General features: G+C 35.1%; 1 protein-coding gene and 2 non-coding genes across 5 annotated transcripts; all 3 read left to right on the top strand.

Moving 5' to 3' along the window:
- Positions 1-27,315: 27,315 nt before the first annotated feature.
- Positions 27,316-30,864, top strand: LOC107609546 (histone chaperone ASF1B-like). Of its 3 annotated transcripts, none has more exons than XM_088494171.1 (4): positions 27,316-27,907; positions 28,969-29,186; positions 30,055-30,170; positions 30,248-30,864. In XM_088494171.1, the coding sequence occupies exons 2-4, from the start codon at positions 29,081-29,083 to the stop codon at positions 30,428-30,430; spliced, it is 405 nt and encodes a 134-aa protein (XP_088350297.1). In that variant the 5' UTR covers positions 27,316-27,907; positions 28,969-29,080; the 3' UTR covers positions 30,431-30,864. The 3 variants fall into 3 exon arrangements, with proteins under 3 accessions (XP_088350297.1, XP_088350295.1, XP_088350294.1); XM_088494169.1 differs by having other exon boundaries at positions 27,326-27,907; positions 28,962-29,186; XM_088494168.1 differs by having other exon boundaries at positions 27,332-27,907; positions 28,772-29,186.
- Positions 30,865-41,146: 10,282 nt separating this feature from the next.
- LOC148552751 (small nucleolar RNA R71) lies at positions 41,147-41,254 on the top strand. The gene has a single exon (XR_015893379.1). It is a non-coding gene; the product is annotated as a small nucleolar RNA R71 (small nucleolar RNA).
- An 18,425-nt stretch (positions 41,255-59,679) lies between these two features.
- Positions 59,680-59,787, top strand: LOC148552750 (small nucleolar RNA R71). The gene has a single exon (XR_015893875.1). It is a non-coding gene; the product is annotated as a small nucleolar RNA R71 (small nucleolar RNA).
- The last annotated feature ends 12,302 nt before the right edge of the window (positions 59,788-72,089 follow it).

Here is a 72,089-nt window from a genome sequence, read left to right as displayed (position 1 = left end):
ATCATCAAGCTTCCTAGACCAGTCCTTTCTTGAAATACTGACGGTCTTCTCTAGAATCCTCTTAAGTTTCCTGTTGGAAACTTCAACCTGTCCACTTGTCTGAGGGTGATAGGGGGTTGCCCCTTTATGACGGACTCCATATCTCTGCAGAAGAGAGTCCAGCTGTCTGTTACAGAAGTGACTTCTTCCATCACTAATGAGTGTCCTCAGGACACCAAACCGGCTAAAGATATATCTCTGAAGAAAGCTCATTACCACCTTGGCTTCATTGGTGGGTAGTGCCACAGCTTCCACCCACTTGGACATATAGTCAACCACCACTAGGATATAGTTGTTTGAATGCGAAGGTGGGAAGGATCCCATGAAATCAATGCCCCACACATCAAACAGCTCAACCTCAAGAATCCCCTGCTGTGGCATTTCATGGTTGGTAGGGAGATTCGTGGCTTTTTCACATCTGTCACAGTGCTTCACAAATTCTCTTGAGTCCCTGAAGAGAGTCGGCCAGTAAAACCCGCTCTGAAGGACCTTTGTAGCTGTCCTTTCACCACCAAAGTGGCCGCCATAATTAGAACCATGACAGTGCCAAAGAATCTGCTGTTTTTCCTCATCCGGAACACATCTCCGGATTATACCATCTGAAGACCTTTTAAAAAGGTATGGTTCATCCTAAATGTAGTACTTGGCATCAGTCAATAGCTTCTTTACTTGTTGCCTACTGTACTCCCTTGGAATAAAATTCATGGCCTTGTAATTTGCAATGTCTACAAACCATGGAGCCTGCTGAATGAGGAACAATTGTTCATCCGAAAACGTCTCAGTCACAGCTGTGGGTGGTTGTACTCCTACTTCAGGCTCAATTCTAGAGAGATGGTCAGCTACTTGATTTTCTGACCCTTTCCTGTCTTTTATCTCAATATCAAACTTCTGAAGGAGCAACACCCATCTAATTAATCTTGGTTTAGAATCCTGTTTGGTTAGAAGGTACTTTAAAGCAGCATAATCAGTATAAACAATAAACTTAGAACCAATTAAATAAGACCTAAACTTATCAACAGCATACATAATAGCTAATAATTCTTTTAATGTAGTTGTGTAATTCTTTTGGGCATCATTTAACACACTACTAGCATAGTAAATGACATGTATAAGCTTGCCATGCCTCTGTCCTAAAACAGCTCCTATAGCAAAATCACTAGCATCACACATCAATTCAAATGGTAAATCTGAGTCAGGGGGAGCTATAATGGGAGCAGAGGTAAGGTTTACTTTCAGAGTTTCAAAAGCATGCAGGCAATCAAAATTAAAGACAAAAGGAACATCAGCAACCAACAGGTTGCTTAATGGTTTAGCAATTTTAGAAAAATCCTTTAAAAATCTTCTATAAAATCCTGCATGACCCAAGAAACTCCTGACTGCCTTAACATTAGCTGGTGGTGGTAATTTTTCAATTATCTCCACCTTTGCTCTATCAACCTCAATCCCCTTACTTGAAATCCGGTGTCCAAGAACAATACCTTCTGTAACCACAAAATGACATTTTTCCCAATTTAAAACAAGGTTTGATTCTTGACACCGTTTTAAGACAAGAGATAAATGCTTAAGGCAGGATTCAAAAGAATTACCAAAAACAAAAAAATCATCCATAAATACCTCAATGAACTTTTCAACCATGTCAGAAAAAATTAAAAGCATAGACCTCTGAAAAGTTACTGGAGCATTACAAAGTCCAAATGGCATTCTCCTGTAGGCAAATACTCCAAATGGGCATGTGAATGTTGTCTTCTCTTGATCTTGAGGGTCCACTACAATTTGGTTATATCCAGAATATCCATCTAGAAAACAATAAAACGCATGACCAGCTAACCTCTCAAGCATCTGATCAATGAAAGGCAAGGGAAATGATCCTTCCTTGTAGCAGTGTTGAGCCTCCTGTAGTCTATACACATTCTCCAACATGTGACTGTTCTTGTAGGAATAAGCTCATTCTTTTCATTCTTGATCACTGTCATCCCTCCTTTCTTGGGAACTACCTGCACAGGACTTACCCAAGGACTGTCAGAAATAGGGTAAATAATACCTGCTTCCCATAATTTCATTACCTCTTTTTGGACCATCTCTTTCATGGTTGGATTGAGTCTCCTTTGTGGTTGCACAACTGGTTTAGTATCATCTTCAAGGAAGATCTTGTGCATACACTTGGTTGGACTAATCCCCTTCAAGTCACTAATGGTCCACCCAAGAGCTGTTTTATGGCTCTTGAGCACTGAAATAAGCGCCTCTTCCTCTTCAGGCTTCAGGGAAGAGCTAATAATCACTGGATATGAATCATTTTCATCCAAGAACACATATTTCAGAGAAGGAGGTAAAGGTTTGAGCTCAAGCTTGGGGGCTTCCTCCTCTGCTTTAGGCGTGTGAACCACAGCCTTCTGGGGTGGTGAATCATCAACTTCCACTATTTCATACTCAGAAATAGGATTCAGAATGTCATCAAGTACCTCAGCTTTCAGTACCCCTTAAACAAGTGGTTCAATAACATCTATTTTCATACACCCTTCAGAATCATTAAGGTGCTTGAGGGCTTCAAACACATTAAGGACCACCTGCTCTTCATTGACCCTCAGGGTTAATTCACCCTTTTGCACATCAATCAGAGCTCTACCTGTAGCTAAAAAGGGTCTTCCAAGTATAATAGAGGATTTTACCTCCTCTTCCATGTCTAATATAACAAAATCAACAGGAAAAATAAATGGTCTTACTTTAACAAGTAAATCCTCAACAACACCCACAGGTAATTTAATAGAAAGATCAGCAAGTTGAAGAGAAATACGAGTGGGTTTTACCTCCTCAATTTGAAGCTTTTTCATCACTGAAAGTGGCATTAGATCGATGCTAGCTCCAAGACCACATAAAGCTCTCTGAATGGTGACATCTCCAATGGTGCAAGGAATGACAAAGTTCCCTGGGTCTGGCATCTTCTCAGGAAGGTTTTGTTGAATAATGGCACTACATTCCTTGGTTAACACCACTGTTTCTTGTTCCTTCCAATTCCTCTTGTGGGTCAACAATTCTTTCATAAATTTTGCATAGAGAGGCATTTGCTCAAGAGCCTCTGCAAAAGAAATGTTGATATGTAGCTTCTTGAAGACATCTAAAAATTTAGAAAATTGCTTTTCTTTGGAAGCCTTCTGAAGCCTTTGAGGGTATGGCATTTTTGGCTTGTATTCAGGAGCCTTTGGCAAGGTGGGATAAGTGTCAAGAGAATCAGGGAATGGGTTGTCTGCACACTTAGGAGGGGCATGTTCTACTTCTTCCTTCTTCTCCTCTGGAGCTTCTTTTTCAATTAACTCCTCATTGACCTTGGTCTCAGAGCCAGCTACTTTACCACTTCTTAATTGAATAACCTTGCAATCTTCTCTTGGGTTCATCACTGTATCACCTGGGAATGTACTTGCAGACCTCTCAGGTATTTGCTTGCTCAGTTGGCCCATTTGCACCTCCAAGTTTCTAATGGAGGCTCTGGTTTCCTGCATAAAACTCCTCATAATCTCCCAATTAGAATCTTCTTGGGATTTAGAGTTTGCCTGCTGAGGTGGTTGTTGTTGCTGAGACTGAAATTGGCAGTTATTGTAATTGTTCTGTTGGAAGCCGCCCTGAGAATTATTGTTGAAATTTTGAGGTTTCTGAGGTTGGTCCCTCCACCCAAATTTTGGGTGATTTCTCCACCCCTGATTGTATGTCTAAGAATATGGATCATTGTTGGGATTTCTAGGACCACTCCCCATGTAATTGACCTGTTCAGAAGAGGATTGAGCATAATCATAATTATCATTTTGCACAAAATTACCTGTCATGTCATAAGAGACCTCTTGAGGTAGATTTTGGGTGTTGATAGCTGAGACTTGCATTCCACCCATCTGCTGAGTAAGTAGATTTATTTGCTGAGACATAAGCTTGTTCTGAGCAAGAATAGCATTAAGAGCTTCTAATTCCATAACACCCTTCTTCTGAGGACCCTCAGAGTTCACAGGATTCCTGCTAGATGAATATAAATATTGGTTGCTAGCAACCAATTCAATCAGCTTAATATTCTCCTCCGGTATCTTCTTCTTGTGCAATGAACCACCTGCAGAATTATCTAAGCACATCTTTGACATTTCACCCAAGACTTCATAAAAGATATCTAGTTGGGTCCATTTGGAGAACATGTCCGGAGGATATTGCCTAGTTAGTAGCTTGTATCTCTCCCAAGCTTCATAAAGAGTTTCACCATCCATCTGCCTGAAGGTCTGAACCTCCACCCTAAGCTTAGTCAGCTTCTTTGGTGGGAAAAATTTAGTAAGAAACTCAGTAACAACCTTGTCCCAAGTATCCAAACTCTCCTTGGGTTGGGAATCTAGCCATAGCTTTGCTCTATCCCTCAGAGCAAACGGGAAGAGCATGAGTTTGTACACCTTTTGGTTCACTCCATTTGTCTTCACAATATCACAAATCTGCAGAAACTTAGAAATAAATTGATTTGGGTCTTCGTGGGAAAGACCATGATACTGGCAGTTTTGTTGCACCAGGGTGACCAATTGTGGCTTCAACTCAAAGTTGTTCGCAGCTATAGGAGGCACCACGATGCTTTTTCCATAAAGATCTATAGTAGGAGCAGAGTAAGAGCTAAGCACTCTCCTTTGTTGCTCATTCTCATTCGGATTTGCCACATTGGCATTAACAGCATTATTAGGATCCATAGTGGATTCTGCAGTCTTGTAAAGTCTTGTTTGTTGCAAACGCCACCTGAAAGTCCTTTCAGGTTCAAGATCAAAGTCTAAGAGAGGTTCCTTATCTCTGTTCCTGTGCATAAACAAACAGAAGACAAAAAAAGATGGAACTCTCTACGTCAGAATGCAGAGAATTCCCAGTGAGGTAACCTGTGTAAACAATTAAAATAAAAATACTAAATAGAATAAATAAATAAATTTCAAAATTTGTAGGCAAAATTAGGATAGAAAAATTCTAAATTAACAAGAAAAATAAACAGGAAAAATTGAAATAAAAATAACTTGGGGACACCAGACTTAATTTCAGAAATTAAGAAAAATATTAGTGCTATTTATTTATTTTTTTCCCGAAAATACTAAAGCAAAATTTAAATAAAATTAAAATTAAAACGCCTGGTGCAGAATTTATAACCACAAACTAATCGGCAAGTGCATCGGGTCGTACCAAGTAATACCTCAGGTGAGTGAGGGTCGATCCCACGAGGATTAAGGGATTAAGCAACAATGGTTGATTAATTTACTTAGTTAGACAAGCAGAAAATAGTGGTTGAGAGTTCAAAAGCATTAAACAGTAATTTTAGAATATCAAAAGACAGGCAAGTAAATAAGTTGGAAAAATAATATAGAGAAGGCAGTTAAGGCTTCAGAGTTATCTATTTTCCGGATTGACTTTTCTTATTAATTTAATTTAATCAGGCAAGATTTAATTCATGGCAAACTATATGTGACTAGACCCTAATTCCTTAGACTTTTCTAGTCTCCTCTAACTTTCATCAACCGCCAATTCCTTGGTCAATTAATTCCAATTAGAGGGTGAAGTTTAATTCTAGTTATTATGCCACAAAAATCCTAATTATCCAAATATAAGAGGATTATATGTCACGTATCCCATTAAGTCCATATAATTAGAATTTAGGAGAAATTATTTTCAAGCTGTTGTTCAAGTAAAGAGCTTTTCCAAGTTATACAAGAACTCAATTAGAAAGAGGGTCATACTTCCGTTCCACCAAAATTCATAAGATAACGAATGAAAACAATTCTTGAATTATAAATCAATACATGAATTAAACTAGAAAAACAATAGAATCAATCAATATAATAGACAGAGCTCCTAACCTTAACAGTGGAGGTTTAGTTGCTCATGGAAGCGTGGAAACTAGGATTCTCTTAAACTGTAAATTGGAATGAGGTGGAATCAAAAGTGGAATCCCCGAAGAGAAGTTTCTTTTCTCTTTTATATCTAATCCTAATTAATTTAAAAATCTATTTTCTAAAACCAAAATAATATCTTTTCCTATTTTAAAAAAAAATAAAGGTTAAATCAGAATTAATTAAATAATCAGCGTTTTCTGCATTTTTTGCACGTGGCGCATGTCACGCGTACGCGTCAGTCACGCGTACGTGTCGATGGTCTTCTTCACGTCTCACGCGTACGCGTCAGGTACGCGCACGCGTCAGGTACGCGCATGCGTCAGGTACGTGCACGCGTCGCTCCTCGCTGGTCATCTCCTTTAATTCTTGTGCTCCTTCCATTTGTGCAAGCTTCCTCTCCATCCTCTAAGTCATTCTAGCCCTATATAGCCTTCTCTTTTTCTTCGAAAGCTCCAACAAATGCTACCTAAAATAAACAAAATTGCACACGACGTAGCATCCATAATGGCTAAAAGATAATTAATTCCTGATTAAACTCAACAAATTGAATGCAAATTCACTAGAAAAAGATAGGAAAGATGCTCATGTATCAACCCCGGGTAAGAGGCAGTGGTGTTTGTTCACTTGCTCCGGGAAAGGGATGAGGAAGAAGAATGATGAAAACTGAGTTTGATTATGAAATTGAATGAATATGATAAGTGAGACATGGTTAAAGTTGATTGATGAGAAGTATGACTGTGTTTTCTCTCTGATTGTAAGGGTGACAGGGTACTTATTCTCTCTAATGGTGACAGAACACATATTCCCTCTAATGGTGATAGGGCACATATTCCGTCTAATGGTGACAGGGCACATATTTCGTCTAATGGTGGCAGGGCACGTATTTCCTCTAATGGTAGTAATGCACAACAAAGAGACAGTGCCCAGGTTAGCTACCGGACATGTCGGGTTTGGCTATATAACTAACAAATCAGCTCATTAACCATAGGACAGGCATTCATCATATGTATTTGTATGCTTTGTTTGAGTTCGAATTTGTTTTGGTTTGCCTAATTGCTTATTTGTTATTAATTGCTATCTGAGCTATATGCTGTATCTGCTTTTTAATTGTTTTTTCCTTGTTTGCATTGTATGTGTTTGAACAATTGTTAGATCTCTCATGCTAGTAGTGATGAATCTGAGGGTTATTTCTGAATGTGATATTGATTGTAGATTTAATTAAATTGCTTGGGCCAGAGGCCGTGGTTGGTTTCTGAATAAAATTTAGTAAAGTATAAAATATCAAGCTGGTTCAACATATAACTAATAAACCTATGTTTGGAACAGGTTGGTCATTCATACTGTGAGGAAACTTTTAAGATTCTTTTATAAGAAAAGTGAGTTTAGATTTCTGAATAATTAACTGATTTCTTTGAAAGAACTTTTGGATTTTTGGATGGTTAAACCGTCGATTTTTCAAAAGATTCATAAGACAACGATAATCACTGAACTTGAAAATAGATTTATCTTAAAATATCCTCTTATGACAATTTTGAAACTCCATGGTGAGACCGTGTGGTTAGGTTCTCACCCCCCTACAACTTTATCTTTTCAGGGAACGGATGAATAAGTTTCAGAAGAGTTTTATTGCGTTTTTCTTATGTTATGTTTTAGTTTAGATATTATTTTCTTTCCCTCGCCTTTATTATTATAATCTTGTAAGAGGGAGGAATTGTATGTTGTGTATCTATATTATATTTATAAGCTACCTATGTAAGAAGTTATGTATATTTGTATATGCTTGTTTGTTTTCAACATAAAGTATTTTTCCGGTTTTTCAAAGAAAACAACGATACGGTTTCGGGTTAAAGGCTCCTATTTTATTACTAAGTATGTGAAGTCTTCGTAATATTTCTTGCTATCAGGATGGCGCAACTGGAAGCGTGACATCCTGATAGTGAGGGTGTTACACTAGTCATTGTTGTTGCTTTTCTTCCCCTTGCACACCGCTCTCCTTCTCCTAGCTCACAACAACTTCGACTTCCTTTTCCCAAAACAAGTTTGTCTTCATCTTTTCCCATTAGTCACTGATGTTGTACCTCTTGCCTCCACTGGCCTTCCTCTTCTCGTTGCACTCAGTGTCTCTCTGTGCATTCTACCATTGTTACTCTGCCTCTATCACTTCGTGGGATCACGACTGGTCTTTGCATCGTCTCCTACATTGCTAAATAACATCTCCTCTTCTGTGTTATCGTTGTTCCATGGGTTTCTCTCTTTTGGTGAATCCGCTCTATCAAGTATGCCTCTTTTCCATCAATTTTTTTTTATTGTTTGTCACATAGTTTTGTTAATTTGCAATGACAGTAGGTAAATCCTAGTTTGAATTTAATGGTTTAGGAGGTCATATAAGATCTTGTGGAGCTCGAACAAAAATACAAAATTTATGATCACATATTTTGATACATAAGAAGAATGTATAGTTTAAATAAAATAAAGTGTGTGCTACTGTGTAAACTTTTTCATTAACTCCCTCGTGGTGATAGTTTTGCATAATTTTCAAATCCATTACACATGCCAAACCTAAACGAATTGCATAGCTAAAGTAGAAATTGTGCTTGTATAGAAAAAAATGTACAAATAATCATCAACGATTCTAAGAATGAAACCAATATATTGTAAGAGTGAAAGTTATTTCATGAGATCACTCTGTCCTAGATCTCGCCAACACCCAAGGTTGCGTTTGTTTTGTGTATCATTTAATACATAGACACAGAGACATAGACACTGAAAATACAGACACAACAAGACACAATTTTTTTAAACTTGTTTGGTATATAAATACAAAACAGAAGACACAAATCACATTCATGTTAAATTTCAATATTACCCTTATTGCAAACTGTTATCAGTACCACCACTACACAATTACTATCTCAACCAAACTACCACCATTAACAATCAGCCAACATCTCAATAAAAAATAACTACCAATAATAATCTAAAACTAAATAACAAATTTAATCCAACAAATATCAACAAAAAAATTCAATCTAACAAAATTAATACAAAATTATTTTAACAAAATTTCAAACAAATAAAAAATTAAATTATATAAAAATAAAAAAATAGTGCCAGATGGGAGAACGGATCTAGAACATGGTAACAAAGTACAGATCTAGAAACATAGTGCACGGAAAAACGAAGAACGATCTGAAAATATGGTGACAGACAAGAGAACGGTGCGCAGATTTGGATCGTTGACGAGAAGTGAAGCAGAGGCAACAACTACAAAAGGTGACGGCAACAAATTAGAAGAATACCCAAATTTAGAACAAGATATAAATACTTAAATGTTATATAAATATTAAATTAGTAACTAACAATGTAATTACCATCAACAAAGCCTTTATTCCAATTGCGAGTACAAATCACAGCCTCAACATTTTCTGGCAATATTTGACTTCTGTATTTGTTAATGACATGAGCTCCAATACTAAAGGCAGATTCCGATGCAATTGTAGTAATTGAAATACTCAATAAGTCATGTGCCATGATTGATAACTTCGGATAACGACTCTCATATAATTTCCAGCATTCCAAAACATCTAAATCTTCAAAGCAATCCTTTGACAAAAGTGGCTCCTCCAAGTATGTATCAAGTGGATTCTTTCTACTAGAGACCTCAGCTTGATGGTTACGTTTCATCAATTTCTATCAAAATAGAAATAATCACATCTTGTTAGGATAGAATAATGACAACTAATAAGAGAATTTAAATATGTTAAATATTACTTACGCCAACAATCGCAAGTCGCTTCTTGCTTGCACTTTCAGGGGCATGGGCCATGGATGAAGATTGAATACTAAGTCCTTGTGCTTGAACAGTTGGAAGAGAATTCTTGTCATATTTTTCAAAAAGCTTGTATAACTTCTTTTTCACATGTTCCACCTTTCCTTTTGCAGTCTCAGCATCAATCTCTTCATATATAAGCTCTAAAATAGAAATCTTATTTCTAGGATCAAGAATAGCACCAAATGCAAGAATGACACTATACTTTTCCCAATACTTCTTAAATTTGTTCATCATCTTTTCTCCCATGCTCCTTAGAAGCTCATCTTCACTTCTCAAACTTCCCATCAAAATACATTGAATATGATAGACTTGTAGAAAATACAAATTCGAAGTAGGGTAAGATGTGCCAGAAATCAAATTAGTAGTTTCATAAAAGGGGTATAAAAATTCACATATCCATACAGCTCTCCCACATTGATCAACCGAAGGACAATACTTATAAGCATGATCGGTTGCCTTCAAATACTCAAAGGCCTTCTGATACTTGATAGCACTTTTGAGCATAATGTACGTAGAATTCCATCGAGTAGTAACATCTAGATGCAACCCACTTGTTAAACTCAAACCCTGAATCGCTGAAACACATTCTTTAAACCTTATCATTCTACTTTCTGATCTCCTTACATATTTTACACTTTCCCTAATCTTATCCAATGCATCATGAGCAATTTTTAATCATGCATATTTAAGATGAATATGAAAGAACTCCCAATCACACAAAAACTAATCATGCATATTTAATGTACTTTTCAAATGATCTTGGCATGTATCATTAGCAGATGCGTTATCTAGTGTAAGAGTCATAATCTTCTTTTCAATTCCCCATTCATTTAAAAGCTCAAAAATCTTGGAAGACAATTCAAATCCCGTTTGAGGAGGAGGCATATGACAAAAACTCCAAATTTCACTTTGCAATTTCTAATTCAAATCAACAAAGTGAGTAGTTAGGCATAAATAACCCTCTGTAGTGATGGATGTCCACAAATCAGAAGTCAAACAAACTCTATTAGGAATGGCTACTAAAGTACTTTTAAGCTTTTCTTTTTCCCTTGAGTATATTTTCAGCACATCCTCCTTAAGAGTATTTCTAGTAAGTAGGCCTAGAGTTGGACTAATGTATTTTACCCAATTCCTAAATTTTTTATTATCAACAATAGAAAAAGGAACATCACAAATTCACAATCAATCACAAAGGCAGCAAACATCTCACACGATACATGATTATCTATTTTGAGAGCCCCCATTTTATTTTGCATTTCTATCAAAATTTGACCAATATCCTCGAAGTCTATTTTCACGCACCTGTCCAAATGACGCTTAAGTGACGATATCCCATATTGTTTACCACCAGCCTTAAACTTCTGTTTGCATCCATCACATTGAGCATGATCTATACCATCATCACTAGGTCCAAGCTTTGTGAAATTTCTCCACACATCAGATGTTGTTGTCTTCGTCTTTTTCTTTTTAATATCTTCTTCCGTTTCAAATCTTTCCATATTTTCAGGATTTTGTGTTACATTCCCACCATCAACTTTCATAGAGACAGAATTATCCATTGCAGAATCAACAACTCAACCTAAATAACATAAATACATAACAATATCTAAATCAGCATTAAATCAATAAGAAAATATTGAAACAGTAAAATTTCAAAAGCATGAAAGAAGCTAAGCATCAGAATTCAGAACTTACCATCAATAATCTTCGATAATGTTGCATCAGAAGTCAGAACACATACACCAAGCATCACAGAAAGCAACGAATTAAAAGTTAAAACTAAAGTTACATAGTTAATTGATATCCTTTCCCAGTACCATTCGAAATCAAAGAATACATATCAACTAGCACACACCCTACTGAGTCACTGACCCTAGTAAAACAAACACGATTACTACATTGCACTTGTGATTTTATGATAATATTTCAGGCTGAACTAATTTTCTCATTGTTTTTGTCTACTTTAAAGGTTACAAAGGAACTTGGAAACTCTTGAGCTGAGGCTCGTGGATTTCTAGTTTTAGAAATGAAGCTGTTCATAAAGTTTTAGATACTAATAACTGATGTAGGAATTGGATGTGTTAGATTTTATCAAAATGGGTGGGCCAAAAGCAAACCATCAATTTGTTTGTGATCCAAAAAAATATTAAAATGATACTAATAGAAGCCACACAAAGATAGGCAAGAAATAAGATGAATAGCGTGTATTATTCACACTACAATGCTGATATATGGGAGGGCTACTTGCCTACTCTCAAAATTCATAAACAAATTTCATAAACAAATTTCAAAAACAAACACCAGTAAAATAAATTTCATAAACAAATCCACAGCAATTTTCAACAGCATGAAAGAAGCTATCCACAACCACAATCACAGTTCCTTACTTAAAAAAACAAAAAAAATAAAAATCTTCACTTACTGAATCATAGCCGTCGAGAGGCAGAGGAGGAGAGAGGAGCGCCGCCGGGATCCGCCAGAACACAGAACCGTCGAGACAGCGTAAAGGCAACACGAGACAGCATCGCTGGGACTTCAATTTGGTGAGGATTGACGAGAGGCAGCTCAGAGAGAAGTGGAACTAGAGCGTGCCACCACGAACCGCGATGGTGTGATGCTGCGCAGGGAGATTAGGGAACACCTGAACACAGCGAGGAGTGAGGACAGACGAGGGAGCTGAGCTGTTGAAGGCTGAAGCCGAGGGTTAGGGTCCGTCTGAGCATCTCACCATCTCAGGGTCAGGGAAGGGACGAAGGGTTAGGGCTGGCTGTTTGTGGGAAGTAGGAAATGGGAAGCAGGGAAGGAAAACCTAATTTTCTTATTTATATATCACTTGTAAATTTACAAAAATACCCTTAAAAAACAATATGGCAGCCAGCCCTGCCCCGCCTTGGCCCGCGGTTTTGGCGATGCGGTTTTGGCGAATTTTTAAAATTTGGCAGGTTCAAAATCTCGTCCCGACCCGCCGTTTTTAACGGTTTTGGCTGTTTGACCCGGCGGGTTTGACATAAAAGGAGACTGAGGAAGGAGAAGAATTTGAAGGGTAATTATGAAAATTAAATGTTAAAAATAGTGTGTCTATGTCTCAAGTTTAGTGTTCCACCTCTCCCTACTATACACAAATTTGTGTCTTTGTATGCTTTTGTGTCTTCTCGTGTCTATCAAAATTTTATGTCTTACTAACCAAATGAAGAACGTGCGCTTCCCTACACATTCACTAACCAAACGCACGCCAAAAGAATACAATGAGCTAGTAATTACTCCTGAATTCTTCGTTGTTAATCTTATACTGCTTGTTAAATTAATTTTTTCTTAAACTATATTGATGACAATAAAATTTGAACTCAACATTCATCCAATATATTTTATTAGCATACTCATGAAAAGGAACATCTCTCTTTGAGAAGATACAAGTATTTATTACAAATTTTTAATAAGTTATAATTTTTGAATAAGTCACAATTCTACGAAGAAATATAATCTTTTAAATATAGCTTTCATATATTTTGAAAATATATCTCACAAAAAAATATTCTCTATTAAATATTCGGTGTATTTTTAGATTATCCTCTACTTTTTTTTTATTTACCTTATATAAGTCACTCTTTAGTGATATGTTATGTTTTCAAATATTTTCGATTATCGAGTTGTTAGTAACTATGGTGGGCATCGCTATTAATTTATCCTGAAACTTATATCATTAATTTGACTGCTTCTCTAAATTTTAACTGAGAATTATTAAGTTATGTAAAACAGATTATGTATCTTATTAAAAATAATTAATAAAGAATAACAAACTTCATTTTGTTTTTATTTTGATACAGAAGTTTTTATTTTGTTGGAATTGAGCTGTTTTGATTTTTAATTTCTCATGTGGACCAAAATAAATTGTTAATAAAATATGAAGAATTTTTTGGTGCTTATATAAATTATGTCTAATTTACCTAAAATTAGATATAAAACTAGTATTTTTATTCGTAATATTATTACGGAAATATAAATTTTTTAAAATTGCGGTCTATTTTGTTCTGAGAGTATAGATTATGCATGTCACAAAAGATTTATAAAATCAAATTACTTTTACAATAAAAGTCGTAGATTAACAAAAGTCTCTAGCTAAGAAGATCAAGGTATCTGTAAATAAAAAATCAAATAATAAGATTTTTAGTTAATATTTTTATATGAAAAAGTCTAATTTTTTATTAATAATTAATTTTAACATTTGTTATCTAAAATTTAAAACAATTTAACGTGTATAATTTTACATTTAATTAGGTGTTAAGTCTATTCCACAAATAGAAATAATTAATTTTTATACTTGCTATTTAAAAATAATGTTTTTTCTCTCTATGTATATAAAAATATAATTAGTTATTAGCATAAAAAAATTATACTGATAGTTATAAAATTAACTCAAAATTAATTTTTTTTAAACAATTGAATCTTGATTCTAACTTTTATTTATAACATTAGTATTCTCTCCAAATTATATGTAATAAATATTTGAAAAAAGAAAAATAAAAATATAGATTAGAAAGATAAGCGGTGAAAATTTAAAACTAAATAAAAAACTAAAAAATTATGTACATAATAATAATAATAATAATAATAATATTTTTTATTTAAATTATATTATTTTGTTAATTTTGTTTCTGTAGAATAGAAAGATAAAAAAATAGTAGAGAGAAATAGAAAAATGGAGAGAGGTAGAGGAGAGAATTTAGGAAGGGAGTTTATTAATTTTTAAAAAAAAAATATTTTCTCTCAATTTTAATAAGAGAGTGTCATGTGACACATTTGATTATTAAATTAGATATTAATATATGATACATAATCTAGGTGTATTTCAATTTCAATTTTAATATTTTAATTTTAATTTTAATGCAATTAAAGAATGTCATGTTGCACATTTTGATTGTCAAATTAGTAATTAGTCATTGATAATGATAATGATATATAAAATAGATAGAGTGGTTGAAGGAATGAGAGAAATAGATAAAGGAAGATGGAGGATGGGAGAACTCTTTAATTTTGGAGAGAAAAATTTGATATCAATTAATTGCAATGAGGAAGTGACATGTGGTACATTTTGGTTGTGAAATTAGTAAGGAGGAGGGAAGAATTCTTTAATTTTGGAGGAAAAGATTTAATTTCAATTACAACTAGTGTATGTTCCCGTACATTGTACGGAATAATTAATAAAAATATATAAATTTTTTTATTAAAAGAGATTAAACAAAAAAATATATAATAATTATTACTTTAAATATTTTATAAAGTTATAATTAAAATCAAAGTTTAATTATTTTTAATGTTAAAAATATTAAAAATAATTAGTATTTGTCTTAATTGATTTGGATTGATTGAGTGGTCATCTCACTCGTCTATCTAAGTAAGTATTAGAGTTTCGAATCTCGCCTTATGTATGTAATAACTCATTAGCTAGCGGAAGACCCTTAATAAATGGAGCTTCAATTCATGGAAGATTAGTTCTCGACCTGCCGAGTTGGAAGATACAATAAAAGAAAATAGTATTTGTTTTGAAAGTAGAACAATTCTCATTGATGATAACAATACTTGTGGAGATTTGCCTTTGTTGAAATTTAACTGTGACAGTTTTATTTATTGGTATCATATGCATTCAAGAAGTGAAACAATATGATCAACATTATTATCGGTTAAAATTTTATATTTTATGACATGATTTTCAAGCTTCTAAACTTATAAACTTATGTTATTATAAAAGATATTAGATCGATTCAATTTTTTTTGGTAATATTACCAAAACACCGTAGTTGGGTATATTAATTTGTGTAAAAGAAAAACTATAATAACTTTTGTTATTTGATATATAATTTATTCTATTGAAAAATAAATTATTACTCTTAGATTGGAATATATTTTTTTCTCTATTTTTATATCATTTTATTTGACAATAATTGCCATTAAAGAAAAAATGAATGACTACACTATTTTATAATATGTACAAAATAATTTTTTATTTTAAAATTAATTTTGGTTAGTGAAAAAAATTCAAAATATTTTCTTACACAAATTTAAATTTAAATTTAAATTCAGAATTAATTAACAACTCACCTTTTTTAAAATTTTAATAACAAAAACAAAATTAGTTAGCTGCAAAATATTCAGCATTTAATAATTTCAATCATTTAAATTTTAATTACCAAAAATTGAGTTAGAAATTAATTATAACTTAATAATCGACAAAATATATATATATATATATATATATATATATATATATATATATATATATATATATATATATAGTAGTACAAATAATAATATCTAATATATCATTTAATCTTTTTAACAGAGCTAATGTATGATTTATTGAGGATTGATTTATTGTCTAAATTTTTTTTATAAATTTTATAATATATGAAAATAGTAATCTTATTTTTTATTATTATTTAAAAAATTATTCATAATTTTTTTATTATGTAATTAACTTAATTAATAACCTTTATTATTATTTTCTACAAAAAAATCATGTTTATATTATTTGTATATTTTTTTAATACTAATAAATATGTAGGTATTTGTACTATTATATTTATTATCTTAGATAATGGCTTAAGTTACTTATTTCGTATGTTAAATAATATAACTTATATTTTATATATTAAATTCATCAATTTATTCATATTAAGAGAAGAAAAATTATGCAATAGATCGTATGTTATAAAGATTAGTTAATTTACATATAAATTATCTTTAGACAAACAAAGAAATAATTTATCACATATAATAATCCTTAATATATGTAGTGTCATGTATATATTAGGATGATCTATTTTAATGATGTGAGTGATTATTATTATTATTATTATTATTATTCACTTTTTCAATAAGATAGTGTAACACCCTAACTACCAAAGTTAACGCTTCCGGCTGCGCGACTCTGATAGTTCGGACATTACGACGACACTTATACTATTTAATACTAAAATATGAGCCTGTTTAAAACTTTAAACCGCAATACCGCTCCCAAAGATACTTTCGTTCGATAACGTACATCCATAAATACCATTCAACTTACAACAACTCATAAAGAGTACATCCATATATATACATAAATATATATAAATATTATTACAAGCATTAACCAATATAATCCCTATCCCTCTTACAGAATATATCAAGATAAAGGCGAGGGTACAATAAATCATAACTAGAACAATACAGAGCATCTCAACAACAACAAATAAACTCTTCGTAACTTCTGTGCCCATATCCTGAAAGGAGAAAAATGTAGGGGGGTGAGAACATCATCCTCGAAAGGGTTCTCAGTAGAGGGTTTTTGGGAATTACTGTAATAGGATACGTGAAGATAACCGCACCAATGATTAATAACCGTCTTATGCCTCTTTTCAAAAACAACGGTTTACAATAAAAGTAAAGTCGGAAATCTTTTCTGAAAGAGGAACCGTTCAATTCTCAAAAACTCAAAAGCCTTTTAAAAAGGTTTAACCATGCTGAACTAAATTAGCATTTCACACTTTTCCAAATCAGAAACACCAAACCGAAACCAACCATCGGTCCATCTCAATTCAACCATGGCCCTAGGCCCAAACAATCTAACCAACAACCAATCACCACAATCCAACAGAGTCCCAGATGCAAACACAGATAGGAAGTTCAAGCACAAACAAACAGTTATTACAAGTAGAACAATTAGCAATTAATCACATAGGCAAACCAAGTATAATATGCACACCCAACGAATGTCACATAAATGCATATGATGCATGCCTGTCCCTAGTGGCCGATGATATCATCTGTCGGTTACCAAGCCAACCTGACGTGTCCGGTAGCTAACCCGAACACAGTCTCTCTGTTGCGCATTAATATCATTAGAGGGAATATGTGCCCTGTCACCATTAGAGGGTATCTGCGCCCTGTCGCCATTAGAGGGTATATGCGCTCTGTCGCCATTAGAGGGTATCGGTGCCCTGTCACCCTTACAACCAGAGAGAAAACACAAGCATATTCATATTCAACATTCATCTCAGCCATCCGGCTCATGATTCAATCCAGAACCAGCCAATTTATCAATAAATACAGCCCTTCGGCTTAGACTCATAATTCATAATCAGCCATACGGCCCACAATTCATTCGGCAATCAGCCATAGTTTAATAGCATACACAGTCTTTCCGACTCATAACAAAATAGCACTTCTACCATTCAACATTATCAAATTCATCAATCGGCATTTAAGCCATAAATCACTTTTCTCAATTCATTTCACTTGAAATAGAGTTTCAACTCTTTTTAGCCTTGACTTTGAAGATCTCATGTTCAAATCATCTCAGGCTCATAAGCCAAATTTACTCAAAGTGAGTTTCCTTTTTAAAACAAAGCCACTCTCGGCATTCTCTTTCCAAAACTTCCAAAACCATGGCAAGTTAAGGATTTATTTCAAAGCATTCAAAATCACCCATCCAACAATGGGATTTTATAACAAAAGTTTCCCGACAGAATTCCAAGTCTTTAGGGGAGAATAACATAACTCATTCCGCCAAATTCATTTAAAATCATTTAAACCTTGGCTTTCTGATTTGAGTAATAAAATAGGATCTAAGCCAAACCGAGTCACGTAATCATTTACTTCTTTCAAAGTCGTTTTCTTTACTTAGGCAAAACCAACTTCAACCCCCATGATAAATTCTAGAACGTTTCAACTGTTCAAAATTGTTTTAGTCTTGCAAGAATTCAAAATTCAAAGAGTACTTAAAACATTTCTCAAAACATTTCAAAATGAAACTTGTCAATAGACATTAGGTTCTTTCAAAGTCATTGAAACTCCTCTAATTGAAACCCTCGAGTCAAATTCAAAGGCATTACCCTTGTCACATTTAAAACAACTTTAAAATATAAGTTTCATCTAAATAACTTTCTCCTGAAAGGGATACAACCCTTCTTAAGAAGCAAGACTAAATCACAATTTCCTCTTTAATAATTCATTTCAAAAGCATGGATTATCCTTTTCTTGATAATTCAAATAAAATAGTAGAAGTCTTTAACTCATCATTTTTCCAAACAACATTTTAATAAAGACTCAGATTTTATAGAAATTCCGGCAGCATCTCCCCTAAAACTTGGACTTTGCCACCCGATTCGGGTTCCAACAAAACCATTCCACAATCCTTTTCCAACAACCCGAATTCTAAAATCAGTTCAAGGCAAGCCAAATCCAACAGTCATCTCAATTCCATATTTCAAGGAAACCGTTTCAAAAATCAAATCGTTATCAGCCGAATAAACTCATTTCCAAAGCTTTAAAGAAACGGTTCAGTAACAATCATTTATCAAAAACCAGATCATTTAAAGCAAGCCAGGCTGAATTCAAGAGTGAATTATATTTTTCACATCATCAAAATAATTGACTCAATTCAAACCAATCCTCAACGGATTAAACTCAGATTTCAAATCTTTTAAAGAATCAACTTCAAAACATTACATTTCACAAAGCCGCACAACAATTCAACCAAACCAACATCCATAATCACTCGAGTCAATCAAATGACACATAAGGCAGATACAATCACCAAATACACAATATCTCACAACAGTATCCATATGTAATAATTCCAATATATAAGAATATTGTTTTTGGAAAGCGCCCCTACCTCAAAACGCAATTCCATAATCCAAACGCCTCATAGAGTCCTTTTCGCCTCAACCCGAACTAACGGCAATGAAAACTTCAGCTCCCAGCCACTTTTGCAATAACCATAGCAACTCTAGTCGCAACATATAATAATCAAGACTCGACCCCACGTTACCAAAACTCATATTCATTAACCGACACAACCGAAAACTAACGTGAGACTTTTTGAAACATAATTTCTTACCGAAATAACAACAGGAAGCAGCTGCGATTTCGAACCGGCCCGGCAATAGCTCCGACGGCGGCCAGAAGCTCCGGTAGATCAACTATAAAGACTGCGCAGCGTTAAAACCTTCTCGAAATGCAAAAAGGCAGAAACTTCAAATAAAACCCTTACCGGCAACTTTTTCGGCGACGGCAGAAGTAGCCAGAACCTCTGACGGTGGTTCCGGTGGCTCAGAACTCTGGCAGCGGTGTTGTCAGACTCCGATGGTGTTTCAGGGCAGCTCCGATGGCAGAAGGGTTTTTCGGCGACCATACACAGCAGACCCCCAACCACAGCAGCAACTAGGAGACCAGCGGCCATGGCGGCAGACTCTGACGGCACGGCAGCAAGGGCGGTGGAACCACCCACGGCGACGGAGATACCCTCAACCACAACTGTGGCAGCAGTGGCGATGGAAGGGCAGTATTGCTTCCTCGCGACTCATCCCTTTCCCTCTTCTCTGTTCGCAGCTTCAACGGCGGCGGCAAGGGACGGGTTCGACGGCAGCAACGAGACGGGCTGGTCGGCGACGAGGAGGACGGCGGCCCCACGCTCGGCGATGGTGGCAGGCGGCGATGGCTTCCCCGCAGTGGCTCCCTTTCGCGCATCTCCTCTCTTCCTGTGCGCGAGCTCAGCAGCGGCGAGACAGAGAGGCGCGGCGCTCTTCCCCCTCCTCGGTCAGACGGCGACATGGTGGTGGTGCAACCCAGTACACCGGCGCGACTTCTTCCCCTTCCCTTCCCCTTCTCCGTGACCAACAGTGCTTCGTGGGTGTGTGTGTTGTGTTTTCTGATTTCCCCTTCCTAATTTCCCGTTCTTCTTTTCCCTCTGGTTTAAGGAACCATGCGTGTGTGCTTAGTTAGGGTTGGGGCTGCACAACAAAGACAGTGAAGAAGAGGGTTTGAGGCTGCGCAGCATGAAGAGAGAATAGAGGGATGGGTATGCCAAATTAGGGTAAGGGGTAATATAGTAATTTTGCATAAAATTGGGATACTATAGTAATTGAAACCCAAATTAGATCCAACACTAATTGTATATAGAAAATACAATTTGCTCATCAATTTTTACAAATTAATTTCAATAAAATGCTCAAGTAAAATAATTAGAAATAATATACTTAATTTCTTTATTTTCCAAAATAGCAGTATTAATATTTAAAATATTACTTATCCAATCCAAATCATATAAAAATCCTTATTATTTCATAACTATCAACTTTATAATTCAAATATAGAAAATAATCCAATAATTGTAAAATTGGATAATAATCATAACTCGTCTCAAATTCAATAAATCAAAACTTGCTTTAACTTTCTTTAATAAAATAATTTCTGAAATTAAGGCTATAAATAATTATATGATTTGAGACTTGATCATAAAAAGGCTTTTCAAAGGTTCTGGATCTTACAGATAGTACATAATATTTAAAATTAAAAAAAAAGATAATTAGAATTTTTTTAGTTTGATTATAAAATTTATTGTAAGTATACCTAACTTTTATATATACTAAATATAATCATATTTAATATTATAGTATTTATTACAATAATGACTCAAAATATTAAGTCAAGTGAGTAAGATCAACCTAGGTCTATTGTTAGGATCTTAAATCCAAATTAGGTTCATTGTCTTAAAACCCGATGCAGATAAAGTTCACATGTCCTATCTCAAATCGGCTCAAATTGAATTTTTGTTGTTAGCTAAATATAGTAATAGATACTCGTATGGGCACGGTGGCGGATAAAATATTAAAATTTTGTTACACAAATATTAAAATGTAACACAAATACAAATTTATAAGATATAAACAAATGTATAAAAGTAGAAATAAAATCTTCACACTCAATCAATGTAACAATAAATAAAAATTTTGTTATTTATCTACTAAACGCGATAGTAAATACTAGACAAAATAAAATCATATTTTTATAAATATATTTACAGATAACTAAAAAATTAAAAACAAGCACACTAAACAATATAGAACACCAATAGTAAAATATAACCTAAAAAAGTCACTTAAATTCAAAAAAAATATGCATGTGATGAATTATAATAAATTTATATATGAGGAGTAAAAATAAAATAAAGAGAACAATTAAAAGAAGTAAAAGAAGGTAAAACAAATAATGTGTGAAATAAATAAAAAAATGTATTGTAATAGAAGATTAATATAATCAATGAATATAACAGATAAAGGAGAAAAATTAAAATACGATCTCATTAAACGAGTTTCAAGAAAAAAATGTTGAAGAAGAACCTATTAATCAACTTTTATAAAAATATTATAACAAATTTAAAATGTCTTTAAAAAAATAATTCTATTAATCAAAATACATAAAAAAATAATTGATATAAAAAAAATTATAAAAATAATTAGCAAAATTAAGAAAGAAAAAATAAAAATAAAAAAATTACAAACATTACACCCGAAGCACAAAATAAAAAGAAAAAAGGGATAGAAATAACATTCTAATTATATATAATTAAAATATATTGTTGAATTATTAAATTAAATAAATTGAATTTATGTCTAAAAATAATTACTAAAAATAATAAATTAAACTAAAAATAATTTAAAAATATTATCTGAGAATATAAGAATCATAGAATATATAATATAGGAGTATATATATATTAATAACAAAATAAAATCGTAACATATAGTATTGGAATCCTTAAATAGTTTTAAATGAATTAAATAAATTCATTTAAAAATAATAAATATCCATTCACTACAATAATTAATACCCATTTTATTTACTGGACCGTACTAATAAAAAAGCAATTAAAAAATATATGTGACCAGTTTAAATGATTTATTTAAGTATCTATTAATTAATACAAAGTATAAATTCGTTACCTTCTCAATAATTAATACTCGTTTTATTTTATATATATATATATATATATGTGTGTGTGTGTGTGTGTGTGTGTGAAATAATAAAATAATAAATTAAATTAAATAAATTCATTTATTGCATTGCCTTATATATTATTTATTAAATTATTTAATATTTATGTGGTTTAATGAATCAAACAAAATTTTAAATAATTTAATATCTATTCTAATTAAATTAAATATTTGATTAGTTATGATTGATGTAATTTAATGAATCAAATAAAATATTAAATGATGGAATATTATTTATTCTAATAAAATCAAATTAAATATAATTAAATAGTTATAATTAATACAGTTGAATGAATCAAACACATTAAATTAAAAAATAATTTAGCTAACTTGTCTGTTAAGGATATATTTTAAAAATATTTATTTTCAAAAATTTTTATAAAATATTTCTTTTTATAATTTTTTTAGCATATGCTCTAAGGCACAGTTAGCAGAGCTCATCAAAAAATACTTAATTAGTTAATACAAATAATTACTATACTTGATTTGGTTCAATAAATTAAAAGAAATAAATATGAAAGGAAGAGATAAAAAAGTGAACGAATAAAAATGTGTAGTTATCAAAAGACAATAAAAAAAAGTATTTTTTATTTATTAATTATTAATTTATTATAATTAATTTCACACCATTTATTATCTGTTATTCATCTTATAAATTAACACAATCAATTAGTTTAATTATAGATAATTAATTATAATTGATATAACTCATTTCACTATACTTTCTAAAAAATAATTAAAAAGGCACCTTTTAATTTTTTGTTAAAGTAAAATAAAATAAAATATATAAATTGAATAGATATAAATCTGAAAATTATAAAATTTTATTAATAATTCCAATAAATTAGTACCATAAAACTGAATGCAATGTCTATTTAAAATAATTACTGACATTCTATTCTTCTAATTATTAATAATTTAAATAAAATAATACCCTATAACTTATTTTTTTATTTATTTTAAGTAATTACTAATATTTTATTTTTTTAATTATTTTTTTGTCTTATTTATCATTCATGGTTCAATCAAATATATTAATAAACAAATAAACTAAATTAACCACCCCAATTATATGTGGACTATTCAACAATTTAACATAATCTTTTCAATTTGGGATTAACTACTAACCATAGATAATAAAAAATTTAGAGTAATTTAGTATTATGAACATTAATTATGTATTGTGAAATAACCTAAAATTATAATACATTTTATTTTAAAGAAACAATCAACCATTAACATCAATAAATAAAAATTATCGTTAAAATGCTTTGATTAAAAATATGAGGGATTAATTACTATTTATTATTAATAATATATCAATTATATCAAAAAGTAAAAATATAATTATCTGCATTTATATCATTAGAAGAATTAGCATCACAAGTAAAATTTTATCAAAAAAAAAAAAAAGTAAAATTGCATATATATAGAGTGAATTTAAAAAATAAAGATTGTTAAGTAATTAAGATTTTTTTTGAAATAAATAGTAAAAAAAATGTTATAAACTATATTCTTTCATAAGTAACCTTTTTAAGTTTTACATTATGTTTGACATGATTTATTTGTATATCATTTAAATTGGCATTGTTTTTATAACGATAATTTATTCTTAATAATTGTTAGAGTTTTTATGCCTTACAATAATTATCTACAAAGAAGAAACATATATATTCTGAAAAAATTATTAAATAAATTTATTCTTTTTGCCCTATTTCACATTAAAAAATTTTTTGTTCTGTCATTTTTTAACTATTATCATGTTATTATAATTGTTAAATAATATTGAAAAAAATCTTTAAAAATAGAAATAGCGATGACACTTTGAATAATTAATTCAATAGAATTAAACTTAAACGAATAAGATGATTCAATTAATTATTCAGATAATAGTATATTTATAAATATTAATAATAAAAATAGTCTCACTAATGTAAATGACCAATACAATAATTATATAAAAAAATAAATAATTACATAATAGCATAATTTTCAAGATCCTATATGATTGAATTTAATGGACAAATTCCAAAATATCTATACGATAATGTCCTAATATTTTAGCATATTGTAAATCATACTATAATTTTATATATCCTATTATAACTTTAAGTCAACTCCTTAAATACATGAAATACACATGATAAAAGAGAATATTATAAAACAAAATTATAGTAAGATTATTTAAAAATACCATAAAAAAGACACATCTCTTTTGTTAATCAAAAGCTAGAAGAAAAAAAATATGTGCCTAATAATGAGCAACTAAAATAAACAAAAATATTTAAAAAATATAAAAAAATAAAATGTATAAGTAATGATAAAAGAAATAAAAATTAAATAAATTACAAATATTGTACCCTAAACACAAGAGAGAGAAAGAAAGAGAGAAAAGAGAAGGAATGAGTAAAAAATACATTATGATTTCGTATAAATAGATGACATTGAAAAAAATAAACTAATTAAATTAATTCATGTATTTCGTTATCATATTTATTATTTACTAAAATAATTTGATATTTACTTCAATCAAATCAAATCAAATAATTAATACAATTAACTAAATTAATTGATATAATTAATTCTGAGATTTGAATGTCTAATCAAATTAATTAATTGATATCATTAATTAGTTATAATTGATTTGCTTTACAGAATTAAAAGAAATAAATCGAAAAATACTCTCAGAAGCATGTCACGTCAGCTCTATCATTAAGTGTAGAAACCTGATTTTTATATAATAGAATAGATGACAGAGTGACGTGTGACACATTTTGGTTGTAAAATTAGTGACGAGAGGAGAATTCCTTAATTTTGGAGGGAAATATTTGATTCTAATTGCAATGGGAAAATGACATGTGGCACATTTTGGATGTAAAATTAAAGATATATAAAATAAAGGTTACATTACACAGTTAGTCTTTATACTTTCACTGAAATTGCAAATTGATCTCTATAATTTAAAAGTTTGTAATTAGGTCCCTAAAGAAAATTAAATTTTGTAATTTAGTCCCCGCCGTTTCAAACAACGTTTGATTTAACAGAATATTCCTCAGCATATTCGCTATTTTAAACAAGTGAGTTGCACGTGTTTAATAGTAAGGACTAATTTACAATTTTAGTAAAAGTATAAGGACCAACACTATAATTTAACTATTTAAAAATGACAAAAAAATCCCTAACCCACTTCACCCCCTCCCCAGCCCTCGGACTATCACTTTTCCACTTTCCAAAACAGAGGAAAAAGAGGAAAGAGCGTCATGAATTGAATTAACACGTTGCTCCTCAACACTCTCCTCTTCCTCTTCATCCTCAACTCCATTTCTCTCTTCCTCTACTTCCTCACATACTCTTCCAATTCTTCACGCTCCAATGCCAACCTTCACAATCAAGTTCCTCTTTTAAGATCGCAGCAGTAACAACAATAGCACCATCACTCTTCAAAGCGATGGCCGATTCTCCCTTCTTACCCGCTCCTGTGAAGGCTACTTCGGGAACGGCTTCGGTGGGGACTCATTGGCAGTGAGCACACGGCAAATAACGTTGCTGCGGGGAGCGGCGCCACCGTGGTAGGAGAACTCCTCCCAACCGAAGGCTTCTACGACGTTGTTGAAGTCAGAGGGGTTTTGGATTGGGAATCCCCTGAACACCACGACCTCTTTCCCAAATTAGAGAATCCAGGTACTCTCTATTGCCATTGATAGACTCTGTAAGTGATACCGTCATTGTTGCAAGAGGAGCCACCACCGCTGGAAACCTAACTCCATTGTAAACCTTCTGCTGTGGAACCTGAATTTCCATGAATGCCTCTGATGCCATCATCCTCGATTGATCTCACTGTTAACTATGAAATGGTTACTATTGAAGAGAAAATGATAAACTATATAATATATATTTTATCAAGTAATGAATTTGAATAATAATACAAGAGAGAAGGATTTTGCTTGTGATGAGGTGAAGTCCTTGATTATTGCTAATTTAAATATAATTGGGTTAAGTTGAATTGAGTTTAGACATGATTCATGATTCATGATTGAACGATTCTGGGATTGTTGTTGTTGAAGCCGTATTGTTGTTGTTAAAAAAAAAAGAATAGAAATTCTGAAGAGAGGAGGAGGAAAAGAAGCGGAAAAGAAGAAGAAGAGGACATTATGGTAAATGTGCATTTTTTTTTACAGTAAACATTATTGAGGATCTAATTACAAAATTTAATTTTGTTTAGAGATTCAATTATAAACTTTTAAAGTATAGAGACCAATTTATAATTTTAATAAAAGTATAGGAACTAATTATGTAATTTAACCTAAAATAAAATATAATAGATATAATAGATAAAATAAAATCTATCTTTTTAATTTTAAATTTTATAAGTGAAACACAGGCACCATAAAAGATACTATAAAATATTTAGTATGGAACTTTGTTAAATGACCCCTTGTTTTTGCTGGAAATTATGTTTAAAAACTCAGACCTTTAATTCGTACCTCACATATGTCATGTGATTAATTTGGGAGTTAGTTAAGACTTAAGACTAGATATCTAAATGGTGGTCTTAACTTTTAATTGTGCCCCTTAATTGATGAAAAGTATTTTAAATAAGAAAACTTGATGGAATAAAACCTAAATATCTAAATAACAAAAAGGTGCCCAATAACTAAGTGCCAACTGGCAAACCTAATTGTTTTACCCGAGGGTATCATAATAATAAAATGAAATATAAATGAGAGTATAAATAATTATAAATTATGTAGTTGGATAGAGTTAAAAGTGAGAGAAATAGGAAGAAAGACTTGTAGCCACAGTTATGAGATCTAGCTCGATTGGAAATTCGACCATCTGACCAGATCGAATCACTCTTTGAACTGTCCAAGCATCAGTCCTGCTGAAAACACAGTCGACCTGCCCAGGATTTAGCAAAATCGGTGATCTGGCCGGTTTATATAACTCGGACCGGGTCATGCTTTAATATTTTCAAAAAAAATTGAAAACGACGTCGTTTTCAATTGAGGCACCCAATGCCCTAATCTGATCAGTGATCAAACCTCAAGGCCTCAACGTCTCTCTTCTCTCGAGTCCACTCACCACTGGCCCTCAGTCTCTTTCTCGTCACTCTCTCACATCTCTCACTGCTGGTGTTGTCGCACTCAAGCTCTCTTGTCTCCGGTCTCGCTCACTCACTTACTGTCTCGCACTCTAGCTCGTCGTCTCGCGCTCAAGCTCGTCGTGCCGCTCTGTGTCGTTAGTCGCCGGCGGCAGAAGCAGACAGAACGGGCATCTGGTCCCTCGGCTGGTGGTCGTTGTCGTCGTCTTGCTTCCATCGTCAGTTGGTCCCTGGGCAGGTGAGTTCGAACAGATTGTCCTGTTCTTTCTTCTTTATTTTCGTTGCTGCAAATAATCACTACACCTTGAATATGACTGAGCTCATTTTTTTTTTTTGAAAATCATCACTTATTGCTGATTATCATCACTGGTGGTTGTTTTTGTTGCTGTCTTGCTGAAATAATGACTTAGCTAAATTTTTTGTTGCTGTAAATCATGTTTGGAGCTAAAGTTTTTGTTGCTGAAAATTATCGTAGTTTAATTTGTTGAAAATTATCAATGAGCTGAATTTGTTGCTGTAAGTTGAATTTGTTGCTTAACATATCACCGAGCTAATTTTTTTGTTGCTGAAAAACATCACTGATTTGAATCTGTTGCTGATTATCATCAAGAACCTTGAATTTGTTGCTGTCTTGCTTAAATAATCACTTAGCTAAATTTTTTGTTGCTGTAAATCATATTTGGAGCTAAAGGTTTTGTTGCTGAAAATTATCATAAATGAATTTGTTGTTGAAAATGATCAATGAGCTGAATTTGTTGCTATAATAATAGATTTAATTCTTAGTATTGATTGATTTAATTCTTAGTAATGATGGACCGAGTAACAATGCTACGGAAGATATAGATGCAAATCAAAATGAGAAAAATATTGGTCAAGTTCTAAATTTGTCCTATGAGGATATAGATGCCGACTTTGGGATTACTCCTTGGATTTGATTTTTCGCTTGTGTTATCTTTTGCTCTCTCTTGTTCGTTTAAATTGAGAAAGTATTAGTTATGTCTAAGAACTGATACGTAATTCTTATTAATATGTTTGTGAAGACATGCATTTTAAGTTTTGATTTTATTTTTATAATTTTATATTTTTATTCAATTATGACTAGGTCAATCGGGTTAACCAGTGACTCAATGACCCGGTTGTATGACCGGATCAATTACCAGTTCAGTTTTGATAACTATGTTTGTGGCAAAGAGAGGGTAGCGAGGGAAAGAGGAGAGGGTAGAAGGGCTTTATGCAATAAAATGAGCCATGTTACTTTATAATTTGTTATTTGAATTGACTTGTTGGAGTAGCGAGCAGAGAGTACGCCTGGCTTCAAGCTTCAAACTCCCGCCAATATCCAAGGGTAAAGGTAAGGGCAAGGGCAAGTTTGAAAAGTGTTTGGCAGAGTGGAAGGTTCCAGAAGAGAAGGATGAGCGCCGTGAACATCACCAACGTGACGGTGCTAGATAACCCTGCTTCCTTTCTCACCCCGTTTCAGTTCGAGATCTACGAGTGTTTGACTCCTCTCAAAGATGGTTTGTAACCTCTCTTCCCCAAACCTTTTTAGGATTCCAGCTTCGATAAATGCAGTGTTATGTTGATAGAATATGGAATTGCTTTTTGATTTCATCCATGCCCATGTCTATAGATCTAGCTTGACGCTCGGCCTGTAGGAACCGCAACATGTAGCTTCTTAGCACAACTCAGATGTCAAATATTTCTTTATTTCATAATTGTTTCCTTGTGATTTAACTACAAAAAATGGGTGTTTCAGTATCAGTACCACGAATTTCCTGTCCCTAATTATTTTAGATCAGCAAACTTGTCAATTCATCTCAATTACACTCTGCCACCAAAGTACCTAGGTAGTGTTTGTTTTGAGGTACTGAGACAGAGACTGAGAGACTGAGACTCAGTATCATGTTTGTTGGTTCAGAGACTGGTACTAAAATTTCTGTCTCTGTCTCCAAAATTTCAGTATTTCAGTACCTCCAAAAAGTAGGGACACTGAGGACTAAAATTTTTAGAGATAGAGACTGAAATTTTAATAATATTTTTTAATGTGTATTTTACAATGGTAACTGATTTTGGTGTATACCTAGCATGGTTAATTTTGGAATAGTGCCCTTTTTGTTTCACAATAGATGACTCAAATTGTACATTATCAGGACCTTTTTTTTTTCAAAAGAAATGTTCAAGACATTGACACATGAACATACATACACATAAGGATTTTTGAGAACCAACTTTTAATCTGAATTCTCATGTCAAGTTATGGTAAATAGCTGTAATGAAGCATATTTTTCTACCAGCGTTGCCATCATTTTAATCTTGAATTCTTCTTGCTGCTGATGTCCACTATACATTTGGTTTTAATCAAGCTTGCTGCATATGTTGGTACAGATTTGGAATGGAAGCTCATTTATGTTGTATCTGCTGAGGATGAGACCTATGACCAATTATTAGAGAGTGTCCTTGTTGGTCCGGTCAACATTGGAAACTATCGCTTTGTTTTACAGGCAAGGTTTATAAATACCATTTCAGTTCTGAGTTGCAATCGCTCAATGAATCAAACTTATAAATAATGTTATGGCAGGCAGATCCACCGGACCCATCAAAGATTCGCGAAGAAGATATAATTGGTGTCACTGTGCTGCTTCTAACATGCTCTTATCTGGGTCAGGAATTCATTCGTGTTGGCTATTATGTGAACAATGATTATGATGATGAGCAGCTGAGGGAGGAACCTCCACCAAAGGTCTTAGTTGACAGGGTTTAGAGGAAAATTTTATCTGACAAACCAAGGGTCACAAAGTTCCCCATCAATTTCCACCCTGAGAATAATGAAAACGAAGAGCAACCCGGTCCAGCTGAGAATCCTTCTGAAACTAGAGAAGATCCACTTGCTGCCGGTGATTGTGATCCCTCAGATGAGAGGGATTCTTAACATTTTGTTGTTATACAGGCTTTTTCAGTTCCCAGATCTCCAACTTTACATTGACTGTGTGTGTGTGGATTAAGGTGGCTTTCTATGAATCTCTTGTTAATGTGAATTAGGTTTGAATTTTGTTGGAAGTAGGGGCTGTCCGAAGGATTTGTTTCAAAATACTTGTAACGTGGGGAAACCGGTTTTGTCCATGAAGCTTTCCATGCGAACCCAATTTCATTGATCTTCTCTTTGATAAATCATATTTTGATTCGTAGTATCAAAAAGGTTTCTTTAATTTTAGGTCATTTTTAGCTTTTCATTAGTTTAATCTGTCTTTTTGCTGAATAATAATATACAAATGGGAGAATCAGCCTCTTCTGTTTCTGAGCTTGCTCACTGGTTCAATATCAAAATCATGATTTAGCATTTTTCATAGAGTTGAAAAAGTGCAACGAATTTGTATCAGGATGTTAAGTTGGATAATGACCTGATTCAAGTACCCTGATTTAAATTCATTGCACCATTTCAATTATATTAAAAAACTATGACATAATACAACTAAAGAGGATGTTAAGTTGGATAATGACCTGATTCAAGTACCCTGATTTAAATACATTGCACCATTTCAATTATATTAAAAAACTATGACATAATACAACTAAAGAGGGGCGACACCTTTCGTTCTTTATTGATATATTAAAGGAGAAATTAGGATAATTCTAAAATCATCTTTAGACATTTAATATCTTTTGTTTTATCAAATAAGAAATATTTTAGGTGGCATAATTTTCTGTCTTTATATTAAATCTTTGGATTTTATTATATTTTCATTTTTTTATAATCTTTTTTTTTATTTTGTATTATCTCAGAATTCTTTTATAACGTGTTTTCTAAATATTCATTTTTCTTTAAATTACTTTATATATTCAATTTTAATGTTATTTCTCTTTTTAATAAGTATATAAAATTTGTCACATTTTTTTTTATATAAAGTCTATTTTTTTTCATTTTAAAAAAAAAATATTGGTGTTCGGCCTTATTGTTATATATTTTTTAGTTTTATTTTTATATAGGTTATTTGATGTCTTAAATATTGACCTTATTTTTCTATAACAGTGTGTTTAAAAATCTTAGAATTCAATTCCAATGTTTAAAACAAAAATAACTAACTTAGTTTTGATGAAATTCAATTTAATTCTATTGTTTTTTTAAATCAATTCCAACCCAAATAGGTCGGATTTAGAATTCTATTCTTTTGGGATTTCACTTAAAATATAAATGTCTTTATAATCTAATTACTTCTTTTTAACTTTCTTCACTCATTTTCTTCTCAATGCCTCTCACATTTTAACACACACTCTCTTCTCTCATCACCTTCATTTCCTTTCTTTGACTTCAACTCAATATAATATATACCTTTTTTTTGGAATGTCTACTATGTAAATCTAAAAAAAATATCTACACATATAAATTTTGTGTTTAATTTAGATTAATGACAATAAACATTTACCAGTCTGTTATGTTTGAACATTTTAAGTGAAGTTCTGTGCGAATGTTAACCACGTCGTTTTGACACAAACCTATTTTGTAACTATTTTGCCACATTATACTTCCATCTCATGTTTACTAGTGATAAAACCATGTAATCTTTTGAATCAAGCCTATCTTATAGCTTCTGCCTTGCATCACACTTTTTTTCTTATATTCATTCCATATGATTTTTCTGGTATTTGAAACTATATATGCCAAAATTTTTTGCTTTTTCCCTAACATGTTCAAAAGTAAAGTTGGCATAGATCTCTTCCATCTTATATCAATTTTCAAGGACAAAAATTTTTGTAAAGTGGGTAGATTGTAACACTCTTATTTTTGGAAAATTTAACCATGAATAAGTTATGCTTTTATTAAATTGAGTTTTTATTATAGAAATTAATTTATTAAAAGGTATTTAAATTAAATTCTTATGAACTAAGAAAATTAATCATGTTATTTCTAATTTTAAATTAGAGTACTTATTTGAAAACCAATTAGTATGTTATTAAATAAATAATGTTCTTGAAATAATTTAATTGAGAAAAATTTGGTTTAAAATCACTACTCTATCCTCTAATTTTATTAAAAATTACCAAACAAAACCCTAACCTAACACACACTCTCCCTCACTCCAGCCGCCACCCTCACCTTCACATATACATACACACCCACAGAGAGAAGAGCGGAGGAAGAAGAGGAAGAAGGAGAGGGAGACGGTGCTGATAGGTGTCACTGCCATTGTCGCCGTCGACGTTGTCACACGCGAGAGAGAGAGAGAGAGAGAGAGAGAGAGAGAGAGAGAGAGAGAGAGAGAGAGAGAGAGAGAGAGAGAGAGAGAGAGAGAGATCGAACAGAAGGGAGACGCGATCGAGGACAGAGGGTAGTTCCGCGCTACCGTCGTGCCTATCGCAAGCGTGGAGGACTGTCGCAGTTGCTGGTGGGGTTGAGTTCATCAACGAAATGAGCTGAGGAAGAGAGACAAAACGTAGAGAGAGGAAGAAACGTGACGAGAAAGGAAGGGGGAGGGCTGCTTCTGCCATTGTCGAGCCACGATCACCGCCGTAGAAGCTTCTGATGTCGTCGCTGTTGTCTAGGTTGTCACTAGAGGAAGTTGCCGCTGCATGAGGGGGAGAACGGGCAGAACGCGAATAAAGAGAAGAGAAACTCACCGGAGGAGGAGAAAACTGCATCCCATTATTCTGGTCACCGGGTATGGCGATGTTGTCGTCGGAACCACCGCCGAAGCTACTGCTGCTCTGTTCCGTCATTCTTCCTTAGTTACAGTAAATATTCTTGTTCCAGAATCCTCACCGTTAGTATTATGTTATATTCTATTAAAGATTTTGAGATGTTGATGTCGTAGGGTTGAGTTACCATAATTTCATGCTGCCTTTGTGGCTATCGTTGTTGCGAGGAGTCATCAAAACTACCAGTACTACCACTATTGTTGTCGTGTTGTTGGATTTTGACTAATCGAGGTAGGGGTTGTTTGTTTTTAACAAATTTGGAATGTTTCGAAAGTTTAGAAAATACGTGCATTTGAGTTGTTGAGCATTTTATGGCCCGATTATCTCTAATAAAGTGTGATTGATTCGATTTTGATAATTTAAGATTTGTTACGTAATTGAATGAAATTGTTAACGAATCAAAATGGAATTTAATGCTCTAATAATAAAATTAATTAGTAACAATGCTGGTGGGTAGATTAGGATTTGAACATCTTGTTTGTTGTCCTAATGTGTGAAAATTTAATAACTTAAAGACAATTAAAGATAACAAACCAAGAATATTTATATTGAGAAATTGTTGATTTTTGGAAACGGTTAATAAGGGTTTGGGAGATATTTTGGTTTAGATGGAACTCTTGAAGGGTGAAAAAGTCTGAGTTTTAGGGAAGATTCTGCAGAAATTTTTATAAAATTTTGGATAAATTAAATAATAAGAATGAAGAAAAATGTTGTTGCTTTTATAAAGATTAGAGATTTCATCTTGGTATTTAATTTGAATGATCCTAATTAAAGAATTATGTTTTGGGACTTAGTTAAACAAAAATAGGTCTTTGTGTCAATTTGTAAAGTTTAGTGCGTTAACTTGAAAAAGGTTTAACTAACAAAAGATTTAAATGTTAATTATTTATTAACTCAAGAGTTTAGGAATAGGAAGTGTGAGTTTGAGGTTTTAATGAAACTAAAGATGGGTGTTTAAGAAAAAAGAGAGATTTAGGGAATATGATAGAAAAATTGTGATATCCAAGAGTTAAGAGATAAGAGTTAAGGATCTTTAGGTATATTTTAAATTGAACTTGAGCATTATGAATGTTTGGTTTGTTAGCCTATAAAGTGACTAACTAAAGAATGATATAATAAGACTGAATAAGAAAATGATGAGTTATTTGAGTTAGTTTGTCGTTGATTATCAATAATTATATTGTATGAATTAGTTTGCAACTTTGACCTTGAGTCTAGGGTATTATATTCAATGTCTCATATCTGCAAGCCGTATGTGACGGCCTAAACCTAACCCGGTGGATATTTAAAGTATGCGGAGTAGGAAATGGAGTTGTGTTGATGGTCATGTCGGTTATAAGATTGATAATGAAAAATAAATTTTTATTAGAGGCTCACAATGAAAAGTGAGATTGATATGAGACTTATGATGAGAACTTGTTTAAATTGAGATATGTGTAAGAGGTTATGATTGAGGATGATGATTATGTTATTGATGATATGATTAGTGATAATTATGATTATGTTTATGATAATGATGATGGTTTTGAGTGACGAGGATTATGATGAATTTGATTATGCTAGTTTTGGTTAATGTGATTATTGATTGACAAGGACGTGGGTTTTGTCCCGCTTGCGTTATTGATATTGTGGAGATGGTGGTTTGTCTTGCCCACAATGAGGACCGTGGCTTTGTCCCGCACATAGATAGACAAACTGAGGTTGATGATTCCCTCTCTTATGTTATGGTGGACAAGTGGGGTTGAGGATTTTCTTTTTTGTTACATCGGGAGAATGGATAGAAGGTTGAGGATTCCCTTCGATTCAATTTATGATTGTGGTGTGAACGAGTTAGGTTGAAAATTCCCTGTTGTTGCACCACAATCTCTCTCTGATTGTGAAGTATGGCGGGCACTATATCCCGGATAGCACAGTCTCCAGTGAGATGGTGGAAGGTTGAGGATTTTCTCCTGGAAGATTGAGGATTCTCTTTATTATGTTCCTTTTGGGGATGCACGATAGAGAGATGACGTCCGGGTTGGCTATCGAATGTGTCGGGTCTGTGGTGTGCGAAATCGTGATCATTACTTCCTTGGTAACGGTGCTAAAAACTCAATACGCACGTTCATGATCTTAATTCTGTTTCACAACTTCGTACAACTAACCAGCAAGTGCACTGGGTCATTCAAGTAATAAACCTTACGTGAGTAAGGGTCGATCCTACGGAGATTGTCGGCTTGAAGCAAGCTATGGTTACCTTGTAAATCTCAGTCAGGCGAATTCAAATGTATTAAGAGATTATGGTGTACTAAAAGATAATTAAAATAGGATAGAGATACTTATGTAATTCATTGGTGAGAATTTCAGATAAGCGTATAGAGATGCTTTCATCCCTCTGAACCTTTGCTTTCCTGCTGTCTTCATCCAATCCTTCCTACTCCTTTCCATGGCAAGCTGTATGTTGGGCATCACCGTTGTCAATGGCTACTTCCCGTCCTCTCAGTGAAAATAGTCCAAGATGCTCTGTCACGGCACGGCTATTCATCTGTCGGTTCTCGATCATACTAGAATAGGATCCATTGATCCTTTTGCGTCTGTCACTACGCCTAGCACTCGCGAGTTTGAAGCTCGTCACAGCCATCCCTTCCCAGATCCTACTCGGAATACCACAGACAAGGTTTAGACTTTCCGGATCTCAGGAATGACTATCCATGGGTTCTAACTTATACCACGAAGACTCTAATATCTCGGACTCGGTCCCCTGTATTAGATATCCAAGAGATATCCATTCAATCGAAGGTAGAACGGGAGTGGTTGTTAGGCACGCGTTCATAAGTTGAAAATGATAATGACTGTCACGATCATCACATCCATCATATTGAAGTGCGAATGAATATCTTAGAAGCGGAATAAGTTGAATTGAATAGGAAAAAAGTAGTACTTTGCATTAATCTTTGAGGAACAGCAGAGCTCCACACCTTAATCTATGGTGTGTAGAAACTCTACCGTTGAAAATACATAAGTGATGAAGGTTCAGGCATGGCCGAGAGACCAGCCCCCAAATGTGATCTAAAGATAAAACTAAAGATGAAAACTCAATAGTAAAAAGTCCTATTTATAAAAACTAGTTACTAGGGTTTACAGAGATAAGTAATTGATGCAGAAATCCACTTCCGGGGCCCACTTGGTGTGTGCTTGGGCTGAGCATTGAGCTTTACACGTGTAAAGGTCTTTCTTGGAGTTGAACGCCAGTTTGTAACCTGTTTTTGGCGTTTAACTCCACTTTGCAACCTGTTTCTGGCGTTTAACTCCAGAATGCAGCATGGAACTGGCGTTCAATGCCAGTTTACGTCGTCTATCCTTAATCAAACTATGGACTATTATATATTGCTGGAAAGCCATGGATGTATAATTTCCAACGCAATTGAGATCGCGCCATTTAGAGTTCTGTAGCTCCAGGAAATCCACTTTGAGTGCAGGGAGGACAGAATCCAACAGCATCTGCAGTCCTTCTTCAACCTTTGAATCTGATTTTTGCTCAAGTCCCTCAATTTCAGCCAGAAAATACCTGAAATCACATAAAAACACACAAACTCATAGTAAAGTCCAGAAATGTAAATTTTAATTAAAAACTAATAAAAATATACTAAAAACTAACTAAATCATACTAAAAACTATGTAAAAACAATGCCAAAAAGCGTATAAATTATCCGCTCATCACAACATCAAACTTAAATTGTTGCTTGTCCCCAAGCAACTGAAAATCAAAATAGGATAAAAAGAAGAGAATATACTATGAATTCCAAAATATCAATGAAACTTAGCTCTAATCAGATGAGCGGGACTTGTAGCTTTTTGCCTCTTGAATAGTTTTGGCATCTCACTTTATCCATTGAGGTTCAGAATGATTGGCATCTATAGGAACTTAGAATTTAGATAGTGTTATTGATTCTCCTAGTTTAGTTTGTTGATTCTTGAACACAGCTACTTTATGAGTCTTGGCCGTGGCCCTAAGAAATTTGTTTTCCAGTATTACCACCGGATACATAAATGCCACAGACACATAATTGGGTGAACCTTTTCAGATTGTGACTCAGCTTTGCTAGAGTCCCCAATTAGATGTGTCCAGGGTTCTTAAGCACACTCTTTCTTTTGCTTTGGACCTCGACTTTAACCGCTCAGTCTCAAGTTTTCACTTGACACCTTCACGCCACAAGAACATGGTTAGGGACAGCTTGGTTTAGCCGCTTAGGCTAGGATTTTATTCCTTTAGGCCCTCCTATCCACTGATGCTCAAAGCCTTGGATCCTTTTTATTTACCCTTGCCTTTTGGTTTTAAGGGCTATTGGCTTTTTGCTCTTGCCTTTTGGTTTAAAGAGCTTTTGGCTTTTTCTGCTTGCTTTCTCTTTTTCTTTCTCTTTTTTTTTCGCTTTTTTTTTTTCTGCAAGCTTTTGTATTCACTGCTTTTTCTTGCTTTAAGAATCATTTTTATGATTTTTCAGATTATCAAATAACATGTCTCCTTTTTCTTGATTCTTCAAGAGCCAACATATTTAACATTCATTAAACATCAACTTCAAAAGACATATGCACTGTTCAAGCATTCATTCAGAAAACAAAAAGTATTGTCACCACATCAAAATAATTAAACTAGTTTCAAGGATGAATTCGAAACCATGTACTTCTTGTTCTTTTGTAATTAAAACGGTTTTCATTTAAGAGAGGTGATGGATTCATATTCATAACTTTAAGGCATAGACACTTAGACACTAGTGATCATATAGTAAAGACACAAACATAAATAAAACATAAAGCTCAAAAATAAAAAAACAGAAAATAAATAGACAAGGAGATTAAGGAATGAGTCCACCTTAGTGAGGGTGGCGTCTTCCTCCTCTTGAAGAACCAATGGTGCTTTTGAGCTCCTCTATGTTTCTTCCTTGTCTTTGTTGCTCCTCCCTCATAGCTCTTTGATCTTCTCTAATTTCATGGAGGATGATGGAGTGCTCTTGATGCTCCACCCTTAGTTGTCCCATGTTGGAACTTAATTCTCCTAGGAAAGTGTTGATTTGCTCCCAATAGTTTTGTGGAGGAAAGTGCATCCCTTGAGGCATCTCAGGGATTTCATGGTGGGAAATTTACTCATGCTCTTGTTGTGGTCCATAAGTAGGCTCTCTTGTTTGCTCCATCCTTTTCTTAGTGATGAACTTTTGAGATGAATCTCTCCATCTCCCATGACTCAGAGGTGGAAGCTGTTGCCTTCCCTTTCCTCTTTCTAGAGGTTTTTCTGGCCTTAAGTGTCATAAATGGTTATGGAAAACCACAAAGCAACGCTTTTACCACACCAAACTTAGAAGGTTTGCTCGTCCCCGAGCAAAAGAAGAAAAAAAGTAGTAGAAGAAGAAGAAAATGGAGGAGATGGAGGGAGAATGTGTATTCGGCCAAGGGGGTTTTAAGTGGTTATGATGTGTGAGAAGGAAGGAGTGATGGGTTGAATTTGAGTGGGTGGGTGTAGGTGGGTTGTATGATGGTTTTGGAGGAGTAATGGAGGTGATTGGTGGAAGTTGTTTGGGGAAGAGAGTTATGGAAAGGTGTGAAGAGGAGAGAAGAAAAGGTGGGGATCCTGTGGGGTCCACAGATCTTGTGGGGTCCTGTGGGGTCCACAGATCCTGAGGGAATCCTGTGGGGTCCACAGATCAAGTGGGGTCAAGGACTTAACATCCATGCCTAATTAGGCGTGTAAAATGCCCTTGCTATGCAATCCTGGCGTTTAACGCCAGACTGCTGCCTGTTTCTGGCGTTAAACGCCCAAATGTAGCTTGTTTCTGTCGTTTAACGCCAGGTAGATGCTTGTTTCTGGCGTTAAACGCCAGACAGATGCTTGTTTCTGGCATTTAAATGCCAGACTACTCTCCTCCAGGGTGTGCTATTTTTCATTCTATTTTTCATTCTATTTTTGATTTTTCAGTAGTTTTTGTGACTCCACATGATCATCAATCTAATAAAACATGAAATAAACATAGAAATAAAAATAAAATAATTAAGTAACATTGGGTTGCCTCCCAACAAGCGCTTCTTTAATGTCAGTAGCTTGACAGTGAGCTCTCATGGAGCCTCACAGATAATCAGAGCTTTGTTGGAACCTCCCAACACCAAACTTAGAGTTTGAATGTGGGGGTTCAACATCAATCTTAGAGTTTGGTTGTGGCCTCCCAACACCAAACTTAGAGTTTGACTGTGGGGGCTTTTGTTGACTCTGCAGTGAGAGAAGCTTTTCATGCTTCCTCTCCATGGTTACAGAAGGAGATCCTTGAGTTTGCAACACAAGGTTGTCCTCATTCAGTTGAAGGACTAACTCTCCTCTATCCATATCAATCACAGCTCTTGCTGTGGCTAGGAAGGGTCTTCCAAGGATGATGGATTCATCCTCATCCTTCTCTGTGTCTAGGATTATGAAATCAGCAGGGACATAAAGGCCTTCAACCTTTACTAACACGTCCTCTACTTGTCCATAAGTCTGTTTTCTTGAGTTGTCTGCCATCTCTAATGAGATTCTGGCAGCTTGCACCTCAAAGATTCCCTGTTTCTCTATTACAGAGAGTGGCATGAGGTTTATCCTTGACCCAAGGTCACATAGAGCCTTCTCAAAGGTCATGGTGCCTATGGTACAAGGTATTAAGAATTTTCCAGGATCCTGTTTCTTTTGAGGCAATGTCAGTTGATCCAGATCACTCAGTTCATTGGTGAGCAAGGGAGGTTCATCTTTCCAAGTCTCATTACCAAATAATTTGGCATTCAGCTTCATGATTGCACCAAGGTACTTGGCAACTTGCTCTTCAGTAACATCTTCATTCTCTTCAGAAGAAGAATATTCATCAGAGCTCATGAATGGCATAAAGAGGTTTAATGGAATATCTATGGTCTCCAGATGAGCCTCAGAGTCCTTTGGTTCCTCAGAGGGAAATTCCTTATTGATCTCTGGACGTCCTAGGAGGTCTTCCTCACTGGGATTCACGTCCTCTCCCTCCCTTACAGGTTCGGCCATGATGATTAATTCAATGGCCTTGCACTCTCCTTTTGGATTTTTTTCTGTATTGCTTGGGAGAGTTATAGGAGGAGTTTCAGTGACCCTTTTACTCAGCTGGCCCACTTGTGCCTCCAGATTTCTAATGGAGGACCTTGTTTCATTCATGAAACTTAAAGTGGCCTTAGATAGATCAGAGACTATATTTGCTAAGTTAGATGGATTTTGCTCAGAGTTCTCTGTCTGTTGCTGAGTGGATGATGGAAAAGGCTTGCTATTGCTAAACCTGTTTCTTCCACCATTATTAAAGCCTTGTTGAGGCTTTTATTGATCCTTCTATGAGAGATTTGGGTGATTTTTCCATGAGGGATTATAGGTGTTTCCATAGGGTTCACCCATGTAATTTACCTCTGCTATTGCAGGGTTCTCAGGATCATAAGTTTCTTCCTCAGAAGATGCCTCTTGAGTACTGTTGGATGATTCCTTCAATCCATTCAGACTCTGAGAGATCATATTGACTTGCTGAATCAATATTTTGTTCTGAGCTAATATGACATTCAGAGTATCAATTTCAAGAACTCCCTTCTTCTGAGGCGTCCCATTACTTACAAGATTCCTCTCAGAAGTGTACATGAACTGGTTATTAGCAACCATGTCAATGAGCTCTTGAGCTTTTACAGGCGTTTTCTTTAGGTGAATGGATCCACCTGCAGAATGGTCCAATGACATCTTTGATAGTTCAGATAGATCATCATAGAATATATCCAGAATGGTCCATTCTGAAAGCATGTCAGAAGGACACTTTTTGGTTAGTTGCTTATATCTCTCCCAAGCTTCATAGAGGGATTCATCTTCTTTCTATCTGAAGGTTTAAACATCCACTCTAAGCTTACTAAGCTTTTGAGGAGGAAAGAACTTGGCTAAGAAAGCCGTGACCAGCTTATCCCAAGAGTTCAGGCTATCTTTAGGTTGAGAGTCTAACCACACTCTAGTTCTGTCTCTTACAGCAAACGGGAAAAGCATAAGCCTGTAGACCTCGGGATCAACCCCATTGGTCTTAACAATATCACAGATCTGCAAGAATTTAGTCAAGAACTGAAAAGGATCTTCAGATGGAAGCCCATGAAACTTGCAGTTCTGTTGCATCAGAGAAACTAATTGAGGTTTAAGCTCAAAGTTGTTTGCTCCAATGGCAGGGATTGAGATGCTTCTTCCATGTAAATTGGAATTTGGTGCAGTAAAGTCACCAAGCATCTTCCTTTCATTATTATTATTTTCGGCCATGTTGTCTTCTTTTTCAAAAATTTCTGTCAGATTTTCTCCCGAGAGTTGTGCTTTGGCTTCCCTTAGCTTCCTCTTCAGAGTCCTTTCAGGTTCAGGATTAGCTTCAACAAGAATGTTCTTATCCTTGTTCCTGCTCATATGAAAAAGAAGAAAACAGAAAGGAAAATATGGAATCCTCTATGTCACAGTATAGAGATTCCTTTACGTGAGTAGAAGAAAGTAAGAATAGAAGAAGGAAAAGATGAGAATCCAAACACAGGGGTGAGGATAGAAGTGTTAATGGATGAATAAATAAATCCAGAAAATCCACTTTGAGTGCAGGGAGGTCAGGATCCAACAGCTTCTGCAGTACTTCTTCAACCTCTGAATCTGATTTTTGCTCAAGTCCCTCAATTTCAGCCAGAAAATACCTGAAATCACAGGAAAACACACAAACTCATAGTAAAGTCCAGAAATGTGAATTTTAATTAAAAACTAATAAAAATATACTAAAAACTAACTAAATCATACTGAAAACTATATAAAAACAATGCTAAAAAGTGTATAAATTATCCGCTCATCAGTCTGGCAGTTTAACCAACATGTGAACTCATGGCCAGTAGGACAGGCATGCATCATATACATTTGTTTGATTTATTTGGGTGTGCATTTTATTGTTGTGTTGTGTTTATGTGATTTATCTGACTATGTGCTATTTGTTACGTGCTTTATATGTCTTTCCTTTTGTGTGTTTGAATTATTTGATTTGATTGTATTTGCAGGTGTACGAAAGTGATGGAGGTTGAAGTGGATTGAATTCAGATTGCCCTTAGAGTTTGGTTTATGTGTTGGATGGATAAGAATGAGTGATGGAAGTTTGTTGGGTAGAAAGACCTTAGGTATGACTTTGATTCCTAAAGAAAATATCTATAAATTTACTTTGATTTTTCCTAAAGCATATATGACTACAAGACTTTTGGATATAAAATGTTATATAGTTAAGTAAAAATGACTTCAAAATAAATAAGTAAAGAACGCAAGTTTTCATAAAGATAAACTTTTTTGAGATGAACGTTGACCTGGTGCATTTATTTATATTAAATTTGTGGCATTCCCTTTTTCTACTAAGGGCCTTTGGGTTAGGTTCTCACCTCCCTATGTAAGACCACGAAATTTGAAAGTTATTAATAAATTATTTATGATCTATTATATTTATTTAAGATTATATTTTTAGAGATTTTTATATATAAATTGAGCAAATTCTTATTTATTATTTAGAGTTCTTATAATTGAAAAATAGTAAATATTTTATATACTTTAATTTTAAATATTTATATTTTTAACCTTATTTTATAAATAAAGGAGAATTAATTTACTTATCCCTAATTTTTATCAATTTGGTATTTAACTGAAAAATAATTTAAAGATTGGTAATTAAAAGATATTTTTAAAGATGGATACTTTATAAATAATTTAGGTGAAGTAATTTTTATTTTACTTTTTCTTTATTTTATAAAAATTACATTACTACCCCTATTTTAATAAAAAAATACCTAAACTAACCCACTAGTCCTAACCTAACCTAACCCAATCTAACCCTAGTTACCACCCATTCTCCCTTCACCACACTCACACCACACCTACGGAAGGAAGAAACAAAGAAAGAAGAAAGAAAGAAAGAAAGGGAAACGGGGAAGGGGGTACCATGGAAGAGAAGGAGAGGGGGAGAAGGGAAGGCGACGCGGTGGGCATCACTGCCGCTGCTGACAGAGAAGAGAGGAGATCTGAGAAATGCTGATGCCGAGGATGAGACGAAAAGAGAGGGAGACCGCGCAAGCTCGCCGGCCAGCCGTGCCCTGCCACCACGTCATGTAACACCCCGTTACCCTAAGCCTTATCTCTAGTTGTAAAGTAAAGGATAACAAAGTGCCACAACAGTTCTAAAGCTTATTGATAAACCCCAATTTTGTGGTTTATCTTGTGCTTAATTTAGGGAATTTTATCAACTTATCTCACATTTGTTCAATGAAATAGCATGGTTTTGTAATTCTCCCTAAATTGTGCTTAAGTGTGAAAACATGCTTTTTAGGCCTTAAAATAGCTAAATTTAATTCACCTTAATTCCATTCGATGCCTTGACATGTTTGTTGAGTGATTTCAGATTCATAAGGCAAGTATTGGATGGAAGAAGTGAAGAGAAAAGCATGCAAAGTGGAGAATTCATGAAGAAATTAGTATTTGGAGAACTCATGGCCACGCGCACGCGTCTCCCATGCGTACGCGTGAGAAGGACATTCACAAGGCCACATGCACGCATCACCCAGGCGTATGCATGAGAAGAAAATTTGCTAGTGACGCGCACGCGTCATCCACGCGTACGCGTCATAGCCAGCACGTGACCCCATTAAAGTGAATTCACTGGGGGCGATTTTTGAGCTGCCCAAGCCCAAATCCAACTCATTTCTGATGCTATTTGATGCAGAACTCAAGATGGGTCAAGGGGGGAGCAATTAAATTAGCTAGGATGATGCTTTAGTGAGTTTTCTAGAGAGAGAAGCTCCCTCTTCTCTCTAGAATTAGGGTTCTTAGGTTTATTTTCCTCTTAGATCTAGGTTTAATTTCTTGCTTTCATCTTGTTTCTTTTACATTTTCATGCTCTAGTAGTTCAATTCTCTAGTTTCTTCTTGTTAATTTCTCTTTTATGCCTCTTTTATATTTATGAACTCTTTGTTGGATTTGGATTTCCTTTAATGCACTTGATGTTTGATGTTCTTTTATTGTTGATTTGAGTTGTTATTGTTATTTTCTTATAATTGGTAGTTGTAGAATTTATCTTTCCTTGCAATTTATTATGCTTTCCTTGCAATTTATTATGCTTTCCTTTTATGCCTTCCAAGTGTTTGACAAAATGCTTGGTTGGATGTTAGAGTAGCTTTTTGAGCATTCTTGTCTTGGAAAGAGAAATTGGGCAATCTTGAGTCATTAATACCCAATTTATATTGGTGATCTAGAGTGATTAGTTAGTCTTGTATCCATTAACATTGCTTATGGATTGAGATTAACTAGTCCTATTTGACTTTCTCTCAATATGAAGATAACATTATACCTTCTTCCTATGTTGGAGATGACGAAATAGGATTAGCTCTTGTTAACTATTGTATGATAATTAATAACTAGGATAGAAAGCCTAGATTCTCAATCCTTGCCATGAATGCCTCTTTTTATTTTCTTACCATTTATTTTCTTGCCCTTTTTTTACCAACCTAACCCCTTGGATACCATAACCAATAATATGCATACCTCACTGCAATTCCTTGAGAAGACGACCCAGGACTAATACTCTCGGTTACTTTTATTGGGTTGGACTTGTGACAACCAAATTTAAACTTTGATTTGAGGATTGAATGTTGGTTTGGGCTATGCTCGCAACAAAATTATTTGGTTAAATTCTGAACCGGTATAAATCTTTAATATCACTTATAATATATAATATATGACCAAAAATTTATATAACTAGAAGCCCAATGAAGGAATAAATCTCAAAGTCGCATAAAGCGGAATTACGAAACATGAAGCGGTCACACACGATAACTAAATGCATAGGCACAGACAGAACAAGACATAATATATATAAAACCTTGCAGATAGCTCCAAAATACACAAGGTAATAATTAAAGTAAACAAGATATATATAAGTATGATGTACAAAAGAGGACTAGTGACAGCCTGCAGAGTTTAGGCCGGCTAGTCAAACTGAATACAACAGAGTTTTGAAGTTTTAAAATAGCAACAACGTATCTCTCAAAGTTTTCAGAAATAAAGCCTCTAAGGCAACAAGGTTATATAAATACAAAGGATGAGAGAGTGACTATATCAAAATAAAGTAGAATAAAATAAAGATGAAACCATACTCCGCTCTATCACCATCTCGCAACTCACTGAGGTGGGTTACGACCTGCATCTGAAAAATAACAACAATATATGGTATGAGAATCGGAGGTTCTTAGTATGGTAACAGTGCCCAATATGTAAGATGTAACGTTCCGGGATGCCAAAGGCAATCCTAGAACTTCACACCAAACAGATATTCAAGCTTAACGAAAATAAATAAATTAAACCATAAACCATAAATAGGATTATCTAAACTTAGGGAATATCTAACTAAAACTAGTCACACCACCGTATCCCATAGCTTTCAACAACCTAACCTCCGTGCGATCCCATTGCCACCGCCTACCGAACCTCCTCAATCCCAATAGAAAACACAAGTAATGCAGACAAGTAAAGCACAAGTAAAGTACATGTACAGCAAATAGAACAATTAGCAAGTAAGCATGTGATTCATTTAGGCATAATAGAAATTAAGTAAAGCACACAAATAGGTAGAAGATGCATAAGATGAATGCCTTTCCTATTGGCTCGTGATATCACTTGTCGGTCTATAACTGCCAACCCGTCACATCCTTCTGGATGTAGCCTTCCTTGCCACACCAGAGATATAGGCTCTGCACACTCATGCAGCAGAGAAATCTGCCACGCCAGAGATATAGACTCTGCACACTCATGCAACAGGGAGTCTGCTATGCCAGAGATATAGGCTATGTGCACTCATACAGCACGGAAGGAAACAACAACTGTGTCACCATAAATCATTCCAAAGATATAGTACCCGTTACACTCTTGCAGTAGAAAAACTGTCACACCAGGGATATAGGCCCTGCACACTCTCATATAATCCAATAATTTTATCATTCCTTTCCATGTTCTTAACTTATCATAACCATCATCGGTTTCCAATTTCTCAAATTATTATCAACTATCATCTCCTCTTAAGTTCTCTGAATCATCACCAATATAATACTCCGCCCGCTCAACCACAACTTCAGAAACCTAAGTCTCCGTCTTCTAAACTCATATAGAAATTCATCTATTTAAGTCTCTAGCTCATCTTTAATAATATTAGAACCTAATTACTCGATAGTACTCTTAAAGAACATTTGGAGGAAGTTTGAAAAGTTAGAACCCTTAAAAATGAAGAAAAATTATTTTTCAGCAAAACAGGGTATATGCGTACGCATGCCAAATGTATGCGTACGCATATTTAAAATTTTGCCCATCTCGCATACGCATACAAGAGTTTGCATACGCATACCCCTCCAGGATTGCAAAAGTTTGTAAAGTTGCAGAAATCAGGTTTTAACACCAAACTTTAAACATTCATAACTTCCTCTACAAAAATCCATTTTCATCAAACTTTATATCAATTTAAAGATCCTTAAATTAACTTTAATTTAAGACAAATTTCAACCAGTTTCGAAGTCTGAGGTTCAAGTTACGATCCGTCAAAGTTCACAAAAAACTAGTTTTTACCAAAAAATTAACTAGGTTTTCAAACTTCCAAAATTCACAACTAAACCAAATCAAAGCCTACTCAATCATCATAAAATACCATCACACAGAACAACTTACCATTTCATATCATCTCCATCAATTTCAATACATATCCCATTCATTCTCTTCCAACTCTTTCCACCATAAATCCAAGTTAGGGCAGGAAACTGAAGCGCAAGTTTCAAGTTCTTACCTACAAAACATTTTTAGAAATGACGGGCTCGATGAGAGCTTCGTGTAGCCACAAACGGCTCGTTAATCGAAGCTCCATAGCTCAAGTTATGGCTCTGGGAAGATGGTGATGAATAGTACCACCCTCCCCTCTCTCTCAATCCGCATTTCTCTCTCTCCTTGGTGGTGAAAATGAGCTGAAATCTCATTTAATAAGCATATATATGTTAAGCCTTGGGCTCAGTTTGGGTCCGGTTCAATCCGTTAGTGTTTTAGGTCCGTTTGACCCACTTCCAAGCAAAGCAGTTAATAAAACCCCTTATGAAATTTAGAATGGGAAAAAGCCCAGTATAAAGCATTTGCATATTTGGGGATGTCTAGCTGAGGTGCGACCTTATAGGCCGCATAAAAGAAAATTGGACTCAAGGACAATTAGTTGCTACTTTGTTGGTTATGCTGAGCGTTCACGGGGGTACAAGTTTTACAATCCTACATCAAGGTCTATTTTTGAAACAGGAAATGCGAGATTTCTTGAGGATGTTGAGTTTGGGAGGAAGAAAATATTAGGAATGTTGCTTTTGATGAAGATTCTATAACTGACAATGATCAGGTCTTTGTGCCTATTATTATTCAAGATACAGTTATAGTACAATAGCACAATGAAAATCCTATTGTAGATCTGGTTACAGAACAAGAGAACAATGAAAATATTATTATTGCTCAAGATACTGCTACAGCACAGGAAAATAATGAGAATCCTCCTCAACCCCAATCCATATAGCAATCTCAACAACCTCAAGAAGTACAATTAAGGAGATCCAACAGAAAAGGGAGAAAATCTATCGATGATCTAAAACAAGCTTTTCGTCAATGGTTTCACAAGTTTAATCAAGGCATTACCTCATATGATTTTGAGGTAAATATTATAGATGACTGTGTATACTACAAATTTAGTGGGAGTAACTACATTTTTTTGGTCTTATATATTGATGACATTCTACTTGCCAATAACGATATAGGTTTGTTGCATAAAACTAAGAAATTTCTATCGAACAAATTTGAAATGAAAGATCTTGGTGATGCCTCTTTTGTATTAGGAATCGAGATACTAAGAGATCTCTCTCAAGGTATTCTTAGATTATCACAAAAGAACTATATCGAAAATATTTTAAGTAGATATGTCATAGAAAGTTGTAGACCAATAGACACACCCGTAGCTAAAAGAGACAAGTTTAGTCTCAAGCAATACCCCAAAAATGATATTGAGAGGACAGGAATGCATGATAACCTTTATGCATCAGTGACGAACAAGATTTTTGCTAGTAAAGAATATCATAAAAACAGTCGCGTTGTAGATATAGTTTCTAAACCAACAAAAATCCCTTTCGTGCAAATGTTTTGGTTGTCACAAGTAACAAACCCCTTTGAAATTGATAACCGAGTATTCAAACCTCGGGTCGTCTTCTCAGGAAACTGCAGGGAAGTATGTTCTTATTATTGGTTATGGAGATTGTAAAATTGGGGTTTCAAGAATGAGAAACGAGTAATTTAATGGCAATTGAAAATAGATAAATACTGTAAAGCAAACTTTTGGCAAGGTATGAGAAATTGGAAGTCCAGGCTTAGTTATTCTTATCAACAACAATGAAAGTTGAATCTTAATTCCACTTAGTCAACCTTTACTAAAGTAAAGGAAAGTCAAGGGACTAATTAGTTTGATCTTCGAATCCTATTTATTTCCTAAGAAAAGGTTGGGATTATTGAAGCTCAGTTCAATTAGCAAAGATAACAGTTATCAATTATGTTGAGATAAGATAACTCCTGAGTTACTGCTTTCTTAACCAAGACCAAAAGAAGAAAAAGTAAATTTGCTGGAATAAAAATGCCTTCAGATGTAAAGCAACAATAACATAAATTAAAGAAAGAAATCATGAATTGAAATACCTCAAATAACATTAATAAGGGAAATTATAATCTAACATGAAGAGTTCATAAACTAAATTGGAAAAATAAATAAAAATAAAGAACCTGGGATTGAGAGTCACTCCTAAAACTAAGAGAAGTCCTAAATCCTAAGAGGGAGAGGAGAGAACTTCTCTCAAAACTAAATCTAAATCATGAAAACTAAACTAAAGTGGAGACTCCCTGAATGGATGCATTCCCTCACTTCATAACCTCTGGTCTATGCCTTCTGGACTTGGATTTGGGCCAAAAAGGGCTTCAGAAGTTGCTGGGAGCGTTTTCTGCAATTTCTGGTGCGTGGCCTCTGTCACGCGTCCGCGTGGGTCACTCGGTCACGTCGTTCGGAGCTTTTCCTTGCCACGCGGTCGCGTCAGTCATGCGACCGCGTCATATGCGTTCTGCTTAAGGCGCGCGGTCGCGTTAGTCATGCGGCCGCGTCGCTGTTGATTCGCGCTTGGCACGCGATCGCGTCGTCCATGCGATCGCGTGGATGCCAGTTTCTTCAGAACTCCGTTTTGCACTTTCCTTCCATTTTTGTATGTTTCCTTTCCATCCTTTAAGTCATTCCTGCCTTAGAAGATCTAAAACTACTCAACACACTAATCACGGCATCGAATGGAAATAAAGGTAATTAAAATAATTAATTTTAAAGCATAGAAAACTTGCTTTTCACATACATCACATAATAAGGAAGGAGAAGTAAAACCATGCAATTAATATGAATAAGTGGGTGAAGGATTGAATAAATCACTCAAACTAAGCACAAAATATATCATAAAATATGGGTTTATCAATCAGCACTAGGGAGCTTAATGTATGCTCAAGTCTGCACACGCCCTGTTATATCATTCTTAGTGGGAGTGTTGGGTAGATACTTGAGCAATCCTAGCATGGATCATTGGATAGTTGTTAAACGTGTAATAGTTATCTAAAGAGAATAAAGGATTATATGCTTACTTATCGGATATCAGAAAATTTGGAGATCATTGGGTCCTCTAATTCTGATTTCATGGCATATGGTTGCAAAACTTTGTCACTGAGCTTCATATAGTAAATAACATTGAAAGGCCATTAAAGATATTTTGTGACAATAAGTTAGCAGTACTATACTACAACAACAATAAGAGCTTGACAAAATCGAAGCATATAGACATTAAGTTCTTAGTTGTCAAGGAAAAAAATTCAAGAAAAACAAATTTTCATAGAACATATCGGAATACAGTATATGCTAGCAGACCCATTAACCAAGGGATTGATCCCTAAAGTCTTTCATGAGCACACTGCTCATATGAGTGTCAATATTTGTGATTCTTTGGTTTAGTGGGAGTTTATTTTATGCTATATGTTCTATGACAGATATTGAATTATTTTTCTACAGAATTAAGTTGATGGTTTATTTCATGTTATGTGAAATGTTCATTTTGCAATATTTATTTTGTGTTTGATCTCAATAAAGTTCTAAAGTTGGACCAGCTGAAAATAGACATGCATGAGATCACTTGGCATGTAATTTCCATATTACTCATCCAAATTAAATTTGATCTATGTCATTAAGTATATTAGGATGGTGATTGTCGTGGTTTAGTCACCACATTAATGTGATAAAAGCTGCGGTCATTCCATATCTAATATATGAGACGGACCAGATTGTTAAAGTAATAAGAGAAATAGCATTCAGATGCGCGCATAAAGTTTATAAGATGTGATTATGTCAAGAAAGAATATATGTATAGCCCAAGTGCGAGATTGTTAGCAAATTATTTTAATTTCCTAATTTGTTTGTGGGCAATACATATATTAATTATAATCACAACTTATGCTATTTCAAATTAAATGACTTATATAATGGTGATCTCATTTATTGTTATAAATGCTAAAATGAATATGTCATAATTACTTTTGATTTGGAATTAAATGAGAATAAAACACAAGAGTTTTATTCTTTTATCTTTATACACATAAACGTATGTGAGTCTAATTCTTGGAGAAGACTTTTATGGCGTGCAAAGAGTTGCAAGAGATTTTTCAATTTAGATCAGATGTCCATTGGTCAAGGAGTTGACAGCAAAGATTGGTCTCAGTGTGGATACGCATAGCGCCTTCGTACCATCAAAGGAGAAAATTATTTTTACTAGCGTACACACAGGGTTTCGGTCCCCAACATACCAAAGCCGCCTTAGCAACTCTTTCCCATCAGAGAAGTTGACAAAAGGCTTTGGTTGAAGAAGATCGAAATAACCACAAGATCCAAACTCTTCCGATCATGATTCATGTTTATGAATTCAAGTACGCTACCACATTCAAGTATTTTCTTTCTTAATGATTTAACATGGATGATCATTGGGTTAAGGAATTATGAGAAAATTGCAACAATTAGTGCCCGATTTTTTATTCTAAATTATTTTTGTCCTTTCAAAATAATAAATTCAATTTTTAAAATCTTATTTTCCAAAATACGCGGTACCGGACATACTAGAGCCAATACTGCCGGCTTAAGTGCCAGTACGCGATTTTACAAAAACTTTTCATAAAAGATACATTTTCCCACTCAGAAAAATTTATTGAATTCGAATTTCACCTTTATATTTTAAAGAAAACACTTCTATATTTTTGAACCTATTTCGAGTAATTGAATTATTATTTTATTAAAGCGTTTATTCTAATTCTTACATTCTCCCCTCCTAATAAAATTTTCGCCCTCGAAAATTCGAATCACGCTATATCCTCCTCGAAGTGTTCTACAGTGTCGATGTTTCCTCTTGTCTTCCACTGCATCACTCTGATTATTTGTCACTAAGAGTCCGACTTACTCCACTACCTCGAATAGAAAATTTTCCTTTAAACCAAATACTGCTTTTGTAACATTTTTCAAAACCTTCAAAACAAGTTCGATCTAAAGCTTTTCAATATCAAAGCTTTTTCAAAAGACTCAAAAATTATTTATTCTTAAATTAATCAAAATCATTTTCGATAAGTTAAATTATAAACCAATTTCACAACTCAACAAAATCATAGAACTCACTTTTCTTTTTAAACATATCATTCAAACCAAGAGTTTCGACCTAGTTTCAAATCCAAATAATTTAAACCAAAAGTTCCAAACCAATTCTCAAAATTATTCTAAGCTTCAAAAATTTTTCAACAAGATTCAAGGCCATACCGTTTAGAAATTGGAAATCCTAATTGAAAAACCACATAAGCATCAGTCGGCACTTCCTCTGCCACCAGTGCTGTGCCATACTTATCAATTGGTATGCCGCAAACTTCACGAACTAGTTTTCTGGAACATGTTGAGCTCGTAACGTATCGGCTAGGTTAGTAATCTTTACTACCTCTCCATTAACGTGATCGACATCGTCCGTGAGTTGCCATTCAGATTTTCTTTCCACACCAAACAATCGATATTAAGGTGATCAGTCTCAATATCTCAAGCTCAGTGCTTCAATTATCCCGAAAGTACTCACAAACAAGAATGCTATGCATATCAAACAGATATCTTAAATAGCACGAAAGAAAAATGATCCAAAGTGTACAACAAAACACAACCGGTCTATCCCTCAGGCTCACGAGGACGAACCGCTCTGATACCACTAAATGTAACACCCCGTTATCCTAAACCTTACCTCTAGCCATAAAGCAAAGGATAACAAAGTGCCACGATAGTTCTAAAGCTTATAATATATAATATATGTCCAAGAATTTCTATAACTAGAAGCCCGATGAAGGAATAAAGCTCAAAGTCGCGTAAAGAAGAATTACGAAACGCGAAGAGTTCACACACGATAACTAAACGCATAGGCACAGACAGAATAAGACATAATATATATAAAACCTTGTAGATATCTCCAAGATACACAAGGTAATAATTAAAGTAAACAAGATATATATAAGTATGATGTACAAAAGAGGACTAGTGATAGCCTGCGGAGTTTAGGCAGGCTAGTTGGTGCACGAAATTGTGATCCTTAACAACGGCGCCAAAAACTTGGTGCTCGAAACGTAATTCACACACTTTGTCACAACTTCGCACAACTAACCAGCAAGTGCACTGTGTCGTCCAAGTAATAAACCTTACGTGAGTAAGGGTCGATCCCACGGAGATTATCGGCTTGAAGCAAGCTATGGTCACCTTGTAAATCTCAGTCAGGCGGATTCAAATGGTTATGGAGTTTTAACAATTAAAAGATAAATAAAACGTAAAATGGGATAGAGATACTTATGTAATTCATTGGTGAGAATTTCAGATAAGCGTATAGAGATGCTTTCGTTCCTCCTGAACCTCTGCTTTCCTACTGTCTTCATCCAATCATTCCCACTCCTTTCTATGGCAAGCTTTGTGTAGGGCATCACCGTTGTCAATGGCTACTTCCCATCCTCTCAGTGAAAATGGTCCAAGATGCGTTGTCACCGCATGGCTATTCATCTGTCGGTTCTCGATCATACTGGAATAGGATTCAGTAATCCTTTTGCGTCTGTCACTACGCCCAGAACTCGCGAGTTTGAAGCTCGTCACAGCCATCCCTTCCCGGATCCTACTCGGAATACCACAGACAAGGTTTAGACTTTCCAGACCTCAAGAATGGCCACCAATAATTCTAGCCTATACCACGAAGACTCTGATCTCACGATCAGAAGGCTAAAAGATACACATTCAAGCTTGTTTGCATGTAGAACGGAAGTGTTTGTCAGGCACATGTTCATAAGTGAGAATGATGATGAGCGTCACATAATCATCACATTCATCATGTTCTTGTGTGTGAATGAATATCTTCGAGAAGAAATAGGCTTGAATTGAATAGAAAAACAATAGTACTTTGTATTACTTCATGAGGAACAGTAGAGCTCCACACCTTAATATATGGTGTGTAGAAACTCTACCGTTGAAAATACATAAGAACAAGGTCCAGGCATGGCCGAATGGCCAGCCTCCCTAAAGGTCTAAGATAGCATAAAACTAATCAAAGATCAGATTCAAAGACTCTGAATACAATAGTAAAAAGTTCTATTTATACTAAACTAGTTACTTGGGTTACAAAAATAAGTAAATGATACAAAAATCCACTTCCAGGCCCACTTGGTGTGTGCTTGGGCTGAACATTGAAGCTTTCACGTGTAGAGGTCTTTCTTGGAGTTAAACGCCAGTTTGTAACCTGTTTCTGGCGTTTAACTCTGCTTTGCAACCTGTTTCTGGCGTTTAACTCCAGAATAGGGCAGAGAGCTGGCGTTGAACACCAGTTTGTGTCATCTAAACTCGAGAGAAGTATGGACTATTATATATTGCTGGAAAGCCCTGGATCTCCATTTTCCAATGCAATTGAGAGCACACCATTTGAACTTTTGTAGCTCCAGAAAGTCCACTTTGAGTGAAGGGAGGTTAGAATCTAACAGCATCTGCAGTCCTTTTTCAACCTCTGAATCTGATTTTTGCTCAAGTCCCTCAATTTCAGCCAGAAATTACCTAAAATCACAGAAAAACATACAAACTCATAGTAAAGTCCAGAAATATGATTTTTATTTAAAAACTAATAAAAATATACTAAAAACTAACTAAATCATACTAAAAACTATGTAAAAATAATGCCAAAAAGCGTATAAATTATCCGCTCATCATAACAGCAAACTTAAATTGTTGCTTGTCCCCAAGAAACTAAAAATCAAATAGGATAAAAAGAAGAGAATATACTATAAATTTCAAAATATCAATGAAACTTATCTCCAATAAGATGAGCGGGACTAGTAGCTTTTTGCCTCTTGAATAGTTTTGGCATCTCACTTTATCCCTTGAAGTTCAGAATGATTGGCATCTATAGGAACTTAGATTTCAGATAGTGTTATTGATTCTCCTAGTTCAGTATGTTGATTCTTGAACACAGTTACTTTATGAGTCTTGGCCGTGGCCCTAAGCACTTTGTTTTCCAGTATTACCACCAGATACATAAATGCCACAGACACATAACTGGGTGAACCTTTTCAGATTGTGACTCAGCTTTGCTAAAGTCCCCAATTAGAGGTGTCCAGTGTACTTAAGCACACTCTTTTTTTGCTTTGGACCTTGACTTTAACCGCTCAGTCTCAAGTTTTCACTTGACACCTTCACGCCACAAGCACATGGTTAGGGACAGCTTGGTTTAGCCGCTTAGGCCAGGGTTTTATTCCTTTAGGCCCTCCTATCCACTGATGCTCAAAGCCTTGGATCCTTTTTATTACCCTTGCCTTTTGGTTTTATGGGCTATTGCCTTTTTGCTCTTGCCTTTTGGTTTAAAGAGCTTTTGGCTTTTTCTGCTTACTTTTTCTTTTTCTTTCTATCTTTTTTTTTTCGCCATTTTTCTTTTCTCTTTTTCTCTCTTTTTTTGACAAGCTTTTCTCTATTCATTGCTTTTTCTTGCTTCAAGAATCAATTTTATGATTTTTTAGATTATCAAATAACATTTCTCCTTTTCATCATTCTTTCAAGAGCCAACATATTTAACATTCATAAACCACAATATCAAAAGACATATGCACTGTTCAAGCATTCATTCAGAAAACAAAAAGTATTGTCACCACATCAAAATAATTAAACTAGTTTCAAGGATGAATTCGAAACCCTGTACTTCTTGTTCTTTTGTTTTTAGAACATTTTTCAATTAAGAGAGGTGATGGATTCATAGGACATTCATAGCTTTAAGACATAGACACTTAAACACCAATGATCATGTAATAAGACACAAACATAAACATAAAGCATAGTAAACGAAAAACAGAAAATAAGAACAAGGAGATTAAGGAATGGGTCCACCTTAGTGAGGGTGACGTCTTCCTCTTCTTGAAGAACCAATGGTGCTCTTGAGCTCCTCTATATCTCTTCCTTGTCTTTGTTGCTCCTCCCTCATAGCTCTTTGATCTTCTCTAATCTCATGGAGGATGATGGAGTGCTCTTGGTGCTCCATCCTTAGTTGTCCCATGTTGGAGCTTAATTCTCCTAGGGAAGTGTTGATTTTCTCCCAATAGTTTTGTGGAGGAAAGTGCATCCCTTGAGGCATCTCAGGGATTTCATGGTGAGGAATTTCCTCATGCTCTTGTTGAGGTCCATGATCTCTTGTTTGCTCCATCCTTTTCTTAGTGATGGGCTTGTCCTCTTCAATGAGGATGTCTCCCTCTATGTCAATTCCAGCCGAATTACAGAGGTGACAAATGAGGTGAGGAAAGGCTAACCTTGCCAAGGTGGAGGACTTGTCAGCCACATTGTAGAGTTCTTGAGGTATAATCTCATGAACTTCCACTTCCTCCCTAATCATGATATTATGAATCATGATGGCTCGGTCTATAGTAACTTCAGACTGGTTGCTAGTAGGAATGATTGAGCGTTGAATAAACTCCAACCATCCTCTAGCTACAGGCTTAAGGTCCAGTCTTCTCAATTGAACCGGCTTGCCTCTTGAGTCAACTTTCCATTGAGCTCCTTCCACACATATGTCCATGAGAACTTGGTCCAACCTTTGATCAAAGTTGACCCTTCTAGTGTAGGGGCATGCGTTTTCTTGCATCATTGGCAAGTTAAACGCCAACCTTACATTTTCCGGACTAAAATCTAAGTGTTTCCCCCAAACCATGGTAAGCCAATGCTTTGGATTCGGGTTCACACTTTGATCATGGTTCCTAGTGATCCATGCGTTTGCATAGAACTCTTGAACCATTAAGATCCCGACTTGTTGAATGGGATTGGTGAGAACTTCCCAACCTCTTCTTCAAATCTCATGTCGGATCTCCAGATACTCATTCTTTTTGAGCTTGAAAGGAACCTCAGGGATCACTTTCTTCTTGGCCACAACTTCATAGAAGTGTTCTTGATGGACCTTTGAGATGAATCTCTTCATCTCCCATGACTCAGAGGTGGAAGCAATTGCCTTCCCTTTCCTCTTTCTTGAGGTTTCTCTTGCCTTAGGTGCCATTAATGGTTATGGAAAAACAAAAAGCTATGCTTTTACCACACCAAACTTAAAATGTTTGCTCGTCCCCGAGCAAAAGAAGAAAGAAAGAAGGAGAAGAGGAAGAAAATGGAGGAGATGGAGGGAGAAGGTGTATTCGGCCAAGGGGGAGAAGAAAGGGTTGTGTTGTGTGAAAATAAAGAGGGGATGAAGGGTTTATATAGGAGTGGGGGAAGGTTTAGGGTTCGGCCATTAGGGTTGGGTTTGGGAGGGAAAAGAGTTTGAATTGTGGAGGTAGTTGGGGTTTTTGGGGAAGAGGGGATGGATGTGAGTGGGGAAGAGGTGATGGGGAAGAGTGATTGAGGTGATTGGTGAGGGGTATTTGTGGAAGAGAGTTATGAAAAGGTGTGAAGAGGAGAGAAGAAAATGTGGGGATCCTGTGGGGTCCACAGATCCAGTGGGGTCAAGGACTTAACATCCCTGCTCCAATTAGGCGTGTAAAACGCCCTTAGCATGCATGTCTGGCGTTAAACGCCAGCTTGCTGCTTGTTTTTGGCATTAAACGCCCAAATGTATCCTGTTTTTGGCGTTTAACGCCACTTCCATGCTCTGTTCTGGCGTTAAACGACAGTCTGGTTCTTGTTTCTGGCGTTTAACGCTAGCTTGATGCTTCTTTCTGGCGTTAAACGCCAGTTTGACGCTTCTTACTAGTGTTTAAACGCCAGTAAGTTCTTCCTCCAGGGTGAGCTGCTTTTAAAGCTGTTTTTCATTCTGTTTTTGATTTTTCAGTAGTTTTTATGACTCCACATGATCATCAACCTAAAAAAATAAAATAACAATAAAATAAAATAGATATAATTAAATAACATTGGGTTGCCTCCCAACAAGCGCTTCTTTAATGTCAATAGCTTGACAGTAAGCTCTTATGGAGCCTCACAGATATTCAGAGCATTGTTGGAACCTCCCAACACCAAACTTAGAGTTTGAATGTGGGGGTTCAACACCAAACTTAGTTTGGCTGTGGCCTCCCAACACCAAACTTAGAGTTTGACTGTGGGGGCTTTGGTTGACTCTGCAGTGAGAGAAGCTTTTCATGCTTCCTCTCCATGGTTACAGAAGGAGATTCTTGAGTTTTAAACACAAGGTTGTCCTCATTCAGTTGGAGGACCAACTCTCCTCTGTCCACATCAATCACAGCTCTTGCTGTGGCTAGGAAGGGTCTTCCAAGGATGATGGATTCATCCTCATCCTTCCCAGTGTCTAGGATTATGAAATCAGCAGTGATGTCAAGGCCTTCAACCATTTCTAACACGTCCTCAACATGTCCATAAGCATGTTTTCTTGAGTTGTCTGCCATCTCTAAAGAGATTCTGGCAGCTTGCACCTCAAAGATCCCAAGTTTCTCCATTACAGAGAGTAACATTCAGTTTATTCCTGACCCCAGGTCACACAGAGCCTTCTCAAAGGTCATGGTGCCTATTTTACAGGGAATTAGGAATTTACAGGATCCTGTTTCTTTTGAGGTAATTTCTGCCTATCCAATGCATTTAGTTCATTGGTGAGCAAGGGAGGTTCATCTTCCCAAGTCTCATTACCAAATAGCTTGGCATTCAGCTTTATGATTGCACCAAGGTATTTAGCAACTTGCTCTTTAGTAATGTCATCATCCTCTTCAGAGAAAGAATACTCATCAGAGCTCATGAAGGGTAGAAGGAGGTTCAATGGAATCTCTATGGTCTCTAGATGAGCCTCAGATTCCTTTGGTTCTTCAAAGGAAAACTCTTTATTGGTCACTGAGCGTCCCAGGAGGTCTTCCTCACTAGGATTCACGTCTTCCTCCTCCTCTTTGGGTTCGGCCACACCAAGTAAGGTAATGGCCTTGCACTCTCTTTTTGGATTCTCTTCTGTATTGCTTGGGAGAGTACTAGGAGGGGTTTCAGTGACTCTTTTACTCAGCTGGCCCACTTGTGCCTCCAATTTCTTAATGGAGGACCTTGTTTCATTCATGAAAGTTAAAGTGGCCTTAGTTAGATCAGAGACTATATTTGCTAAGCTAGATGGATTCTGCTCAGAATTCTCTGTCTGTTGCTGAGTGGATGATGGAAAAGGCTTACTGTTGCTAAACCTGTTTCTTCCACCATTATTAAAGCCTTGTTGAGGCTTTTGTTGATCCTTCCATGAGAAATTTGGATGATTTCTCCATGAGGGATTATAGGTATTCCCATAGGGTTCCCCCATGTAATTCACCTCTACTATTGCAGGGTTCTCAGGATCATAAGCTTCTTCTTCAGAAGATGCCTCTTGAGTACTGTTGGATGCAGCTTACAATCCATTCAGACTCTGAGAAATCATATTGACGTGTTGAGTCAATATTTTGTTCTGAGCCAATATGGCATTCAGAGTATCAATTTCAAGAACTCTCTTCCTCTGAGGCGTCCTATTACTCACAGGATTCCTTTCAGAAGTGTACATGAACTGGTTATTTGTAACCATGTCAATGAGTTCTTGAGCTTCTGCAGGCATTTTCTTTAGGTGAATGGATCCACCTACAGAATGGTTCAATGGCATCTTAGATAATTCAGACAGACCATCATAGAATATATCCAGGATGATCCATTCTGAAAGCATGTCAGAAGGACACTTTTTGGTCAGTTGCTTATATCTCTCCCAAGCTTCATAGAGGGATTTACCTTCTTTCTGTTTGAAGGTTTGAACATCCACTCTAAGCTTGCTAAGCTTTTGAGGAGGAAAGAACTTGGCTAAGAAAGCTGTGACCAGCTTATCTCAAGAGTTCAGGCTATCCTTAGGTTGAGAGTCCAACCATATTCTAGCTCTGTCTCTTACAGCAAACGGGAAAAGCATAAGCCTGTAGACCTCGGAGTCAACCCCATTGGTCTTAACAGTATCACAGGTCTGCAAGAATTTAGTTAAGAATTGAAAAGGATCTTCTGATGGAAGTCCATGAAACTTGCAGTTCTATTGCATCAGTGAAACTAATTGAGGCTTTAGCTCAAAATTGTTTGCTCCAATGGCAGGGATTGAGATGCTTCTTCCATGTAAATTGGAATTTGGTGCAGTAAAGTCACCAAGCATCTTCCTTGCATTGTTATTATTTTCGGCCATGTCTTCGAAAATTTCAGTTAGGTTTTCTCCAGAGAGTTGTGCTTTAGCTTCTCTTAGCTTCCCCTTCAGAGTCCTTTCAGGTTCCGGATCAACTTCAACAAGAATGTTCTTATCCTTGTTCCTACTCATATGAAAAAGAAGAGAATAAAAAAAATATGGAATCCTCTATGTCACAGTATAGAGATTCCTTATGAAAGTATAAGAAGAGAAGAATAGAGGAAGGAAAAGATAAGAATCTAAACACAGAGGGGAAGAGTGGGTTCGAATTCTTGGGTGGAAGAGAAGTGTTAGTAGATGAATAAATAATTAGAAGGAGATGAGAGAGGGAAGAATTCAAAAATTAAATAAAATAAAAATATTTTTTTTTGTTTTTATTTAAAAATTAAAGTTAAAATTCGAAAATAAGAAAAGAAATAAAATTAAAATTAAAATTTAAAATAATTAGTTAATTAAAAGGGATTTTGAAAAAGAGGAAGATGATTTTCGAAAATTAGAGAGAGAAAATTAGTTAGGTAGTTTTAAAAAAGATAAGAATAAAAAAAGATAAGATTAATTGAAAAAAAGATTTGAAAATCAATTTTGAAAAGATAAGAAGTTAGATAAGAAATTAGAAAAGATTTTGAAATTGATTTTGAAAAAGATGTGATTGAAAAGATATGATTGAAAATCATTTTGAAAAAGATTTGAAAAGGAAAGTAAAAAGTTTTGATTTTTGAAATCAAAGTTGATTACTTGAATAACAAGAAACTTGAAGATATGATTTTAAAATTTAAAGGTTGAACCTTTCTTAATAGGCAAGTAACAAACTTAAAATATTTTGAATCAATCACATTAATTGTTAGTAAATATTTTGAAATTATGAACAAGATAAGAAAAATATTTTTGAAAATCAATTTGAAATTTTCGAAAATCATAAAAGAAAAATGAAAAAGATTTGATTTTTGAAAAAGATTTGAAAAAGATAGAATTTTTAAATTGAAAATTTGATTTGACTCATAAGAAACAATTAAATTTAAAAACTTTTTGAAAAAGTCAACTCAAATTTTTGAAAGTTTATGAGAGAAAAAGGGAAAGATATTTTTTTTTATTTTTGAATTTTAATGAAGAAAGAGAAAAACATAAAATTGATGCAAAACATAAAAAATTTGGATTAAAATAAAAGATGCATGCAAGAATATTATGAGTGTCAAGATGAACACCAAGAACACTTTGAATGTCAAGATGAACACCAAGAACTTATTTTTGAAAATTTTTAAGAAAAGAAAAACATGCAAGACACCAAACTTAGAAATTTTCAATGTTGAGACATTAATAATTAAAAAATGCATGTGAGATACAAGAAAAGATAAAAAACAAGAAATTTTAAAGATCAAACAAGAAGACTTACCGAGAACAACTTGAAGATCATGAAGAATGCAATGCATGAATTTTCGAAAAATGAAAGAAAGAGATAAACATGCAATTGACACCAAACTTAAAAACTGACATAAGACTTAAACAAGAAACATCAAATTATTTTTGATTTTATGATTTTATTAAAATTTTGGGTATTTTTCGAAAATTATTTGGAAAAAGAAAAATAAGGATTTCAAAATTTCTAATGAGAATTCCAAGAATCATGCAATGTTAGTCTAAAGCTCCAGTCCAGGAATTAGACATGGCTTACTAGCCAGCCAAGCTTTCAGTGAAAGCTCCGGTCCAAAACACTAGACATGGCCAATGGCCAGCCAAGCTTCAGCAGATATAAATCAGACATATAACAGCTGATTAGATGAGAATCCATGGACTCTTGTGATGATAAGTTGAAATCTCGGTCCAAAGGATTAGACATGGCTTCACAGCCAGCCAGAATTCAACAGATCATCGTGAAACTCTAGAATTCATTTTTAAAAATTCTGAAGCCATAGAATAATTTATTTTTGAAATTTTTTTTTTGAAATTTTTCGAAAATAAAAAGTAAAAAGCTTAAACATAAAATAAAATTACCTAATCTGAGCAACAAGATGAACCATCAGTTGTCCAAACTCGAACAATCCCCGGCAACGGCACCAAAAACTTGGTGCACGAAATTGTGATCCTTAACAACGACACCAAAAACTTGGTGCTCGGAACGTAATTCACACACTTTGTCACAACTTCGCACAACTAACCAGCAAGTGCACTGGGTCGTCCAAGTAATAAACCTTACGTGAGTAAGGGTCGATCCCACGGAGATTGTCGGCTTGAAGCAAGCTATGGTCACCTTGTAAATCTCAGTCAGGCGGATTCAAATGGTTATAGAGTTTTAATAATTAAAAGATAAATAAAACGTAAAATGGGATAGAGATACTTATGTAATTCATTAGTGAGAATTTCAGATAAGCGTATAGAGATGCTTTCGTTCCTCCTGAACCTCTTCTTTTCTGCTGTCTTCATCCAATCATTCCCACTCCTTTCTATGGCAAGCTTTGTGTAGGGCATCACCATTGTCAATGGCTACTTCCCATCCTCTCAGTGAAAATGGTCCAAGATGCGCTGTCACCGCACGGCTATTTATCTGTCGGTTCTCGATCATACTGGAATAGGATTCAGTAATCCTTTTGCGTCTGTCACTATGCCCAGCACTTGCGAGTTTGAAGCTCGTCACAGCCATCCCTTTCCGGATCCTACTCGGAATACCACAGACAAGGTTTAGACTTTCCGGACCTCAAGAATGGCTGCCAATAATTCTAGCCTATACCACGAAGACTCTGATCTCACGATCAGAAGGCTAAGAGATACACATTCAAGCTTGTTTGCATGTAGAACGGAAGTGTTTGTCAGGCACGCGTTCATAAGTGAGAATGATGATGAGCGTCACATAATCATCACATTCATCATGTTCATGTGTGCGAATGAATATCTTAGAGAAGAAATAGGCTTGAATTGAATAGAAAAACAATAGTACTTTGCATTACTTCATGAGGAACAGCAGAGCTCCACACCTTAATCTATGGTGTGTAGAAACTCTACCGTTGAAAATACATAAGAACAAGGTCCAGGCATGGCCGAATGGCCAGCCTCCCTAAAGGTCTAAGATAGCGTAAAACTAATCAAAGATCGGATTCAAAGACCTTGAATACAATAGTAAAAAGTTCTATTTATACTAAACTAGTTACTAGGGTTACAGAAATAAGTAAATGATGCAGAAATCCACTTTTGGGCCCACTTGGTGTGTGCCTGGGCTGAGCATTGAAGCTTTCACGTGTAGAGGTCTTTCTTGGAGTTAAACGCCATTTTGTAACCTATTTCTGGCGCTTAACTCTGCTTTGCAACCTGTTTCTGGCGTTTAACTCCAGAATAGGGCAGAGAGCCGGCATTGAACGCCAGTTTGCGCCATCTAAACTCGGGCAAAGTATGGACTATTATATATTTCTGGAAAGCCCTAGATGTTTACTTTTCAAAGCAATTGAGAGCGCGCCATTTGGACTCCTGTAGCTCCAGAAAATCCACTTTGAGTGCAGGGAGGTCAGAATCCAACAGCATCTGTAGTCCTTCTTCAACTTCTGAATCTGATTTTTGCTCAAGTCCCTCAATTTCAGCCAGAAATTACCTGAAATAACAGAAAAATACATAAACTCATAGTAAAGTCCAAAAATGTGATTTTTATTTAAAAACTAATAAAAATATACTAAAAACTAACTAAATCATACTAAAAACTATGTAAAAACAATGCCAAAAAGCGTATAAATTATCTGCTCATCACTAGTCAAACTGAATGCAGCAGAGTTTTGAAGTTTTAAAACAGCAAATACCTATCTCTCAAAGTTTTCAGAAATAAAGCCTCTAAGGAAACAAGGTTATATAAATACAATGGATGAGAGGGTGACTATATCAAAATAAAGCAGAATAAAATAAAGATGAAACCATATTCCGCTCTGTCACCATCTCGCAACTTACTGAGGTGGGTTGCGACCTGCATCTAAAAAACAACAATAATATATGGTATGAGAACTAGAGGTTCTCAGTATGGTAACAGTGCCCAATATGTAAGATGTAAGGTTCCGGGATGCCAAAGGCAATCCTAGAACTTCACACCAAACATATATTCAAGCTAACTAAAATAAATAAATTAAACCATAAACCATAAATAGGGTTATCTAAACTTAGGGAATTTCTAACTAAAACTAGTCACACTGTTGTATCCCACAACCTTCACTAACCTAACCTCCATGCGATCCCATCGCCACTGCCTACCAAACCTCCTCAATCCTAGCAGAAAAATCCAAGTAATGCAGACAAGTAAAGCACAAGTAAAGTACCTGTACAACAAATAGAACAATTAGCAAGTAAACATGTGATTCATTTAGGCATAACAGAAATTAAGCAAAGCACACAAACAGGTAGAAGATGCATATGATGAATGCCTTTCCTATTAGCTCGTGATATCACTTGTCGGTCTATAAATGCCAATCCGACACATCCTTTCGGATGTAGCCTTCTTTGCCATGCCAGAGATATAGACTATGCACACTCATGCAGTAGAAAAATCTGCCATGCCAGAGATATAGGCTCTACACACTCATGTAGTAGGGAGTCTACTACGCCAGAGATATAGGCTCTGTGCACTCATGTAGCAGGAAAGGAAACAATAACAACTGTCTTACCATAAATCATTCCAAAAATATAGTGTCTGGTATACCAGGATATAGGCCCTGCACACTCTTGCAGTAGAAAAACTGTCACGCCAGGGATATAGGCCATGCACACTCTCATATAATCCAATAATTTTATCATTCCTTTCCAATTCTTAACTCATCATAACCATCACCGGTTTCCAATTTCTCAAATTATTATCAACTATCGTCACCTCTTAAGTTCTCTGAATCATCACCAATATAATACTCTGCCCGCTCAACCACAACTTAAGAAATCTAAGTCTCCGTCTTCTAAACTCATATAGAAATTCATCTATTTAAGTCTCTAGCTCATATTTAATAATATTAGAACCTAATTACTTGATAGTACTCTTAAACAACATTTGGAGGAAGTTTGGAAAGTTAGAGAACCCTTAAAAACGAAGAAAAATAATTTTTCAGCAAAACAGGGTGTATGCGTACGCATTCCCAATGTATGCGTACGCATACATAAAATTTTGCCCATCTCGCGTATGCATACAAGAGTTTACATATGCATAGGTGCCAAACAGAATGGCACGCTCGCGTATGAGTGGTTTCGCGTACGCATACCCCTCCAGAATTGCAAAATTTTGTAAAGTTGCAGAAATCAGTTTTTAACACCAAACTTTAAACGTTCATAACTTCCTCTACAAAAATACATTTTCATCAAACTTTATATCAATTTAAAGATATTTGAATGAACTTTAATTTAAGACAAATTTTAACCAATTCATAAAACTGAGGCTCAAGGTATGATTCGTCAAAGTTTACCAAAAACTGGTTTTCATAAAAAATTTACAACCAAACCAAATCAAAGCCTACTCAATCATCATAAAACACCACCGCACACAACAACTTACCCTTTCATATCTTTTCCATCAATTTCAATACCTATCCCACTCATTCTCTTCCAACTCTTCCCACCACAAATCCAACACAATTCACAACTTCCAAATCAAAATATCAATATTAATCAATTTGCACAATCCAACCACCTATAAACCTCATCCATCCTATGACATCTTCAATCCTCATAAATTATAACATTCATCACCATTATCAATCCTCAATATCATTCATTAACTATAATATCATAATATCATCAAAATCATCACATTCATCAAAATCATCATACATCATCAATCCACAATTTTCAACAACCAATCCAATCCTATCCTAAGGTCCAATAGCCTAAGTGTCCAAAAAATTTACATATTACATAGAGGAAACTGAAACCATACCTTGGCCAATTTCCACGCAACTCAAAACACCAAGCTCAAACTCAAAGCTCCAAAACCATCAAGCTCACTCCAACAAACACTAAACTTCAATCTAACATCATATAACATACAAAAACATTACTAGGGCTAACCCAAAATATCAAACCACAAGAAATTGAAAAGGCTTACCTTACCCAACAAGATTAGAGGAAAAAACTAACAATTTTTCATTGCTAGATCACCCCTAAACGAACAAAGTCACTAAAATTACTTAAAAACCAAATCCAAAATCGCAGAAAATTTAGGGTAGAAAACTAGAGTGCAAGTTCGAGTTCTTAGCTACAAAACTTAGTTAGAAATGTTGGGCTCGACGAGAGCTTCACATAGCTACAAACGGCTCGTCAATTGGAGATCCGTAGCTCAAGTTATTGCTCCCAGAAAATGATGATGAATAGTACCACCCTCCCCTCTCTCTTAATCCGCGTTTCTCTCTCTCTTTGGTGGTGAAAATGAGCTGAAAGCTCATTTAATGAGCATATATATGTTGATCCTTGGGTCCGGTTTGGGCCCGGTTCAACCGTTAACGTTTTAGGTCTGTTTGGTTCACTTTGGGCTAAAACATTTAAGATTAGTGCTCGGTTTTCGATTCTAAATTATTTTTTTCCTTTCAAAATAATAAATTAAAATTTCAAAATCTTATTTTCCAAAATATGTGGTACTGGATAAACTAGAGCTGGCTTAAGTGTCAGTACGCATTTTTACAAAAACTTTTCCTAAAAGATACATTTTTTCACTCAGAAAAATTTATTGAATTTGAATTTCACCTTTATATTTTAAAAAGAACACTTCTATATTTTCAAACCTCTTTCGGGCAATTAAATTATTATTTTATTAAAGCGTTTATTCTGGTTCTTTGACGTCTAGCTTGCCACCGTGCCGTGCTCCATGCCGTCGCCACCGCTGTTCCGTCAAGAGAGAAGGATGCGCGAGAGAGGAGATAAAACCGTGAGACAGCTCAGCCACGGAGAGAGGAGACGTGCGTCTGACCCGTCGCCGCCAGTCCACACACCCAGCAGGGGCTTCTGGAGATGCCTCAGGGATTTTATCTCCCTCCCCGTGACTACTGGGACCAGTTGACAGCATCCAAGGGGAGCTGACACCATCTATTGATCAATTGAGGATTAAGCATCAAGATCACTCAGCCCTCCTCCACCAGAGAGGATTCCCAGGAGGGAGCAACAGCCGCCATGACTGAGGTGGTTGAGTTTTTTTATCTTTTGTCTTTCTTATTTTTTGTTTTTCAATACTTTTATCGTGTTTCCTATCATTTACTTGTTTGAGTCTTTGCATGATCCTTAAGTCATATATTGTTTTCTAGTTTAATTATTTATTTTGTATTTTATGCTTATTTTGAAAGATGTCTCATGTATTGCTCACTGAACTTGAAAAATCAAAAGAAAAAGAAAAGAAATAGTAAAATGCATGAGGGTTGAGTCATATATATTATGAGTTTTTCTAGTTACTTTGATATGGTAGCATTATCTTTAATTCTGAATGTATGAATAAACAATGCATATTTGATATTGAAGTTGAGAATATTGATTCTTGAGGTCCAAGAACTTAGAGAAGTATTATGGATTCTCTAACTAAATAAAACATTGATCCTTGAAGCGAAACAAACAGTAATAAAAGAAAAAGAAATTAAAAGAGATAAAGGTCCAAGGCTTTGTGCATCAATGGTTAGGAAGGTTAAAATTGATCTAAAGTTTAAAAGAGTGGTTTTCCCTAACCATACGCTTGTGGTGGAATGTGTCAAGTAATCCTTAAGACAAAACACTAAGAGTTGTGACCAAATGCAGGTACAGAGTATGCCAAAGGATCTGAGCACCACTAACTGAGTGAAAATAAAAGGAAAATTAGAACTCATGGAGTCCCTCAGTTAAGTGCTTGTGGTGTTCTTGTGTCAAGTTAAGCTTGATGACAAAAAACTTAGAGTCCCGACTAGGCTCAAGGTGCAAAGCACCAAAGTCAAGAGAAAAAAAGCTGTCTTTAAGGATCAATCAGGGCATAAAGAAGAGAATCTATAATGTCATCTAAGTTCTAGTGCTGAAGATTATCAATATTTTTGAACTTCAAAGGATAGTGAGATGCCAAGGCTATTCAGAATTAGAGTGTCATTAGCCCCACTCAGTGGCTAAACATGAGCTTAAAGGAACGCTCAAGTCTTGGCATTTTTCTCTTCTTTTCTCAGCTTTATATTGTTTCAGTTGGTTAAGGACAAACAACAGTTTAAGTTTTGTGTTGTGATGCGTGAGCATCTTATACCTATTTTCTCTTTGTTTTCTAGTCAGTTTTATTTAGAATTTATTAAGTTTTATTATGTTTTAGTGCAAAAATAATAGTTGGATGCTATTTTGAGTTGTTTTAGTATTTTTATGATTTCATTTGTAATTCAGAGATTTTTAGTAGAGTTTGGAGCCAAAAGAAAAAGATTTGGAGCTGCCCCCTTTTGGGCGCTAAACGCCAAGCTGCCGCTTAGCGCCAGCAAGCCCACAAAGCAGCGACGCTTCTGCCCTCTTTGGGTGCTAAACGCCCAACTGGCATTTAGCACCAAGCAAGTGATAAACCTCAATTTTTTGGTTTATCTTGTGCTTAATTTGGGAGATTTTATCAACTTATCTCACATTTATTCAATGAAATAGCATGGTTTTGTAATTCTCCCTAATTTTGTGCTTAAGAGTGAAAACATGCTTTTTAGGCCTTAAAATAGCTAAATTTAATTCACTTTAATTCCATTTGATGCCTTGATATGTTTGTCGAGTGATTTCAGATTCCTAAGGCAAGTATTGGATGGAAGAAGTGAAGAGGAAAACATGCAAGTGGAGAAATCATGAGGAAATGTGCATTTGGAGAATTCATGCCCACGCGCACGCGTGACAGGAAATCTTCAAGCCATGCGTACGCGTGAGGAGAAATTTTGCAAGGGACGCACACGCGTCGTCTACTGATAAAACCCACTTTTGTGTTTTATCTTGTACTTAATTTAGGGGATTTTAACACCTTTCTCACATTTATTCAACGAAATAGCATGATTTTGTAATTCTCCCTAATTTTGTGCTTAAGTGCAAAAACATGCTTTTTATGCCTTAAATTAGCTAAATTTAGTTCACTTTAAATCCATTTGATGCCTTGATGTGTTTGTTGAGTTATTTCAGGTTCATAAGGCAAGTATTGGATGGAAGAAGTGAAGAGAAAAGCATGCAAAGTGGAGAATTCATGAAAAAATGAGCATTTGGAGAATTGAGAGCCACGCGCATGTGTCATCCACGCGTACGCGTGAGTAGGAGTTTTGGCCATCGATGCGCGTCATCCACGCGCACGCCTGACGCTCGGCACGTGACTCACTTAAAGTGAATTCGCTGGAGGTGATTTCTGAGCTACCCAGGCCCAAATCCAACTCATTTCTGAGGATATTTCATGCAGAATTCAAGCTTGGGCAAAGGGGGGAGCAATTGGTTGTAGGATAGCATCGTGTAGGTTAAGTTTCTAGAGAGAGAAGCTCCCTCTTCTCTCTAGAATTAGGGTTCTTAGGTTTATTTTGCATCTTAGATCTAGGTTCACTTTCTTGTGTTCATCTTGTTTCCTTTACAATTTCTTGTTCTTACATCTTTGTTCTTCTTAGTTTTCTTGTTAATTTCCCTTTTATGCCTCTTTTATGTTGATGAACTCTTGTTGGATTTGGATCTCTTTTAATGCAATTTGATGTTTGATGTTCTTTTATTGTTAATTTGAGTTGTTATTGTTGATTCCTTATATTGGGTAGTTGTAGATTTTACTATTTCTTGCCATTTGCCATGCTTACTGATGAGCGGATAATTTATACGCTTTTTGGCATTATTTTTAGGTAGTTTTTAGTATGTTTTAGTTACTTTTTATTACATTTTTATTAGTTTTTATGCAAAAATCACATTTCTGGACTTTACTATGAGTTTGTGTGTTTTTCTGTAATTTCAGGTATTTTTCTGGCTGAAATTGAGGGACCTGAACAAAAGTCTGATTCAGAGGCTGAGAAAGGACTGCAGCTGTTGTTGGATTCTGACCCTCCTGCACTCAAAGTGGATTTTCTGGAGCTACAGAAGCCCAATTGGTGCTCTCTCAATTGCGTTGGAAAGTAGAAATCTTGGACTTTCTAGAAATATATAATAGTCCATACTTTGTCTGATATTTGATGGCCCAAACTGGCGTTCAACGCCATCCAGAGACCCTCCAGAACTGGCACCAGAACTGAAGTTAAACGCCCAAACTGGCATCCAAGCTGGCGTTTAACTCCAGAAAGGGCCTATGCACGTGTAAAGCTCAATGCTCTGCCCAAGCACACACCAAGTGGGCCCCGAAAGTGGATTCTGCACTATCTGCACTTAGTTACTCAATTTTTGTAATCCTTAGTAACTAGTTTAGTATAAATACTAGTCTTTCCTATTGTATTCGGACTTTTTTAAGGAGCTTATGCCACTTTTCACATTTGGGAGGCTGGCCTTTCGGCCATGCCTAGACCTTTTTCTCTTATGTATTTTCCAACGGTGGAGTTTCTACACCTCATAGATTAAGGTACAGAACTCTGCTGTTCTTCATGAATTAATGCAAGTATTATTGTTTCTCTTTCAATTCACGCTTACTTCTTCTCCAAGATATACTCTTGTACTTAATTCAGTTAAGTCAGAATGAAGGGGTGACCCATGACAATCACCCACTATCTTCGTTACTCGCTTAGCCAAGATCCGCGTGCCTGACAACCACAAGCGGTCTACATGATGTTCAACGTAGCCATTGGACGACAGCCGGAGTATAGTCTCTTGGGTCTCTGATCCACAGATTTGACTTGCCTCTCTTGACAACAGAGCATTCAAATCCGTGAGATTAGAACCTTCGTGGTAGAGGCTAGAACCAATTGGCAGCATTCTTGAGATCTGGAAAGTCTAAACCTTGTCTGTGGTATTCCGAGTAGGATCTGGGACTGGATGACTGTGACGAGCTTCAAACTCACGAATGTTGGGCGCAGTGACAGTGTGCAAAAGGATAGAGGATCCTATTCCGACACAAGTGAGAACCGACATATGATTAGCCGTGCGGTAGCTGTGCCTGGTATTTTTCATCCGAGACGAGAAATCCGACAGTTGATTAGCCGTATAGAAACCGTGCCTGGACCATTTTCACTGAGAGGACGGATGGTAGCCATTGACAACGGTGATCCACCAACATAAAGCTTGCCATGGAAGGGAGCACGCATGATTGGATGAAGACAATAGGAAAGCAGAGGTTCAGAAGCAACAAAGCATCTCCAAACGCTTATCTGAAATTCCCACCAATGAATTACATAAGTATCTTTATTTTAATTTACATTTTATTTGTCTTTCAATTACCAAAACTCATAACCAATTGAATCCGCCTGACTAAGTTTTACAGGATGACCATAGCTTGCTTCAAGCCGGCAATCTCTGTGGGATCAACCCTTACTCGCATAAGGTTTTATTACTTGGACGACCCAGTGCACTTGTTGGTTAGTTATACCGGAGTTGTGAAAAGTGTGATCACAATTCCGTGCACCAAGTTTTTGCGCCGTTGCCGGGGATTGTTCGAGTTTGAACAACTGACGGTTCATCTTGTTGATTAGAATGGGTACTTTTATTTTATGTTTAAACTTTTTATTTTTATTTTCAAAAATAATACAAAAAAATTTTAATAAAATCATAAAAACAAAAAAAAAATTTTGTGTTTCTTGTTTGAGTCTTGTGTGTAAAATTTTAAGTTTGCTGTCAATTGCATTTTTTTTAATTTTCTTAAAATTTTCGAAAATTCATGCATTAGGTTCTTCTTTGATCTTCAAGTTGTTCTTGATGATTTTCCTTGTTTGATCTATAATTTTTCTTGTTTTGTGTCTTTTCTTGTTTTTCTTGTGCATTTTCGAATTGTTAATGTCCCTAGTATAAAAGTTCTTAAGTTTGGTGTCTTGCATGTCTTTCTTTTCTTAAAAATTTTCAAAAATATGTTCTTG

Source organism: Arachis ipaensis, chromosome B7 (genome assembly GCF_059453495.1).
Source record: "Arachis ipaensis isolate K30076 ecotype BB chromosome B7, ASM5945349v1, whole genome shotgun sequence".
NCBI classification, from domain to species: domain Eukaryota; kingdom Viridiplantae; phylum Streptophyta; class Magnoliopsida; order Fabales; family Fabaceae; genus Arachis; species Arachis ipaensis.
Note: the sequence above shows the minus strand (reverse complement) of the source record. Positions and strands in the feature narration are given on the sequence as shown.

Coding starts and splice junctions, on each gene's coding strand:
- LOC107609546 (XM_088494171.1), top strand. CDS start 29,081: ATGAGCGCCGTGAACATCACCAACGTGACGGTGCTAGATAACCCTGCT. Junction 29,187..30,054: donor TTTGACTCCTCTCAAAGATG/GTTTGTAACCTC, acceptor ATGTTGGTACAG/ATTTGGAATGGAAGCTCATT. Junction 30,171..30,247: donor ACTATCGCTTTGTTTTACAG/GCAAGGTTTATA, acceptor ATGTTATGGCAG/GCAGATCCACCGGACCCATC.